The sequence below is a fragment of the Telmatherina bonti genome (genome assembly GCF_933228915.1).
Source record: "Telmatherina bonti genome assembly, chromosome: 11".
In the NCBI taxonomy this organism is placed as follows: domain Eukaryota; kingdom Metazoa; phylum Chordata; class Actinopteri; order Atheriniformes; family Telmatherinidae; genus Telmatherina; species Telmatherina bonti.
In genome coordinates, this window is record NC_136629.1 from 26,955,153 (window position 1) to 27,014,628 (window position 59,476).

At 39.7% G+C, this 59,476-nt stretch overlaps 4 protein-coding genes across 7 annotated transcripts; 1 reads left to right on the forward strand and 3 right to left on the reverse strand.

The window, feature by feature from the left end:
* Positions 1–1,093: 1,093 nt before the first annotated feature.
* Positions 1,094–37,423, forward strand: LOC306762511 (serine/threonine-protein kinase MARK1-like). Of its 4 annotated transcripts, none has more exons than XM_079249010.1 (19): positions 1,094–1,358; positions 4,693–4,893; positions 12,897–12,950; positions 24,699–24,747; positions 25,586–25,651; positions 25,842–25,912; positions 26,656–26,712; positions 26,852–27,088; positions 29,398–29,517; positions 30,090–30,189; positions 30,283–30,395; positions 30,471–30,681; positions 31,373–31,554; positions 34,068–34,159; positions 34,315–34,455; positions 34,612–34,863; positions 35,090–35,116; positions 35,749–35,793; positions 35,897–37,423. In XM_079249010.1, exons 1-19 carry the CDS (start codon positions 1,308–1,310, stop codon positions 36,240–36,242), a joined length of 2,415 nt encoding a protein of 804 aa, XP_079105136.1. In that variant the 5' UTR covers positions 1,094–1,307; the 3' UTR covers positions 36,243–37,423. The 4 variants fall into 4 exon arrangements, with proteins under 4 accessions (XP_079105136.1, XP_079105138.1, XP_079105137.1 ...); XM_079249012.1 differs by having other exon boundaries at positions 30,471–30,624; XM_079249011.1 differs by lacking the exon at positions 35,090–35,116.
* A 262-nt stretch (positions 37,424–37,685) lies between these two features.
* On the reverse strand, positions 37,686–42,538 carry LOC306762669 (leucine-rich glioma-inactivated protein 1-like). Its single transcript, XM_079249236.1, has 8 exons — positions 42,034–42,538; positions 41,737–41,808; positions 41,193–41,264; positions 41,027–41,098; positions 40,382–40,453; positions 39,798–39,967; positions 39,526–39,690; positions 37,686–39,409 (listed from the first exon to the last, which is right to left on the reverse strand). The coding sequence occupies exons 1-8, from the start codon at positions 42,228–42,230 to the stop codon at positions 38,592–38,594; spliced, it is 1,638 nt and encodes a 545-aa protein (XP_079105362.1). The 5' UTR covers positions 42,231–42,538; the 3' UTR covers positions 37,686–38,591.
* A 5,069-nt stretch (positions 42,539–47,607) lies between these two features.
* Positions 47,608–50,184, reverse strand: LOC306762353 (free fatty acid receptor 4-like; the record flags this gene model as incomplete). The annotated part of the gene is made up of 3 exons (XM_079248797.1): positions 47,608–48,000; positions 49,445–49,576; positions 49,657–50,184. 3 exons carry the CDS (start codon positions 50,182–50,184, stop codon positions 47,608–47,610), a joined length of 1,053 nt encoding a protein of 350 aa, XP_079104923.1.
* Positions 50,185–52,150: 1,966 nt separating this feature from the next.
* On the reverse strand, positions 52,151–58,515 carry LOC306762354 (centrosomal protein of 55 kDa-like; the record flags this gene model as incomplete). The annotated part of the gene is made up of 8 exons (XM_079248798.1): positions 52,151–52,321; positions 53,878–53,985; positions 54,260–54,334; positions 54,456–54,639; positions 54,746–54,869; positions 57,079–57,229; positions 57,895–58,137; positions 58,363–58,515. The coding sequence occupies 8 exons, from the start codon at positions 58,513–58,515 to the stop codon at positions 52,151–52,153; spliced, it is 1,209 nt and encodes a 402-aa protein (XP_079104924.1).
* Between the last annotated feature and the right edge of the window lie 961 nt (positions 58,516–59,476).

Consider the following 59,476-nt stretch of genomic DNA (forward strand, 5'->3'; position numbering starts at 1 on the left):
ATCAGTCATGTAACTAGCAGATAGGTGCACTGTCTGTCTGAACTCTACAATAAAAACTGCACAGACAAAGAAGATGTGACATCTCACACAACAGACTCAGTAACGAACGTTAACGCCTGCTGCTGTGCTTGTTGCTCAGTGCTGGTACATTCACGACCTGTGACACATACGGTGAAAGAAAGCTGAACAAGTAAATGAACAATGGCACGGGATTTGTGTAGCGTCCACATGTCAAACTCTGCACATGTGCAGGATTCTGCAGGAGCACCCTGACACCTAGTGGACAGCATAAAGGTGCACACCATCACCACACCCAGGTACAAACATGTAATGATTACACTGTGTAATTCTTACACAGGTTTAAAGGGACAACGAGATAAAAAGAATTAATCCATAATTTAAGATCCAGCTGTTGTTCATGTTTCGCCTCCTGATGACTCATAGCTTCTGTATTTTAACTGCAGAACAATGAGAGGTGTAATACTGTAATAGTCCAACAGATGGCAAAGCCTGTCCAGTTAATTCACAGAGGCCTTAACCCTGAACTAGGCCTCTCTGGACTCATTGTCATTTTGCACACATCATGAGGAGATAAAATACTGAATTGAAAGACCACATTTCAACACACGAAGTAGAATGAGGAGCTGACACATCAACCAGATCACAAACATACACACGATCAAAACCATAACTGGACCTTTTTTTTAATGCAGTCAGGCTACAAAACAAGCCTAATAAAACAGACACGCAGTTGTAGTCTCAATTAGCGAGGCAACAAGCTGCTGTATGGACCTGTTTAGCAGGCAGCACACTCCTTACACTTGGATCTGGACTAAATCTAAAGAACATTGAGGGCTTAACAGTTTTCTGGTGACTTGAATGATGAGCTATAAAGAGCAGACAAAGGGAGTATGTGTGTGAGAGCTAGAGAGAGAGAGATAGAGAGAGATCCCTCCATCCTTCCTGGTGGGAGGTTTGAGATGAGCTGCGCAGACCAGTCCGCTGCCGACGCATCTTCCTGCCCACCCCCTCCCTTCTCTGTCTCCCTCTCCACTGGTCTCTCTCTCTCCTCCTTTCCTGTCTGACACTAGTCTACCTGAGGGGAAGTGCACAAAGCCGATAAGGAAATCTGGCGCGTCGGCTGGGCCCAGTGCGCACTATGCTGCGGTAAAAGGCCGCTGTCTGCGGTGTTTCCAGGGGATGTAGAGTGGGGACAGATAGGCACCGCTCCCCCCGACGGACCGCGCCGTGTCTGCTCTCCTCTGCCCAGCGCGCTGCATCGCTGAGCGGCCTGCGAAGCACACAAGATGTCGACCAGAACGCCATTGCCCACAGTGAACGAGCGTGACACCGAGAATGTAAGTGTTGCTATCCGGAGACAGCGGTGAGATACCGGACGTGGGAACGGAATAATAGTGACCAAGGAGCTTATTTTCCTTTTTCTTTTTTCCTGTTTCGCGCACTGCTTCATAAGCAGCCCTGGTGGACGTTTCTGTGTTGCAGAGCGACTCGACCAATGAACACCAAGGCTTCTTTTTTTTTGGCTCCTCTTCCCTCGTTAGGAATAAAGCTCCGGATAACCTAGAATAACGAAGAAAGTGCAGCCTGCTAGTGTTTGTCCTAGTTTCAGAGCACAATAAGGCTAGCCCGAACAACGCACTGCGTCAGCTCGCTGAGATGGTTCAAAGCCAAGCTTTTAGTTAACATACCGAGAAATAAAACACAAAGTCTCTGTGGTCTGTGAGGAAGAATTGCGGTTCCCCACGCGTCCAGCTGCGGGGTATTTTCTACTCCACGTCAATATATCTGGAGGGTGGAGTGTGTGTGTGTGTGTGTGTGTGGGGGGGGGGGGGTTGTTCCCCTACTTTTTAATTGCAACGCTTGGTAGCATCGCAATGTGACATCCATCATCACCTACAGCGCCCCGTTACTGCACACTCCGTGCCGAGGAGGAGGAAGGGAGTGTTGTTATTATTCTGCTTCCACGGCACTGATGAGCAGCACACAGACACGCCTTTCTAACAGATAGCACTTAAATCACGAGAGACTTCTCGTCGACTGTGTGAAGGAATGTTTATGAAGGGCCACACAGTCCCGCTTGTTTCGCAGACTGAGCACAGCGTGATCATACAATACCTCCTTTGAGATCAGTTCAGAGGAGGACTGCTGTGTGTGTGTGTGTGTGTGTGTGTGCGCGTGTGCGTGTGCTGACAGGCTGTGACACATCAGGGTTCCTGTGATTTGTTTTACTTTATTTCCTGGAAACAGAAGCTTCCCAGTATTACATGTCACCAGTTGAAACTGACTGGAAGCGGTCTTCTAAAGGTTAGCCTGCTGTAAGATTGAACAATTTTGGCTCTCCTCCCAACCCCCCAGAGAAAAGCAGATGAAATTTAAACTATATTTTCCTCCTCCTTGAATCATGTTCATACAGTAAAATGAAATTAGAAATTAGATTTATTCGCTGTTAAAGTGATCCAACTTAACAAACCCTGACTTTATATGGTTATATTGACTCTCAGGTCATTCTGATGCACTTGCAGTTTTCTGTAATGTATCAGCTTAAAGGGGCTGCTAATGTACACGTCTACCTAATGCTTTGCTTACAGATATATACTGCTGTATGGCTGTTAAAGCCCTGGTCTCAGCATCACTGGCAGTAGCCAGTAAGGCTGGTCTTCCTCTGTAGACTCCAGCTCACAGCCCCAGGGCCCACTAGCAGATGAACTGCATTGCATAACAGCTTATTACTCAGAGAGATGAGTGGCTTTTAGTGCTGCAAAATAGAAGCAGCTCTTTATTATATGTGCCTAAGCATATATGTTTTATGTTTGACTTCCCTATAGACATGATGCTCTTGGTTGTGGTTAATGGATGGAAGAGGGGAAAACAAACTTAGTGAATTAATCAAGCACTGACTGGAGCTCAAAGACACTCGCCTGCCTGAATGTTCCTCCACTAATTCAGATACTGTGGAGCTAAGCTGAGTGTGTCTTTGTGTGTATGCTTATGAGTGGATGAAAGAATAAGGATCAGCTAGAATTGGAAACCGTGTTGTGTTTTGGTTAATTAGGAACAAGAAGCTTGACTTTGGCACCTAATCTGAATTTCCCCTATCTATGTCACAAAAGGTAAACACTGACAGTGGGGAATGCATTCAGCATAGCTTTTTTGCCTCTGTCAGGATGTAGGCTAGCTGAGGTGATGCGCACCCTGCAGGGTGTAGCATTTCCCCAAGTGAAATGGGAGCAGGGGTGCCTGGGTAACCAGAGCAAGGCTTTATTCTCAGGGTGGGTGTGGTGCTTAGGAGCAGAGGATCATGGGATCTCTGACCTGGACTGACATCAGCAGCTGTTATAGAGGAGAGGAAGCTGAACAGAGGAGACTGCACAGTGCCTGTGTCAGTGTTGCACTTCTAGCAAGCTGTTCTTCATTCACCTTCATGTGTGCCATATCACTGGGACACTTGTTAGCGGTTTGGCCGCAGAGTGACTTTGTGGCTCTGTGTTACACATCAAGTAGGTTCTCTCAGAGGCCTCTCACGTTCACTGCCTTCTGCTATTGCATCTTACTTTGTGGAGGATAATGTCTTCAGGGTAGCAGGTTAAGGTGTCACAAAAGGAGGAGGAAACCTGACACTCCCCCTGATATTTCACCATGACACTGAGAGCTTCTATCTTTGTGATAATGTACTTATAAAGTCATAAAGATTAAGGCACCTCTGGTTATAATTGGTTTGGGAATGAATAATGAAAGATGAATATCCTCCAAAAATTTACAGTTTAGAATGAAAAGGGTGAAATGATATTAAGCAAAAGCCAAAAAGTGTTTCTGAGCATCCATTTCTTCACAGGAATGTTGTTTGTCCAGAGGGCCAGAATGGCTTCAGAGAGAACTGCTAGACAGGCAAATCTTCAGGGAAAAGGATCCCACTCTCTGCAGAGGTGTTGTATGTTTCCAGTGTGCAGCAAAGAGACCAGTTATGGACCTGGCTGTGGCAAGTCCATGACTGGATTAAGCATTTCATGTGTTCTCGCCACAATAATTAGTTTCACAAGCTGTAAAGTTTGGAAAGATTTTTTGCAGAACCATCTCGGTCTATGTTGAGAATAGGGACGCATGTCACGTTGGGTTCATGTTGAAACCGGTGGTCAATTCTGAATTCAAACACCTCAATGTGTGGTGGGAAAAAAAAGTAAAATGGCTTTGATGGTGGGCTGATGATCCCACATATACTTGAGTGTCCACATCTTTGAGACTGTCTCAAGAAGCAGAAGCTTTAGGTTTTATAATGAAGATCTGTGAACAAAACGGAAACAAGCTACGCAAAAAAGATGAGTGACAACAGAAAATAATCTTTATTCCCTTTTGCTTTTTGATAATCATGTTTTCGCTGTTGCTATTACCTAGACACTGTAATATAAAGTTTCAGTGCTGCAGCTTTTGGTTGCAGCTGCAGACATTCATGCACCATCCATACAAATTGACTCACTTTTGGGTTTGTTTCTGCAAAGTTTTGGTTTAAACACATCTCCACTTTAGCCTGGTGCTTTATAGCTTAAATGTGCCAGCTGTGTGAAAAAAGGAAGTGTTTGGCCTCTATTGTTTGGTGAATTTTAGCTGTTTTTTAATGTAAATCAATAGCAGGGATATGGGATGTTGCAGATCTCTTTATTTGTGGTTTCCCCGCAGCACTCGTCAGTGGATGGCTTTGTTGAGCCCCCAGCTCCCCCAACAAAGTCTGCAAGTCGTCACAGCCTGCCGCGATGTCGCAACTCTTTCACCTCCACAGACGAGCACCCTCATATTGGCAATTACCGCCTTCTAAAGACCATTGGAAAGGGGAACTTTGCCAAAGTGAAGCTGGCCCGACACGTCCTGACTGGAAGAGAGGTGAGAAGAGTTTTCATGTCTACTGTAGAAATCATAGCATTTCTGGTTTTTGTAATGCGTCTTACAAGCCTGCCTTGTTAGCATGACTGATCCGTTTATTATGATAGTTAAAGCTGTAAATGACTATTTCCTCTATTATTGGTTTATATAACTTCTCACAGGCCAAACTAACATACTTCTCGGTCTGGTAATATTTTTCAGGGGCTTAAATATAGTTGACTCAGAAGTTGTACACTAGTTAAGGCTGTAAAATTTGACATATTCATTTATATTGAGAAGCTGTTGCTATGTCAGTGCAAGAAACCCCCCCTCTTAAGGTTCAGAAAAATGGATTAATAATCCCATCAACAGTTTGGTTTATTGTGAGAAGAAAAAGCAACACAGTGAGGAGGTCAGTAAGGGCACATTCACAGCAGTCTTTTTGATTCGAATCCTAGTCTGTTTGCTCGGAAAGTCTTTTTTGTTGGGGGAAATGTGAATGTGCCAAACAAATTCTGATTTGGATTAAAGAAGTGGACTCAGTCCGCCTACAAATGGAAGTCACTTCCTGCATTTGGCATAGTATTGCATTGTGGGTAAATACATAGCAATCATGTTAAGAGTCCTCTGCCTCGTCTGTTGTTCATACTGCGTCCATTGTTGCAGTGTATTTCTGTAGTATACTTGCATAAAGCAAGAGAAAAACCCCAAAACGGCGATAATTTCTTGCTCCATGTTTAGTTAGCAAGTGGAGGAAACAGTTTTCTTCTTCACGTGGGGCTTTTCCTTTCTTTTGCTACATACTAGCGCAGCGCCATCTTTGGTGAGAATGGGGATATATTATTGTAAAGCTTTGGCTCATGCAGATTGAACGAAATCTTGGTCTGCACTAACACACCTACGTACAACTGAGCAGAGTCCCCAGTCGGACAGAGTCTCGCGGACTATCCTGATGTGAATACACCCTAACATTAAAAAGGCCTGGATGTCTCCAGAAAACAACAGCTTGTTCACCACATTCAGGCCACATTCACATCAGCCGTTTTGATTTGAATTAGTCTGTTTGCTTGGAAAGTCCGCTTCATTTGGGAAAATTTGGATGCACGAAACGAATTCTGATTTAGACCAAAGAAGTGGTTTTGGTCTGCCTGCAAACGCAGGACACGGTCCGTTTCAAGTGGACCAAATTTAAAAAAGTGCATTGTGGATTCAGCGCACATCTTTACCTGCACTGTGTGTAAACACAATCAAAACTTCTGGTGTGGGATGAGATGGCTCTGCATAGGAAAAATTACTCACAGGGGCAACGTGGAAGAATGTGGTCAAAGTTCTGATAGAAATCTGATGCAGCTGCATTTATATGTTGGCTCTGTTGGAGAATGAAACACATCTTTTAAAAGGTCCGATTTGTTTTAGCAGTGCAGTGTGAGTCTAATAGTCTTATCCTGGTGTGAATGCACTCTCTGTCATGTGAAGAACCTTCACAAGAGCAAAGGCGGACGGTTTGCCACAAGGTGCAAACATTTTATAAAGCTCAGTATACAGGAAAGATTAAGTATTGCCAATTAAAACTTATTAAACAAAAACATTAAGAAGCAACAAAACACCAGAGTTTTTCTGGAACTGCACCTTTTTCGGACAGATGAAATCAGGTTAAGATGTAAGTAATGCATGAGAGGGTGGAAAAATGCATGGGGAAAGCTATTAATAGATCAGGATCCAAAACATACAATATCTGTCAACGAGTTGGAGGCAGCTTGATGACATGAGCGTGGACAGCTGCCAATGGCACTGTGTCACCAGTCAGCGCTGATGTACAGAAGCTGCCAGATAAATTCTGAGTTGTACAGTGTTCTACTGTCTGCTCAGAATCAGACAAAATGCATCAAAACTGACTGGATAAAGCTTTACCGTACAAAACGACATCCAATCCAATTAGTCAGATGCCAGCTATTTACCTGATCGAATAACATTCAGCACAGCTGCAGTAAAGATCAGGTAAAGCAGCAGGATGGAGGAAACAATTTCCTGCAGGTTTCAGATTTCAGCCAGACCTCTAAACAGCTGTAAATTCCTAAACCTTTGGAAAACCTAGAAAAGCATCTTTGTGATTAAGACTGTAAGCAGGTTGTTTGTATCATAGACTGTATACAAAAAAATCTGTTTTACACCAAGCTAAACAGACTTCGCTGTTCTGTTTAGACTGTCATGACAATGTACGACTTGACTGTAAAGTGTTTGACCATGTTGGTTTGCTCATTCAGGTCACGTCAAGATCTCTAACACACACACACAGAGTCAAACACTGATGATCTGTCAGGGTGACACACATCTTGCTTTAGTGTGTTAGTAATTAAAGCTCCTGTTTATTAGGACCCACGGGTCTCACCGATGACTGATCTGCTTCACAGCTCCTCTCATGTCAGTGTTTTAGCCACTTCCTTCCTTTAATCTTCCATGTTTTATAAAGTACTGGGTCATGTCAGAATATTGGGAGCACACATGCTCTATCAGGTTTAAGCAGCAGCAGTGCAATCCATTCTGGGTCCTTCAATGTTAAACGGGCGGATTGAGTGTGTTGTGCCCAGTGCTGGTGGAAAAGGTCAGGCACTGTGTGTGTCTGGAAGCTTTTGCTGGCTCATCAGAATGCAAAGACATGGAGCAGAGTCGGAGAGAGAGGAGGTGGAAAGAACATAAACCACAAAATCTGATGCTATCATAGCATGGGTCCAGCAGGTTTCCTGGCAACAGATTTTCCAAGTGGCTATAACAAGTAATGGTTTAACTGTGCAGGAAAACCTGAAGGAATTCTGTGGAGGAAAAAAAGAGGTGAGTAAGAGTAGGGAAGACTTTCAGGTGACAGAATGTCCTCTGTCTGCTGAGGAAGGTTGAACACACAAGACACAAATGCATGAGTGCCTTAATGCTCAGCTCCAGTGATGGAAACAGTTGCCTCGACCTTATCAACAGGAAAATATGACAGTATTGTGATTATCAAACTATTTGGTCTTTTCTGGACCATAGTATCCATGGAAAATGATCCATGTTGCCTGTTTATATTAATTGCTCATTCTAACGTAACAAATTTATATTGGTTCACCAAAGCTTTGGTTTTACCCATGATTAGTTTTGTTGCTTTAGTAAATATGCTGTTTTAGGAGAGAATAATTCGGTTAACCCTTGTTGGACAAAGAATTGTTAGCAATGGAGGTAATATCAGCTGGTTACTTGCACTGATCCTTCACCATTACTATAGATGATTGGCATCATATTTTTTTTCACAGTGCTGGGAAACAACAAATGGCATGTAGACAAATCTACAGTGCAGGAACTTGTGCCGATTCAGCCACAGGATAATTATTTTGTGATTAAAACCATAGTGTTTTTAATAGAAACTTTGGTTGTGTAACACAGGGGTGATCCGTTGATTTAAAAAAAAAAAAAAACCAAACAAACAAAAAAAAAACCCAAAACAAATAAATGTAATATTCATCATGACTTTTCTTTCAGTGCTGTCATAGGAAATTTTCAAACCTTAAAATCAGCAGTTCATATCCAAAGTTGCTCCTCCTGTATCTGATTTGTATGATTATGTTACTGCAGGAGCCGAGAGCAGACAATTTGCTAAAGACCTGTTCTAGAAACTTCTATTCAGTTTGTACTCCAGCCATACTTCTAAACATTTCTACAGGAGGAGGGGCAGGAGGAGCAGAAGCAGGGGTAAATCTGCAATTCATCCCTCTAGATATCACTTTATCGTACACACTGGACCTTCAAGTTACACAATTTTGTATCTTCGGTCTCCTTCAATTGCTGTATTTATTCAGATTTAATGAAAAACAAACAAACAATGTGATATCAGCATTACAAACGTGCCCTTCCTGTCCCAATCATGGTTTTCTGAAGTCTCTGTGATGCTCTGCTGTTATCTTTGCTCTGTAAAGTGCCCTTTGATACCTTAAGTTGTGATTTGACCTTCTGTAAATAAAATGAGTTAACCTGAAGATTACGTTCCATTCTTCAGACTCTTTGGATGTTTAGTTTATTTCAAACAATGGAAATGTGTGTCCATTTTGCTAGACTGAGTAAAATTTAGTCTTTAAAGCTTGCTGGATCCAAACTTTTGACTGACACTGTATGATAATAGGTCAATAGACTGAAACTGAATTGATAACCAACAGTTGTGCCTCTTTGGGTCACGACTTTGCGTTTTAGAAGCATTTTTTTGTTGTTTACTGAGAAAAACTTTGCAGACGTGAACATACAGTTATAATGTGTGAGCTACAGTTTAAAAACTTCACTTCTCTAAAAGTACCAGAGCTGTATGCATGCAGTGTTCAGTCAGCTTTGATTTGCATGTGACGGAGAGCATTTCATGTATCATCATGACCCCAATATGAAATTTAAACATCACGCCTTCCTGTTGTCCTGATGCCTTTCTACTTATTTGACTATCACCATAAACTCCACCATTGTTTTCTAAACATTTTCTGCAACCCCCCTCCTTTTTCTACTTTAAGGTGAAGAGGATGAGGCTTTTTTTTAGACTAGGAAATCCTACATGGTACTTTATATGAGGTGAGTTGAACATTTGATGGGATGGATGCTACCTTAGTAAAACTACTCTACTCTCCATAACAGTTAGGTAGCTTATTTCTGAAGTAATTAACAGGTTTTTATTTGTTCAGGAAGTGAAGTCACCGGAGGAACGTTGTAACTTGTTTGGCTTTGCACCGTCAAATGCTAATACTTTGAGACCAATGAAACGCTGTGGTCTCTCTCTTCATTACCTGCCACTGTACTGGTCCAGAGCAGGACAAAATATTGTTTGTCATGTTGTCAGTTTAGTTCTTGTAGAAATGTCTGTTGTCGGTTCATTATTTGCATAATATTTGAAGCGCACTGCATGGCAGTGAAATAATTCCCTTTGTGGGGGCAGCAGTTTAGGAGGTAGAACAGGCTGTCTAGTGACTGGAAGGTTGGCGGTTTGAATCCTGCTCCCTCAGTCAATCCGTTGTGTCCCTGGGCAAGATACTTCATCATCCTCTTTCCCCGGTGTATGGATGTTTCGGTGGTGGTCGAAGAGGCTGCTGGCACGCATTGGTTGCTTTAAAAAGTGCTATGTAATTCTAATCTATTATTTGGTGCCAGGGATCATGGCTCTGTGCTTGTGGGGAAAAAAAAAAGCTTAGAGGGAAATCAAAGTGGAGAGGAGCATGTGAAGCACTTCAGCACACAAGTGTTGCAATGACTAACTTTCCCCTTCCACATCATCTGTCCGAATATTCCCATTTCATTTGCACACACAATCACAACAGCCGCGCACAGCGAGGAGCATATGGCCCCTGTGTTACGAAAGCGCTGAATAATTAACAGTGATGCACATTGCCCTTCTGTCACTGTGGACTTGAATTATTCACCCTCAAATCTATTAGAGTGATCTCACTCACGCACCCACATGCGCACTAACTGTATGATATCATACCATCCACATGACTGTCGAATAAAACAAAAAGAAAAGCGTTTGCTCGGTTTCATATTGGAGAAATGTAATGACTGTCATGTATAAACAGAAAAGTTGAGATTAGAGCATGTCATTTATAGATGAAGGCATCCCCTCATCTGGATGTATTAACTGGCAGACACGTACATTTGTTCACGACAAGAGGGTGAAAAGAAAGGAGCGAGTCTTTCGGTGCACCTGCCCACCTAAGACGGGCTGCAAATAGACACCACCTGCACACTTTGCGTTGCTTCACTGTGCGAACGTTTCTGCAGTGTTAGCTTTCTTCCCTCAGCGCTGGGCCGTCTTCCTTTCACCATTGGTGTCGTTATGGAGGGTAGCTTCTGGCTTTGGATGAAATTAAAACTTCCTTTGTAGGACTAGGGGAAACCCTGCTTAGGATGAATAACCTGCATTCTCCCCACAGTGACTCAGCATTTGCTCTCTCTGGTTTTCCCCTTAACAGGGTGCTTGGGATTAGATCCAGAGTCTGCATCCAGTGAAGCATACTTATTAAGCTCTCATAAGGCCTGAGTCAAACTAATGCTGTCATAATAAATTGTAATTATAGACATGATGGTGTCATTAATCAGCAAAGGCAGCTTCTCCTCTTTCAGTTAAAAATGCACAATGGCAAAAAAAAAAAAAGTTAAATAGTATTACAATGCCTCAGATGAGGGATAAGGCTAAAACAGATATGAAAAGATGTGAATAGGTGCTACAATGCCTGTTGACACAACTCAAATATTTAATTAAATAGAAATTGATATACTCTCCCAAAAACACTTGAATCCTGGTTTCTAACAAACTGTAAAAAGTGTTTCTTGAGAATAAGAAGCTTTGCCAAAGATATTTTCTTAAATGTTTAATAGAACTCTTGTGGCCCAGAATACATAATGTATGTTCAGTGAATGTAAACTAAGCATAACTTTTACATCCAAGGACTCAGGTCAACTAGTCCATGTCGCAGTCCAGACTAAACACCAGCTGTCAATCAGCTGTTTTACCAGCTGAAAACAATTGGGGAAAAAATTCATACACAAAATATATACATTTTTAAATCTAGGTTAAAAAGATTTCTGTTCTCATGTGCCAATAAATGAAATCCACATCGTAACTTTTAACTTGACTGGTATTTATTCAAATTTGATTGATCATTTTTGCTATTTGCCGCTGTTTTTTTTTTTATTTTTTACTTAATGTCTTCTTTGCTTTTAATGTTTGGTGTAAAGAGCTTTGATTTGTCTTAAATATTAAATGTGCTTTACATTTAACATTTTCACACTCGTTTTAATTTTTAAAAATTATTTCTTTAGTTTGCATGCACAGAAACATTTATGGGGTACACCAGATCATATTCTGCTTCATATTCTGGGGATCCGTATCCGCATACCGTATCATCTGTTGACATAACCCTAGCATTTCCAATACAACCAGCAACTCAAATAATGTTTATCTGGGCCAAGAATTCTGCCGTCAAGTGTTGTAGATCAATTTCAAAAAGCTCATCTTGGTTGTGTGTTCTCTCTTTTGCATTTCAAATTGATTACCTGTCAAAAATGTGCCCAAAGTGCACTTAAATGGATATGAACTCAGTCAATTGATCAACCTGATAACTCCTGATATTAAAATCTTACCATTTTCCTACAAATTCTTTTGCCAATATCTGTGCATGAAGCTCTTTTCTATTGTTGATTATCAGTTCAAGGTACAAAAGACGTAGAGTGTAATAGAGAACAAATGTTTACACATTTAAATGCCAATTGTAAGACCTTTAGTTTCCAGTGGTTTGAACCATTAACTATCAACAAACTATTACTTTCCCCACAGCAGATTTTACTGTAATTGCTTGTGGTCAGACTCAAAAAAAAAAAAAAAAAAAAAAAACTGTCCTTCACAATAACCCAGATACTCTTAAGTCTGTCTAAAAATAACAATAACGATAACAGCTGGTGCAGCCGGCCGCATGTATTTCACATGCATTTCACTGTAACTGCATTATGTTGTAAAAGTGCACTGTCAATCACTTATCAGCATAATGGTGTGGACTTATTGGTGACTGCAGCAAAGCTCAGCTAGTGTTTTTTTTTTTTTTTTTTTTTTTTTTTTTTTCACTTTTTGAAAGCTGCTGAGCTTTCAAAAAGTGAGGAGAGCATGTCTGTTTCAGTGTGCACTTTGGGCTGATAATTGAGATAAGTGGATCAGGCTGCTGCCAGCAGTCGATTGCTGAACTGCACCGTCATGTATACCAGCAGCTACCAGACTGCTGCACAGGTACACTTTACCCAAACCAGTTCATCTGTGTGCTCTTTATTTTCCTGTATATTCATGCACAAAAAAATTCTGTTTTCTTTCTTGATGTGGAGCAATGCTGAGATTTAAAAATGATCTCTTTATGCAGCCAAAAATACAAAACAGTTTTTAACATCTCTCTCTCTCTTTTTATTTTATTTCCCTCTCTGTCTATCTCCTATTCTTTCTCCCTCCCCTCTCTTTCTTTATGTGTCTTTTCTCTCTTCAGGTGGCGGTAAAGATTATAGACAAGACGCAGCTGAATCCGACCAGTCTGCAGAAGGTGAGTTGGTGTTTTATGGCCTCCTGGTAACTAAAATCTTGGTTACATTGTTCTGGTCTTTTCCATTAGTCATTCTTGGTTTACAGCTGTACTGTTTCGTTGCTCTTTGAGCTCAGGATGTGCTGTTTAACATAATGTAATCAGATTTAGCCAGAAGAGACCACAAGGTTTGTTGAAAATACCCCCTCCCAACCTCATCCCTTTTAACTCTTGACTCCATTAGTTTGTGGTGAGGAGCGGCTGGTTGTCACTTAGCCTTTTCTAGAAGTCATTACCAATTAGAATGAAAAGTTTGGACCATTTCCTGATTGTGGAATCCCAGTCCTGATCTTTCTGCTGATTAAATGCATTTACACAGATCTATACACATACTGTATAATCCCCGTGGCAGATTAGACCATATGGAAAGAAAGTAGCTACAGCTCCAGTACGAGCCAGCATCACCTACTGCGAGTCTAAAAATAAATATTGTGTGCAGCTGACAAGGATACTTTTCATCATTGTGTTTTTATCTGAAGCATAGCTGCTGTTTTCTCTTTGTCTTTTGTAAAAGATTAATAATATTGAGCAACTATTGTCTGTAACCAGTACACCTAGAGAATTGATATTTTAGGCCTTTAGGCCTGAGCACCGTAGGCAGGTAAAAGGCCTGTTGAAATGCAAGCGTTTATTATTTTACATACATATTACACATATTCCTAATGTCAGGGTGAACAAAAACATCTTGCTGCAGTGGTGTAAACCAACAGGAAGTTGGCCATTTTAGTTATTTACTCATGTCATATTTGAGAAAACTCCTACAGATTTCATTGTACTGTCATAAGAATTTGTCGGCATGTATAATTGAGAATCTTCCAAAATTTTCTGAAATGAGTTGTTGTTCAGCCTCAATGTTTTTTTTTTTTTTTGTTTTTTTGCAATGAAAACAAAACTAATTACACAGACATAAAACACACTATTTAGACCAAATTTCAATGCAAATGCAAATCTTATCGTAAGAACATTTACAATTTGAGAATTAGATTACCATTTAGCCCCGCCCCCTGATGACTGGAATTTTTTTTTTTTTTTTTTTTTTTTTTTTTTTTTTTTTTGCTGAATGATCTATTTTTCTGACCTTTGGGACACAACCAAGTTCCAAATTTTTTCAGAGTGCAGAAAACAAGTTGATCTTTTTTTTTTTTTTTTTTTTTTTTTATATAAAGTGTTGCTATAAACTGATAGGCATGTCCATGAGTGCACAAGACGCTGTGACTTAAAACAAAATGAATCCCTCAAATTTCATCCGATTAGATTAAAATTTACAGTGATCAATGAGGGTCCTGCCCTGAACAGGAATATTTGACCACTTCTGCTCCAGTCATAAGACCCTCCCACTTAAAACAAGAATTTATTTTCTTTACTCCAGCAAGTCTTGCTTTTCAGTCAGGAAGCACAGAAATGTGAAAGTGCTTTATAACATGTCTTTAATGATGCCACAGTACAAAACTCAAGCTCCTTTGCCAAATGTAACCAGGGCAAATATTGGTCTAACACAGGAAGTCCATGTTGCTTGCCCATAGTACCATTGATCTCCACCAAACCTGACAGGCATGATGACAGACTCACATAAAAATATGCTGGATAAGTTACAGGTGGCTCAATAGCGCACTTAGAATATTTAAATCGATTTGACCCGCCCACCACATTGAGTGACACGGATGAAATTCAGCTCACAGTCACATGTCAGCATCTACAAAAGAGTCTCTTGCTACATACAACATGAAGTCAGCCATTTTGGGAAAAAAAGGCAATATGTGAGGTCATTTTTGCCCTTTTATTTGCATATTTGCATTGCTTTTGAACAAAATCCTAAAGATTTTATTGCACTGATCTCAGAATTGGTCGGTACACTCTAGACTCTACAGTTTACCGACCAAATAGTCTAGAGGTATGTGTCATTAAAAGTCTTTAAAAACTTTCCTGAATGACTAAGCCTTTAGCTGTTCATCATCAGGCACAACATCCTATCTCCACCACACTAAACATGTTTCAGTTCAGCTCCACGCTGAGCACATCTGCATGCCCAGATGTTTTTGGCACCATAGCCCCACCCACTGGCAACAGGAAGTAGTCATTTTAAACCATAAATTACCTACATTCTTCAGAAAAGCATTCCTATACTGTCTCATTTCACTCATTCATGACTCCAAACAGCTTATGGTGGCTTTTACTAAATCAGAGGTGCTGTATTTATTATGGTGTAAGGCAGTGTCTCTTAATCCCCGTCCTCGGGGCCCACTGCCATGGACGTGTTACAGGTAACCCTAGTTTAACACAACTAACTCAAATCAATGGCTCATTATCTGGTTTTCAACCCCACAGGAAAGAGGTTGCAATGGAATGCTACATAGACCAAAGCTGTGCCAAAGGTGTGAGTGCTTACGTTGCCTCTTAAGCTTTCATTTTTTCTTTTTAATGCTATCGCTAACCCTCAAAGAATGAGCAGATGTTACTTCTGGAAGGATTTTAATGGCAAAATGATAACTGTAGTTGACTTCTGAAAATTTCTTAACTGTCTTTGTCTGCAAAAGTGAACTCTGTCATCTGATCAAGTGGAGTATAATTGTAGACGGCTAATGTGAGGGCAGTTAACTATTCTTGGACTTATGGGTTTTTAAGACTAGCAGGTTTTTAGCCTGATCAGACATTTCAAGCTGTTTTATAGTACTGGCATTGTCCTGCACAAGGAAAACACATGTTTAATTGTCTTGGATCTTAATGAGATCTGACTGCGGTCCTTCAGCCAATCAAGCTGGGACGCAGTGAGAATTTTAAGCTCTCAGTTGCATCTAATCTGGTGAGATGCATTTCCTTGTGTGAGCTCTTTTGTTTAGGTTCCCATTATGTGCTTGCTAATCTGTCCACAAAGTGGGCCGATGAACATTTAGAGACCTTTTGTGTGTGACAGTCTGCATATAAAATGACTGCGACCAGTGTGGGTCTTGTCGAGGTTGTAAGAGGTTTCATAAGCTCTGGATTGTGTTGCCCACTGCCTGCCTGGTCATGAGTGTAGTAGGGCAGGGCAGATGTATCACGTGAGCCTGCTGGCCAATCAGGATGCATGCAATCAATTATTCAGTGGACCTTTCATATGTCAGCTGCAGTAAACGTAAAAGGGTCAGTAAGAAGAAGTCTTATAGCTTTTTATGGAAGACAAGCTGCTGTTGGAGCTACAGCATAAATGCACATTTGTGAACCGGTTCAAATATGTTACATTCGTTTTGTGTGTGTCTGGATTTAGTGCAGACATTTGTTTATATGTCCAAATGTAGCTTATATGTTGTTACACAAGTTGTCCTCTGTGCTATAGATTACTGTAATGGTATACAGAAAGGCCATCTGCAATGCAGAAGCTTGTCTTATAGTGCAGCACTCGTCTCGGATGGAATCGATTGTCTCACTGTGTGCCCTATTTTATTCATGTAAAAAGCTGTATAGCAGATATATTAAAAGGTGCATCTACTTTCACACTATTTTTATATATAAAAAAGAGGGCCAAAAGTCTTATGTAAATTACACAACTTTGATGTCTCAAGCATGTTTATAGATCCAAATCAGATTAGAACTCTTTCAGGTTTTCCTCTGAGTGGAGTCCAGTAATACGTCTTTCTAGTTTAAAATCATACAATATTTTAGTATATTTTAAGACATAAATACAAATGGTCTATCTTCTGTTTGCACCGTTATTTCCATGTGTGCTTCAGATAGGTGAAAATTGCATCCTCTAGAGAGCAGCACCTCAGATTTTCAATATCAGTTTCTATAGCAAACATGGCAACATTAGAAGAGATGATTATAATAAATATTCACTAAAAGAGACATTAAAAGAGGCAGCACATGAGACGTTGGTGGTCAAAGTAGCAATTTAAGACAGCGGCTTCTTATAATTTTCTACTTTGTTTCTTTTGCTGGTGACGTGAAGTACTGTGCAATGATGCCCCCATGATTTCTGATAGTAATTCTCCGTTCGTTGGGTTTACATTGGGAAGCTGGACAGGCAAAAGGCTACACCTGTATGAATTTATAGCTTTGTGTATTAGTGAGTCGGAAGCACGTTAGTTCACTCATGCATTTGATTTCTGTAGCTCTGCTCAGAAGAGATGTTGCTGAGGGAAATCTGCATGTTCAGGTGGACTGCTCTGAGTACATGCTTTCACAGAATTTACTATCATTTGTTCAGTGTGCTGCTACATAAAAGTCTATTATGAAAAACAAAAGTTGCTAAATTAGCAACAATAGGAAGAGAGTGCAAGTAGGAGTTAACCAGTTTTTTTCCATTCTAAAGTACAAAAAAGACTATGAGAAAATAAAGAAAGTAAAAGCATTAAAAAAGGAAAAAAGTTTGAATTTATTGACCACATTAGAGGAAATTTTTATAGTAAGTAACCAAATATCAAATAGAATTCTGTCAAGTACAATTAAAGCACATGGACATAGCAAGAAGTAAAAAAAAAAAAACTCAAATAAATTAGGTTGAAAAAAGAAGATCAAGCTGTGCTTAATTGAGTATTTATCTGTGTAATTTATGTATTTTAATTGTAAATTTCTCATTAGAAATTGCTCCTGCTGTCATATTATCAGTCATTGAAGGGTAAAATAAATGGAGCATCCATGACACTCACTCTTCAGTAGGCAAATGTGAAAAAATGAATTCATGCAGAAAAAAACAATTATTAAATATAAGTTTCTATGCCACAGTAATGAGAGAAATGGTCTGTCTGGAAAAAATGAGTTCTTTTTGTTCCTGATTAAACAGTAATATTCCTCCGTAAAACAATCTTCACTTTTATAGTTTAAAGATATAAAACTGTGTGAAATCTTTAGTTTTAATTGGTAACTCTTGCACATGACTGGCTTCTGCTTTGGTTCGTGCTTATTTCTCGCACATAGTTATTTCTGGCTGTTTTGTCTGAGGGGTTTTGCTCATTTAGAAGTCTAGACCGTATTCCACTATGGCCCCTGAGGCTGTTTGGGCTGCTTTGCTTGCCTTCCCGCCATGTTCCCACTCTGACCTTTATTATAGCAGCGGACCAACGAGAGGACGTAAAAATTTAACAGGCCACATACAAAATCCTCGCTGCCCCTCCCTCATCAGTGACATGGTATCTGAGGGCAAGTTTAGACAGTGAAAATAATGACTAAATATGAGTTTTATGTGTTTTTCATATCTTTTGAAATAATTATACTTCATTAGTAATTTTATTATTAAGCAAATAAACATTTCTCCATTCAAAATTTTAGTTAACCTTACAATCAAAGCCAAAGTTATAATTAGGTTTGGCTTTACTAGAATTTTTGGCAGTTAAATATCACATCATTTTCTTCAGTTTCTGTGTGTTTATTCTCAGTTTTTTGGGGGTTTCTTGGTCAAATGTTGACAGTTCAGCTTTAATGTGTCTCTGAGTACCTCTCACCATTTGGATAAAATGAGTAGATGGCATATTTGAACATGCTGAAAGCTAACAGATTCATATTATCATGGTGTTTGTTTGTTTTGTTTTTTTCCTTTCACCAAGTCTCGGCAAAAATGTGCGTCTGTTTCTCCATACATTTTTCTGACTCAGATTTAGAAGCCAAAAAAAGTTCATAAAATTGAGTATCTTTGAATTTAAACAAGCTTGTCTTCTAAAAGAAAAATGAATTTGGGCACTCAGGGATTATTAAAAAATAAAGATTTTGCCACCTACAAAACCCTCAGGGAAGCCAGTGTAGTTAAATTTCAGTGAGCAGACTTAAAGATATTGTCACTTTACAAAGCATACATTTAGGGTTTTTTCTTTTTTTTTCCAGTTTGGTTCATTTGGTTCCTAACTTTAATGGTTATTAAAACTAGTAGCACCTGGGATAGGCTCCAGCACTCTTGCAGCACTCTTGCAGTCCTGCATTGGAATAAATGCAGATGGATGGATGGAAAACCTTCCATTTCATTACCAGCTAAATGTCTTTTCTGCCTCATTTTAAGTGAGGGTCGGGCATTAACTAATGCAGAGCTGCATTCAAACTTAAGGCCACACTAAACTTAATTAGCTCCATAAGCATCTCATACTTAGGGTTTGGAGTTGGAAATGTATATTGTTAGTAAGGCCAAAATAATCACATGCTGCCCTTTCACAGATTGTACACAAAAATATGAGGTTATCTGGTTATCTGCCAAGCTGATGTTGCATCTGTTCAGAGTATTCTGGCAGAAAATGACACAAGTGATTCAGATGCTATACAGCTCTAGAGTTATCTATTTTTTCTTTTATTTGGGATTCTGTTTGTTTGAGCATTGTCTGATTTGACTACATATCTTCTCCACTCACTGACAGCCCGTCAAAATGCCACTGATCTCTGTTTTTATGGTCTCAGAGGAGCGAGGCTGTGGGCACACCATCTGGCACTGTGGACATAGCCAGCACTCAGCCACATTCATGATGCCATACGTGCGCACACATACTCACACTAAAAAGCAGCATGACACATGCAGACATCCGCAGGAGATCCTTTGGGTTATACAGAAGGTTTCAGCTTGCAGGACCTCATTTAATGAGCTCAAGTCACAGTTTTTGGCAACATTTCACAAGCATGCACACATTCCTGTACCTGTGTGAGTTTATTCTCTTTACACAAACATCCTCATGCTCTCCTGATAAATATACTTTATTTTCCATTAGAGATGCAAATGGATGGAGACTCTGTCAGTCTGATGGTCTCCTGCTTTCTTTTTTTTTATTTTTATTTTAAGATATTTTAACAGACTGATTCAAAAGGTTAGAATGAACATCTGGTCCGATCCTTTATGGCTTAAATTTGTTGATTATGTGGCTGTTTCAGTCAAACAGGAAATGAGATCGGCTGAGCTTCTAAAGCACATTCACCACAGGAAATGCATCACATGTCATGTGTGGTCAGGGATGTTGTCATGGTTTTTAGGCGTTTTAACCCTAAAATAGGCTTCTCTTAATCCCCTCTTCCGCTAAACAAACATTCACTCATCCCACCGTCCCCCGCACTCTTGTCACCTTGTAATCTGTAAATAAGAGTAATTTCTTATTATTGCCTCCTCAATACGGCAGAATTCTGAAAAGCAGGAAAGCCTGGCTGCTTCTACAAAAATTATTTCAATCTAACCTTCGGGCTTATAGCCACATGCCTAAGTGTTACATTGTGTTGTGTTTCCTGGTTTTTATTGTAGTTAGAAAGCACTCAAAACAACATACTGTATTTAAAAAAAAAAAAAAAAAAAAAAAGCCCACCACGAGGTCAACCTCTTATAATGGCTGTTGTTTACATCTGCCCTTCGGCTGCCACACCGCATTAGCCAATGAAACGCTGCCGAGCCCATGGGCTAGAGGAGCTTTGGTCTTGTTCAGATGAGTGGAAGATGATTAGACAGGCGGCACTGTTGTTTGAGGTGAATCATACTAGGAATCAAATGTTGGAGCTGTTGATGCACAGATTCACATTTCTGATGATAATTTTGTGTTTTGCTCGGTTTTAATGAATTCAAAGTAGTTCCATTCAATTCCTTTGTGTTGTAGCTAATGAATAACAAATGTTTGCTTAAGCACAGAGAGACGAAGACAAAGAGATAAGCCACTTCTTGTTGGAGTTATTTTGAGCAGCACTGCAGTCAAAGGCCATGGCAGGACAGTTTGTCTGAATGTCAGTAACACTTTCAGTCTCCCCATGTGTTGGTCGGTACATATCGGTACACAACCAGCCGGGGTTGTTTACCGACATGTAGTTTTAAGGGATTGCATGCACACATAAAAACATGCATGGATGCACCCATTATGAGGATGAGGGATTGCAGGCTACTCATCCTATCAATAATCTCCATGTTGAATGAGCAACTTGTGACTGAAATAGTCCAGCCAGTTCGGTTCGTGTCCCCTGTCAGAAATCTGCTGTTCTGCTCCTTCTGTCTGTGGACTCTGCTGTAATTAAGGCTAGTTTGGGAGTCTGGGTGCCTCTGGGTGGCTGGAAGTAGGTCACTGGCACAGACTACTGATCCGGGCGCTTCGGAAACGGTGTGTCTTTGTGTGTGGTGCACTTTTTGTTTTGCTACTATTCCTGTAATCATTTCATTCAGTCACTGTTCCTGCTCATCAACTGAAATGATGACGATGATTCATTTTAGTTTGAATGACTGTTATTTCGCTTCAGAAGCTTTTGCTCTAGAAAATCACAATTGACCGACTCACCATATCTACAGGACTCCTTTAAAACGTGGCTTGATGCCATGCTGGGGCTTCCCTTGGTCTCTGTACATAATATTGATATTAATAACAGACTGGATGAAAGATCTCCAACTCATTATCTTCTGTCAGCCTCCATGGTGGCTACATCCTTATTGAGCGTGCATTGACAGGCCCTGTGTTTACTGTCGTTTTCCACTGTCCGGCTCAGATTTGTTCTAATTTTTGTTTCCAAGTGGCTGCACACGTGTTTCCCATGTGAGGGGCTTTAGGGCAGTGATGCAAACAAGACGCAGAAGGGGAACGAGACAGAGGGAGAGATAAGCAACCAAGATAAACACAAACTCTTTGGTTCATCATTCTTGGGAAATTAAAAAGAATTATTGTCTTGATTGATGCATGACATGTTAAAACATGGAAAGGATGAATATCTGACACATTGTCTCAATTGTTTGATTTGCATTGCAGGACATCTTTGGATTATTGTGTCAGTATCTCTTTTCCACTCTAATTGACCTATTTAGCATGGGGGAACCTCACAGGCCAGAGCAGCAGCTGATGAATATGGAGTAGGGTTTGCCAAACAGGAGAAGCTTGTTATTCTGAGTCATTAAGGAATTTAAAGATTTTTCTGCCAATAATAGTATTGAAAACAAATAAAGACTCCGAAATCCTTCTCACTCAAGCTCTCTGTTCAAAGATAAAATTTAAGCCAATTTTAAGAAGGCTGTCATAATTTCACCTTACTGTTTGAGTTCACCAGTTAGAATCCACCAGTATAAAAACATCTTTTTCTGCCTGTATTAAGTTAATTTATAAGGCTAAAATTTGTTCTTGCCTTTTTCTAAATTCTTTTACTTCTTGAAAGATGGTTTTTTTCTCATTAAATCAGTAAGATCAGTGTACGTACTGTTCATTTGGGTGTGCTGGTGTATCTTCAACCCAGAGAGCTTGCAAATGGTTTTTTACCATATATCTTTTTTAAGTCCAGGTAAATTAGATGAGCAGTTGGATGTGGAGAAGTTTTTTCCGGGGAACATAGTCTCTTTGGTGTGGACTTTAGGCTTTGTAACCTTACAGACTCCATACGTTCACAAAACTGGATAGTATACTAATGTATACTACTAATATAGACCTCAGAATGGATAGACCTTTGAATGCCATTTTAAAATGAAGATCTGAGCAACTGAGACAAGGTAATTTGTTTAATTTTACATTTAGAGTATATAAATTACACAGACACATACACAAAATGTAAAGATCTATCCTGTGTGTTGTCCAGATGTTTAGCTTTTTACACATCAGCCCTGGCTTGACAAGGCTATAGGCCTTTGTGCCCCTGATGTGTCTTCATTGTCCTCACTGCATCATGTCACACTTTTACCTCAGATTAGAAATATCTAGCATCTTCTTTCCAGCTTTTATTTAAAATAATGCAGCATTAGCTTAGCCTCAGAAATGGAAATTAAAAACTCATGTCCCTTTGCTTTCTGCTTTGCTGTTATCAGCAGTTAGATTCTTCACTTCACTCAAAAGAATGATGTAATAATAATTACTTATTAACCTGCTAGCTTATCCATTGCATTATACACATATACGTTATCTTTTTGTCTTCTTTATTTATTTATTTTTTTACCAACCTTGTCCAGCCCAACCCATGACACTGTAACAAATTATGCCTAAAATTGTGATATATGTTGACTGTGCTTTGCCAGATTGTACTTTGAGTTCACAATATCCCTGTGGTGTGTGCTAGTCTGAGCACTCAGGCTGGGAACTGTATGCTCTTTGACTGATTAACCTGCTTCAAATGTTATTAAGGACTGTTTGTTTTACAAGAAACAAATCTTGCAGAAGATAGGGATGGACACAACTTAAAACCAGCTGGTCTGAAAATTAATATGAATTCCTTGTTGTACTGTCTTTCTTTCAGTATCTTAACCAGAGAATGTCTCAAATAATTAATAGCTCCCCAGAAACTGTGTCAACGTATGACTTAAGAACATAAAATTCTCCTTTATTGACGCGTCTTCAGCTGCAGATAAGATGACGCCACATTTGGTTCCAAAACAATTTCCACTAGGCTGAAACAGAGAACTTTGGATTGAATCACAAGAAACTACAAAGACGGTGTTCATGAAAGAAATGTCCCCCATCATGGCTCTTTTGCCCTTTTGACAGTTTGTCCTCTTAACAGGATTTTTTTCCCAACAAGCGTTGGCTAAAAGGTTAGTACTTGTTTGACGATAAGAATAGACGTAAGAGTCTTTAATCTCTGCAGCAGCATCTTGTGCACTCCTGGTGCTTTGATTTTATGAAGTGAGCGGTGTCAGCAAGAAAGCAAAAGAAAGGCAGACGAACAAGTAGAGGCAGAGAACAGAAGAAAGAATTAGTGAAGCAGAGCACCTGTATTAACTAGATTGTAGCCAAGAGATTCTGCACAGTTTGGCTTGCTCACACTGGTATAATAGCTGTGTTAGATGACCTAGAAACACACACTATCCTGGAGCTTACGTAAGACACAAAAGGCCGTTAGGAAACTTGCATGGATATCCTGGTATATGCATGTTTTTACACACTACATACAAATTAAATCTCTGTAACTTGAAATGTGGATATAATTGCTGTTTTTGACCCATTTTCAGAAAAGACTTTGGGTAAAAAGGCTCAAATTTAGTGATGCTTTCACAAAGTCAGCAAAACGGCCAAATCTGTGTTCTGTCTCAGGTGGCAGTATAGTGTTGTAGGTGCTAAACCCTGTCAAGTCAGTCCTGAAATATGACCCTGGAAAACAGCCTCAGCACAGCTTGACTGGGGAATCAGCAGAATGTAAATGATTCAACAGCACCTCTAAGTGGCTGCAGGAGCTCAGCTGACATAAAAAGTCACACCAAGACTGAAGAGACAGAATTTAATAGATCGTAACTGTGATTGCTCTGCCATCCAACTCTGCTGTCAGCTGTTGCACATTCTGCTTTAAGGAATCAGGCTGGAAGATGCTGGGATCCTGCAGGGATTCTGCAGAAATTCTGCACTTTGTTCCCCTTGAACTCCAGGCATCAGTCATTTTTAACTACTTTATTTATGTGTGAGATGAGGCCATGGTCAAACTGCAGCTGCTGCTGCTCTGCAGTGGCTGGCTTTGTACAATGCTGCTGAGTGGCTGTTTGGATGGCTGGCCTGCTTGCCTGCAGCTTTTCAGCGGAGTTGTAATTCTGTACCTTATCTGTGTAGGGCAGAGTTTAGTGCAACACTGTCACTGCATCAGTTATGTTGCTGTATGCACCACAGCAGGGTCATGATCCTCAGGTCCTCTTCTGGTGTAATCCAGTTTCAGATGTATACATGCCTCAGACATTTGTTGCAGCTGAGTTCCCTTTTGTTTAACTCTTTAATAGGTGCTTGATAACATTTTCTAACAGTACTTTCCCTGTGGATATAAGTGTTAGCTCTCAAGGTTATTGCTTGTAAGGTCATTTAGGATGGTTTTGGGTGGTTTAAATTGTCCTTTGTGTTTCCACAGCTCTTCAGGGAAGTAAGAATAATGAAGATCCTGAATCATCCTAATATAGGTAAGATCAGACAGGAGGCTGCAACTTGGTGAATATTGCCCTTTGTGTAATGACATAAAGCTGCACTGTGCAATTAGCTAAACTCGTGTAACTTTCTGCCTGATTAGTTAAAGACAAAAAATGGCCATGTATTATTTGCCATTTTTTTTTGTTTTTAATTGGATCATCTGTTTTTTGCTTAGCATAATGTTATTTTAGAAATATGAATATAAACCAGCTACATTTTACAGCTTGTAACCTCCTTGTAACTAGGGATGCACCGATACCAGTATCTGTATCGGCTCAGTACCAAGTGTGTGTACTCGTACTTGGTATTGATAAAAGTGTACCAATACCACAACCGATACCCGATACCACACTAGTTAAGTCAGCACAGACGTGTTTGATGACATGCTTCAGACATGTTTTAAAATAAATAAATGCCTTGAATGTTAAAATGTGAAGTTTTTTGTTCCTCTAAGAGCTAGATCTTTATTTCAAAACCACACATTTATAGTTGTATTTAGGTAAAACGTGCCAAATCAAAATAAAACTTGTTTAAATTCTTAGGTCTGTAATGTTATTATATTTGTATTGGTGAGGTAACTTAAGAAAGGATGGGTAATTTATTACAACCTAATGAAATCTTACACAGTTATAACTGCAATAATAACATAGTCACAATAATGTTCACATAAACACATTTGGTATCTGCGAATATCGGTATCGGCAGATATTCAAATTTCAGAGATCAGTATCGGATCAGAACTCCCAAAAAGTAGATTGGTGCATCCCAACTTGTAACACATTGCCTTCTTCAACTCTTTTCTTCTTCTTTCTCTCTTGATTTCTCTTGTAGTAAAATTATTTGAGGTGATTGAAACAGACAAGACACTGTACTTAGTGATGGAGTATGCAAGTGGGGGTAAGTAAAGCATTAATCCATCCTGTGGGTTTAAGATGGCTCAATTGTCCTGTTTATCCTCTTGCTATTCCACATCCTAAACAACTAAATGTACAAGATGGCAATTGGTGGACTGCATCAAAACAAAACAAGCTTATGATTGCAAAGATCATTTAAATTGAGAATATACTGATGTATTTATTCTTTCCAGGAGAGGTATTTGACTATCTAGTGGCTCATGGCAGAATGAAGGAGAAGGAAGCACGGGCCAAGTTCAGACAGGTGAGTCATCAGTATTGCAGCGCTCCCACCTCCATCATCATTCCATTACTGTTTTCAGGAAGAAGACTGCATGCACCAAGATACAGCTTCGTCACCGACTGCAGAGGAAAGGTGGAGTGCAGATATCTTGGTCAGATGGAGCCAGCATCCTTACAGATGCTACTCTGACACCTAGTGGGTGCTACAGGAGCAACAAGCCTTCTAAAGCAATTTCTAAGCGATAGTGTTGGCATCTGCCATGCTCTGCTGTAGCCTGAAAACCTCATCTTCTTTTTTTTATTCATGGAAAATATGCAAGATTTTGATAAACAAGCCCTGGTGCTTTTCAGCATGTTTTGTTGTTGGATGACTCAGAGGAGCAGTGTGTGACACAATGTGGGCAGTTTGTGTGCCTGTGTGTGCAGAATAACAGGCTCAAAATCCTGAGAGGTAAACATGTTTATAAGTGCATGCAGTTGGGTAGCTTCTGTCAGAGAACAGCACGTTTTCTGTTTGATCAATTGCTTTTATTATGGCATATATTAGTGAAATTTCCCCGTCAACTGTCAAAACAAGTGCTAACAGCTTTGGCCTAAGAGCCATCTGGGCATATGAACTGTGACTTGGTGGTTTCCTAAAGTTTTCCAGAAATTTTAGCAAGGTAAAGATGTGTCAACAGGGTCAGGATGACATCAGAAGAATCAAGATCAATCATGCCAGGCACAGCAAAAAGGTATTTTATGTCTTGATTTTGTGTTTTTCAGATTGTGTCTGCAGTGCAGTATTGTCACCAGAGGAGGATAGTACACAGAGATCTAAAGGTAAGGTATCTGATCATTTCTGATCTGAATTCTCCTCACTGGGATCCGTCTGTTTGTGCATTCTCACAAATAAAAGCTTCATAACCAGTCAGTGTTTCTAATGCTACGTGCTGATTTGCTGTCTTTCTTTTCACTGCAGGCAGAGAACTTATTGCTAGATGCAGACATGAACATTAAGATAGCTGACTTTGGCTTCAGCAATGAGTTCACCGTTGGCAGTAAACTGGACACTTTCTGTGGCTCCCCACCATACGCCGCCCCTGAGCTCTTCCAAGGAAAGAAGTATGATGGTCCTGAAGTGGACGTCTGGAGCCTTGGAGTTATCCTGTACACGCTGGTCAGCGGATCACTGCCCTTCGATGGACAGAACCTAAAGGTGAGTATTTGTTCTGTGGAGAAGCAGCGTCTATGCTCATTAAGCATTAAGTTCAAATGCAATTGTCTCTGAGAAATGAAAACAAACTGAAATAACCAAAAGTGCAACTGAACTTGGAGCATGCTAAATGGCTACAAAGAGCCCTAAAAACTGACCTACGTGTACTTTTACATGTACTTTTTTGTCTTACTTTGTGGCAATCTTTATAACTAAAAGAAGATTATGTAATGGATAAAAGCTTAATTTGTGTTTGGACAGAAACAAACTGTGCAAACAAATGTGCATCCTACCCAGATTTGAAAACAAATATGATAAAAAACAACAAATACAGAGCAGAAACCGTGTCGGTGTACCATCAAACATAAGCAAATGGCTGTATCTTCACATAGCAAGTCGTTTTTAGCTGCTTTATTAATGTTTAGAATATTATGCTTTTATCTTAAAGCTGGGGTTGGTAAGGTTGGGAAGCTAGCAAGATGTGAAAGTAGCACCTGTAGCTCCTCCCCCTCTGGTTTTACTCCTTGTGTGATCCAAGGCTTTTTTCTTACCTCCGCCAAGGAGATTATGTTTTTACCGGCGTTTATCTGTTTGTGTTCAAGATAACTTAAAGTTATGGATGGATTTTAATTAAATTTTCAGGAGTTGTTGGAAATGTGAAAAGGAAGAGGTGATTTGATTTTGGTGGTGATCCGGATCACTGATTGGATCCAGGAATATTTTAAAGGCCTTGGTGGAAGTTTGCGCTCTCAGAGTGCTTTTCTGGTTTGCAGCTTTTACCACCACCGAGTTTATCTTTCTTGGCTGTTTAGCGGGAGGAGGCAAGTAAACTGAGTCGGGTCGGGAAAATCCTTCCTGCATTTCCTCAGCTATGTTTTCCTTCATAGTTTCTTCTTCACTACTTTGAATTTTAACCTAACATGCTGTTTATATGCAGGGTGTGGCTATCAGGTATGCGCTGCGCGAGGGAGGGGAGGGGAGCCGCAGAAGAAATTTAAAAAATATTATAAATAAACAACATCAATTCCACCCAAACGTTTTGATTGGTTTTTACAGATTTACAGTAAACTGAGGGGTCTAACTATATTTCTTATTGTTCATGATTACAAAATGTATAGACTACTATCAGGACAGGGAACCACTTCACCCAGAGTAATAAAAAAATAAAAAGTCTATGAGCAAGATGACCTACCTCAGCTTTAATACATTGAACAGAATTAAAACATGATTCTGTAAATACTAAAAGTACTATTAAATGCACAAAGCTTATATAATCTTTGGTTTCCACAAGAAAGTATTATTACATGATTGAAATGTTTGTCTAAATTTCACGTCTCAAAAACAAAAAAAAAACAGAATACTATTTGAAAATTATCAGGGTTGGAAATGTTTCATATTTCATCAGAGGTTTTATAGCACATTATATTTCCAGATACCTGTTTTGTTGCTCTTTTGTTGTTTCCCCGTGATCAAATCCATGTATCAACAACATTCCTCATTTAAATAACATAATGGCACGACCTAATATCATTGTGAGAAAAACTTAATTGATGGATCCAACTGTTAAAACCATAATATCTTTCAAGCTTTGTTTTTGGATAGTAACACATTTGATCTCTTTCCTTTTTGATATATGTAACCTCTCCATCCTCTGCATCCAGACTAGATTTTTTATTAATGAGAGCATTTAATTATTCTGTTTGAGTCTGAATTTGCTTGGACAGCAAAGGCTAAAGTAGCGGGGAAAAGTGCCAAATACATTTTTACGTCCTATTAGCATGCTTATATGGATGAACACAAAAAAAGCTGGTACTTGAATAATCATATTAGAAGTTTACCTTTCCTCAGTAGTTTAACTTCAGGTATGGAAGAAATAAATCCCCCCGTCTTTAATAATGCAGAACTTTTGGAATAGTAGATTGAATGCAGAAAGTAATTTTTTATTAATGTTCAAAGGCTGAGTGGGTTTTTTATTGCACCAATCAATGCTGTTAAATCAGCAACTCATCGTTTCACTGAATGTGAACTGAAAGCAGTTGCTTGTGTTGTTGACCCCTCCCTCACTGCATCAGAGCAGCAACAAAGTTAAAGGAATATCAATGTTTAATTCTATGTAAATCAGAAATATACAAATCAAGTAAAACAAATATATTCTTATGTCTTTCTGTATGTGCCTGACAAAAGAATCAGCAACTTTAAACAGTAATCGTGTGTTTACACCAGGCCTTTCTGTCCAAATTAAACAAAACTCTTTTTTTTCCTAACATTTTTCCTTGTGGTTTTTCTCATTTGGTTTGTATCTGATTTTGCAGGAGCTGAGGGAGCGGGTGCTTCGAGGAAAGTACCGCATCCCCTTCTACATGTCCACAGACTGTGAAAACCTGCTGAAGAAGCTGCTTGTGCTCAACCCCGTCAAACGAGGCAGTTTGGAGGTACTGCCTGCCATTTACAGCATCTTCACAGCTGTTTTCTCTCTGCTCTGAAATGCTTTACGAAAGCAGCACACGCAGTCAGAGCCAGTGATTTACAGTAAGCTTGTTGTGCATCATGTGGAAGCACATAACTGCTGCTGTTTTTTATTATAAACCAACAGGACAACTATTTACGACCTGTCAGATGAAGATTGGGGAAACATTTTGCATCTGTGATTAAAGACGTGTCTACTGTAATTCTTTGCTGGAAACACTGATTCTCAGTGCATTAGTTCTCATTCACTGTGTGCACTTTGCATCCTTCTTCAAGCTGAATTTTGTTGCTTCATTGCAGAAAGTATGAAGTTGTCACTTCGCTCCCATTTTGCCCACAGTCAATACCGCCCCTGCAGTCAGAACCAGACGGCAGTTCAATAGTAAAGATTTCTCCACCAGTGATGGCAATTGATCCCATTACAGCTGTGCATTTCTGAGCTTACTGCTGTGTCATTCCTCATTTATGTCGCTGCATGATTAAGAGACATGAGGTACGATTAAATATTTAAGCTGTGATATCTCTGCTTCTTTGTTAGCAAATCATGAAAGACCACTGGATGAATGTGGGCCATGATGAGGATGAGCTCAAACCTTACATCGAGCCCGAAGCAGACTTCAGTGATACATCTAGAATAGGTGTGTATCAGTGTCGGTGTGCAGATGCCAATACAGTATTTATTATGCTCAGACTCAGATTACACACTCCTGTTTTCTGCTATATTCCATCAGAGCTCATGGTGACTATGGGATTCCCGAAAGATGAGATCACAGAGTCTCTACAAAGCCAGAAGTACGATGATGTCATGGCCACCTATTTGCTGCTGGGCCGAAAAGCTCCAGAGGTAGGTTTGTTATACTTACTGGGCATCATTTAACCGTTTGACCCACACCACTCATTGTGTGCTTTCACTTTGCAGTTTGAAGGCAGCGAGCCTCTGAGTAACAGTATCCTGGGTCAGCGACAGCGACCAACCAGCGACATCAACAACAGCTCCAGCATTTCTCCTGCCCATCCCAAGGTCACGCGCAGCATCTCAGCCAATCAGAAGCAGCGACGCTACAGTGATCATGGTGGGGATGATGATGATGGTGGTGGTGGTGGTGGTGGTGGTGTCGTAGAGAAGCCAAGTAAAGTAACCTCGTCTTTCCCAGCTCTGAGAGTGCTGCTGGCTGCGTGTTTTGTAGGGGGAAGTTGCTCTCAGTCACTGACGATTGGCAGCATGATCAGAAACCAGGTTTGAAGTTGCTGAGTTGTTTCTCAGCAAGACACTCAGAGCACTGCCAGCATCACTGGTTTTCTTTGATGGCTGAATAAAACTCATCAGGCTTTTACAAAACTAACACTTCCTGTTAGATGTTAACAGCTATGATGTTTGCTCAACTTGGCTAATTTGTGTAGTCAGTTTATTAAATTACATCAGTGACTGAACCTGAATACTTCACTGGTTGCGTCGCAACTTCCTACTATGTCATGAGCCATTGTTTGTGGCGCCATCTTCTGGCTGGCTGCTTTCCTGCAGCTCCCTTTGGAACAGCACCTCAAAGCATGAGGAGGGAACACCTTTGCTTCGTACGTGCTCACCTTTGCTCCTGTAGCTGTACCTGTTATGAACTAAAGTGTTGTTGTCGTGTATGAGGCCTAACAGATTGAATCATGTGTAAATCCTGGCTTTGAGTGGCTTTGCTTGATGCTACTTTTTCAAAGACTTCGTCCTTATTGATTTTGTTCTTTCCAAAATCTGTCTGATACAGAATCTATCTGATGCAGCCACTGTCTTATACAGTCACATAATTTTTTTCTCCATATTTTTACCTCTAGTGGGTCCGTCAGTGCCACCGGCAGTGTCGTACTCGAAGCGTGGCCAGGCCTTGAGTGTGGAAAGTGATCACAGGGAAGAGTGGGATGGAGCACGTCGGCTAGAACTCAACACATCCAAAGGAGATGTTCCTGCCTCACCGCTGGGGGTTCAGGAGAGGAAGAAAGCTACAAGTGCTGTTGGGGTAAGGAAGTTAATGCAGAGTGTATGTTCTAGTTCACATGTGTCCAGCCAGTCCTCGGGCTGCTGTCCTGCAGGCTTTTGAAGTATCCCTTTTCCAGCACACCTGGCTCAAATCAAATGGACCCAACAACTTATGCGTTGGAACAGGGACACATGGGAAACCTGCAGGACAGTTTCCCTCGAGGACTGAAACTGGACACCCCTGCTCTAGTTGCCTTTATAGAAAAGACTAAGACAAATACAAGCACACACAAATATTGTAAATACCTGTGTTATTACCTAAATGTTCTTTATGAAGTATTGCATAGTATTATAGTATCATCAGACTGGTAAAAAAAATATATAATTGTACTATTTCAATAAGGCATGTGCTGTTTTGTTATATGCAAACGTGAATTAATACCATTTGTTAATTGGTTAAACACTGCCAGGTTGCTTATGTGACAATTCAGTCTGCTCAAGTCAATGGCAAAACCCAGAGTCATAGACTGGAGAGAACTGTCGTATTTAAAGCAATGTATGAATTAATTGGAAGCAGTAAAGTCACGTTCAATTAAACCGCCGTCCTGTTGTAAGACAACACATCTGATGTTTGTAAGAAACCAAGTTGCTTTATGTGGTTTTAAAAATTCTTCATATTAGAAAATCATGGTAAATGGTAAATGGACTTGTACTTCTATAGCGCTTTTCTAGTCATACAGACCACTCAAAGCGCTTTACACTACTTGCCACATTCACCCATTCACACACACACTCACTCAACACACTCATACCCCAATAGGCACATCGGGGGGCAGTTTGGGGTTCAGTGTCTTGCCCTAGGGCACTTCGGCATTTCAGGGGAAGCCTGGAATCGATCCCCCAACTTACCAGTTGAAGGACAACTGCTCTTCCTCCTGAGCTACAGCCGCCCAAAATCATGCCGCCTCCACAGATGTGTGGGGAAAAAATATGCTCTTCTTAACCTCTCTCAGGCTCAGCTGGATAACACGTGAATGATTACACTGTCAGTATTTATTTAACAAACTAATCCAAATGCAGAACCCGTGTTTGAAAAACTAAATACATCCATGATGTATTAGTAACCAGAATCACCTTTAACAGCAGCTTGATGTAATCATGTTCCATATGAAATTGTTGGTCTTTAACATCTTTTGAAGGGATTTTATTGCACGTTTCAACAGCTTTGCTTAATCTTTTTTAAGTTGGTAGCACTGGTTATAAGTATTTCAGTTAAATTTCAGTGTGGACCATGGGTAATAACACCACCTTGATTCTAATCATTTTAGCCCGTTGTTGTAGATTTATTAGTGTGTTTTTGCTTACATTGGCATGGTTGAAAATCACCCAACCTTAGTGTTCTAGGGTTAAAGAGACAGATGACACATTTGACTCTACAGTAATTTTGTATACAGAGGAGTTTGTAGTTGACTCAACGATTCCAAGGTGAAAAGGTTCTGTGCAAACAAACCCAAATCATCAATCCTGGCCCATCAGTTTTGATAACTGGGATGAGGTGTTTGTGTTGATCTGCTGTGTTTTGTTTTCATAAAATATGATACTGTGCATCATACTGGGCCCAGAGGACATTGTTACAGAAGTTTGTGGTTTGTTCAGACTCAATTTGCAAACCTAAGTTATGCTGCTATACTGGTTTTCAAAATCTTTTCTTTCTGCAACTCTTCCAAATAGATCATGGTTCATCTCAGTCATTTTTAATTATACTGTCTTGGATTTTAGGGGTGAGGGTTTGGGTTAGTTATTGTTCGCTTGAATGTCCATGTCTGAGAAGATAGGAAACTTTAAGCGTTTTCTACTTCAGGCAAATCTTTCAGTTGTACACCGATAGAGGCCAAATTGTTTGGAATTGACCTTCTAGCCTTTCACTCTCTGATGAGTAACAATAGTTTATTCTCTAAGATTATTGCTGCTGTATTTTGTCCTTTGCACTGTAGGAAAACACACCTGAATGGTCTATACTCTGCAGCCACAAATGACCAAAGCTTCTGCCTTCATAGAGATGTGCACACTTTATGCTGTATGCTTCTGTTTGCACTACCTAATTCACGGGAAAGCAACAGCTTATACCACATGTCTTCTTCTGCATTTTGACTTTGTTTTTACTAAAAAGATATTGACACGATGTAATAATATGTGTGTTTGTAAATTTGCAGATTTGCCTTGTGCCTTGTTTTAAGGCCTGTCAAATACCAGATGACTTAAGTTTTAACAAAAACTATGTAGTTTAAATCTGAAATTGCCCACTTTTGCCCCCTAATTGTCATCCATGTTCTCTGAGAACAACTAGTTTTAAAAGTTATTTACTGCAAACATACTTGCAAGCTTTCCTCAGATGAAATTAGCGTCATGCCTGTAAGTTGCTAGAGTTATGATATATGATCTTGGCCTCTGAAAGTTAACCAAGTGGTCTTTATTTATGTAATTTCTTTATAACCTTGTGCTTCATATATATATATATATATCATGGATTTTCATGTCTTTCTCTTCTACCAGACCAACGGTTCAATGACTCGCAGAAACACATATGTATGTGAACGATCCTCCACTGATCGTTATTCAGCCATTCCCAATGGCAAAGATAGCAGGTAAATATCACCAACTGTCTTTTTTTTTTTTTTTTTTTTATACCATTGGACTTGGAAACGAGCATATCCAGTTATTTTATTTGATATAGGCAAATAAGCATGTTTTTCTTTATTTTTGCTCCGGTTTAGTAATGCTGTCTATTCTCAATATTTAGTTTAACTGAGGTGTCGGGGAGCACGCCATCAACTGCAATGAGCTCCACACGACCGCGCCACACTAAATCCATGTCATCGTCAGGGCATCCTTCAAAGAGCACACTGCCCCCCATTGATGACAATACAGAGCTTAAAGCCAGGTAGGCAGTATGTCCCAGCATCTGAACTGGTCTGGTCTTCTAAAGCAAGACCTGAAGTGTATTTTGTGGTGACTATATAAATACCAAGTCTGCTGATGCCCAGCATCTTTTGACACACGTGCTTCTCTCTTCTGATGGTGTTTGCTTATGTTACAGCTCTTCTCCACGTGGTCCCTCCACCTCTCCTTCTGCACACAGTATTAGCACCCCAGAGAAGAACCGTTTCCCCCGGGGTACCACCAGTCGTAGCACCTTTCATGGAGCTCAGCTCAGAGACCGCCGCAGTGCTACTTACAATGGTCCCCCAGCTTCGCCCACATTGTCCCACGACACAGGGGCTCTCGCACAACAACGCAGGGGTACCTCAACAGGGATCATCAGCAAGATCACCTCAAAGTTTGTTCGCAGGTCAGTGAAAAGCTGTTTATTACACATATTTATTAGTTGTATTTAAGCAGTTTTAAAGATCTGGTTTAGTGTTTTAGACATGATTGTCTCACAACAATAAAAAGCCATTATGGGATACTTATGACTGACTGACTGACCCTCCTCATCCGGTTAGCTCCTTTTATCACCTTCGAGCTCCCCATCTGCTAGACGCTCACAGCCTTTTTCTCCTTTTCTCCCTGCCTAGAGCTCTGTCTTTCAGGTCAACCCGGAGGTAGGAGAACATAACGCTTGCTGCACCTGTTCCCCTTTTGTCCAAATTATTAAATTGAAAAGAAACAAACTAAACCTCTCTGTGCCCACTTTGACCCTGGCCCGTGTGTTCTTAATCCCTATTTGCCCACCACACTACATCCTTGCCTACTTACACCTTGTTATGCTGAGTATCTCCTCTCCTTGTGTCCACTGCCTTTACAACTAAACCTCACGGCTCGCCAGCTTTTTCTCTACTGAGCCTCCAGATATTTGCTTTTCAAGATGCAGCTGTCCTCTCCTTATTCACCCTTGCACTCATGCTGAGTACAGAAAAGATCAGGTGAACGACAGAGGCAGAATCAAACTTTTAGAAGCATTTTCCAACTCTTTGCACATCAGCGGGGATTAAGGAAAGGTATGGTACTAGATGGGATGATGCACTTCGTTCACGTAAGTTATAGTCGGATGTTCCTCAAAAGGTCACCTCATTGTCTGCTGAGCCCTGACTCCTGGGATTGTGGAGTCTTTCCTGGCATGATGCCTGACATCCCCTTCTGTTTCCAGTGATGATCGGGTGGTGGTGGTAGTGGGTGGGTGGGGCTGATGCTAACATTAGCTCATGAAAATAAGTCTGTCCCTGGTTTATTTCAGGGTGCCTAGTGAAGGAGAAGCCAGTGCCAGGACAGAAACACCGAGGTGAGAAGCTGGTTTGAAATGGTGACTCCATGATGAGTTCCTGTGGTCAACTTTTGCCTGCTTTAACATCTGCTCTTTCTCTCCGTCTCTTCTGTTGCTATAGGAGCACATCTGGTGAAACTAAGGAGGATGGCAGTCGGGACTCCAAGCCCCGTTCGCTGCGTTTCACATGGAGCATGAAAACCACCTCCTCCATGGAGCCCGCCGACATGATGAGAGAGATCAGAAAGGTCCTGGACGCCAACAGCTGTGACTACGAGCAGCGCGAGCGCTTCCTGCTTTTCTGTGTCCACGGCGACGCTCGCCAGGACAATCTGGTCCAGTGGGAGATGGAGGTGTGCAAGCTGCCCCGCCTTTCACTCAATGGCGTGCGCTTCAAAAGGATATCGGGCACGTCCATCGCCTTTAAGAATATTGCCTGTAAAATTGCCAACGAGCTCAAACTGTGACGGCAGATGGCACCCCAGTCTAGTTACAGTCTCATCTCATCACTGGATTAGTGTTGACTTACAGGACAGAAATCAGCACTGAAGGTTCTCACCACACAGAATCAGGGTGGACTCGGCTGGTAATGTGCAATACTGGCCACGAATGTACTGTACAGGGTAGTGGATAAGAGAGAGATTGCAAGGTTTAACCTATGTGACGGACAGACAGCAAAAACAGCTAACCCCTTGTCCTTTATTTTCCTCCGTCCAGCTCCCTATCTCTCATCAGCCCGCTGCTCCATATCGGCGGACGCAGTCATGTAAAACTTGCAGTATGCAACGGAAGATCAACATCCTGCAATAATATTTTCAGTCTGTTTTTCTAATCGCCCACTCTCAGATCTACTCTCCTCGCTGAATAACCATTAAATTTTACTGTAAGCTAAAGTAACCGCTTTTCAACCTGTGTTAAGGCAGTATATAGATCAGGCTGGATCCCCCACTAAAATGATGTAAAAATAAAAGTGTACTGTATGCATAACATCTGGAGGTACTGTATTGTATATTGATTTTGAGTTCTGTATAGAATTTTACTGTTAATAATGTCTTTTTTTCATGCGATAGATTTCTTTCCTAATATAATTGTCTCTTAGAGCATTATTCTTTCTGTGAATTTTTTTTTTTTTTTTTTTTAAACCTCCCTTCTTTGTTTTTTTTCTTTTATAAGAGCCACCATATAGAAAGTGTTTTTAATTTTATTTAAAGATCACTAAATTATTTTGTGGAATATGAAGGGATGTGTTCCCTTGCCTTTTATGTTATATTTTTTTGCCTATGGAAAAAATACTAAGTTGCACCACATAGACTTGAGTAGTATCTTCAGTCGAAGCTGAAAATGTGTTCACTTTATTTTCTCTCAGCAGTAGGTACAGGTGATTTTTGGGATCCCTGCTGCAATTGCACAAGTATTCCAGGGTGATGTGTATGAACATGAGAGTATGCACCTGTTTGTTTGTTTTTTTGTTTTTATGTTAGATTTGGTAGTCTTCACTTGCAAAATTGCTGGGTTTAATTAGTTTACTTTAGAAAGCAAAGGACTGGATGCCTTTATTCACAGGACAGACAATGCATGAGAAGGTCAAATGTTGAGAGTTTTGTTATGAAAACTTTCTAAAGAGCCTGATTAAGTCCTGCTTACCAGTATGACTGTGCAGGTACTTGTGTATCTCCTTTTTTCTTTTCTTTTTTTTTTCTGTTAAATTTTGTTTTTAATTCAACGGATATTATTGTATTTATTCCATTACATTGTAATGTGCTGCTTTGTAGATTTGAGGCGTACACTTTGTTGGACAAAATAAAAGGATTTTATTTGTTTTTATTTATTCAATTTAATTGTCATTTCTACCATAAGTACACAGAAATCCGTAAGACCAAAGAAGTCGATGGACTTAGTGTCAAGATGTCAGACTTGTTATGTAAGGTTACACAGAATGGAACTCAGATGAATTAACCTTTATTAACTCTAAATAACATTAGTCCTACGCATGACACAATTGGTGTATTTTGCATACATGTTAGTCAAAGTTAAAGTTCATGAACACTAACTTTTTCATCTTAGTGATGATCTTGGAGTTGAAAATAGTTTTGATAGTTCCCAGTTATGAAAACCTGCTCAATACTTTAACATTATACAAACCATTAACAATAAAAACGTAAGCTGCAGGGATATACAAGTAGACTCACAATATGTCTTGATATATATTTCTTTTAAATGATAGGCATTACTTTGAATCATCCTCTATCTGTGGTCCCTCTTCAACTTACAAAATCTTCATTTACAAATTTGGTAACATACAAATGGAAAGAGAAAAGTGTAAACATTTCATTTTGGCAGATTTGTTCAGTTAAACATGTTAACAGGTTAAAAAGTTTCATTTTAATATTTCTATCTGTAGATAAATATGAGGTTACAAAGATAAAAACATTGTTAAATGATGTAAAATGATTAATACCCCTCTCCCCCTATCCCTAAAAAAAAAAAAAAAAAAAAGACTGCCTGATGTTAAATATAAATTACTGACAGACTATTTGGGCCCTACATGCATTTAGATATTAAGATTTTGGGTCTTATCCTAACCTGAGATGCGTGCATCTCTGACAAACATTTGTTTGACATATATGCTGTTATGTTTAGATTTACCGTGCATGATTTTAACAAAAACATTTTAAAAATGAATGGGAGCGATGCCTACCTTTCTCAAGTCGGGATAAACACTCTGAGGTGTTCAGCACTGCATCTGAAATGGCCTTCAGACTTCATAGTCACTAGAATAACTAACCAATCAATAAACAAAGAAGTAAAACAGTCCCTCAGTTGCTCAAATCAATGACCAGGTGCTCATAGATCTGAGTTTTCCCTTTGAAACTGGAGGCTAGCAGGAACTGACGGTTGTCTATTGAAACTGGCGAGAAGGCTCTAGGCGCCTGGATGTTTAGCTCCTGGAAATGAACAAACTCGCCCTTCTTGGCATCCCAGCGGTACACCTGGGTAAAGGAGTAATCGCTGCCCAGAATGGCATATTGCCAGCTGCCTACAGCAAAAGGCTGGAACACCATGGAGCCCCGAGAGGGCATGGTCTGCAGCTCTCTGAAGAGTGCCCCATCCCAGCGCATCACTTTGGAGTCACCAATAAAGCGCGTCAGGCAAATAAAAAGGTCAGATTTGACTTGGAAGTGCTTCACTGCGTAAACGTCCTCCATTTCTGGGATGTCGGTGCGTCTCTCAAACAGCTTGGTGATTTTGTTCCACTGGTAAATGACAGGCCTCTGGGAGCTGCTGGACAGGATCAGGTGAGGTTTGGAGGAGATCTCCAGGTACTCCACATCGGTATCACGGTACCAGGGATGAAGGGACTGATGGGAGTAGAAGCCATTACCGTTCCATTTGTAGATGGTGGTGGAACCAGCCTTGGAGCTATCTGCTATGACGAAGAAAGATTCTCCGTCAATGCGGAAAGTCTCAACATCATTTGGTTTGCGGATTCTCAGGATGTCGATGCCTTGGAGCTTGATGAATTTGTTGGCGGAGATGTCACGCTTGTAGATGTGTGAACCTCCGAACAGCTGAGCCACAATGATGAAGAGCTGGTTATCAATTACGAGGGGTTTGCAGATCACCGTTGATGTACCTGGTGAAGAGATGGAACAGTTAATATGTGTCTTCATAGAGGTTCCTCTATTGGTCTTTAGCTTTCTTCTAAAACTCCTGTGGCTTATACACAGTTACATACTGAACGCTACTTACTGTCAATGTCGTCAAAGTTCCTGAAGACTGTCTCAACATGATCCCATTCTAGAAAGCTGCATTTCCCAATGAAGGGCTGGGCAAACACAACATACTGATCAGTCCCGAAGGAAAATGCTTCCACCGATATGGATTCAAACTTTAGAGACTGGTAGGAGGCAAACTCTGTGGGAAAAACAAAAAATAAAACACTCACTGTAACATTAAAAAGCTCAGGGAAGCCGATTACTGGGGGAAAGTCGGTAAAAACACTGATGTGTTTTGTACAAAACCTGTGGTGATGCAGTCAAAGGACTGTGGCACCAGGTCATTAATCTTCTTGTCCATCTGTGAAGCTGGGCTTTTACAGTAAATATGATCCATGGTGGCATTGGTGCTGTATATCCACTCCACCAACCATTTCAGCTTACAGTCACAAGCAAACTGGTTTCCACGTAAGTCTCTATAAGGAGAAACAGCAAAGGCCAAAAGCTTTAAAAAAACACTTTTCCACTCATTAATGATTATAACTCTCAAAAGTGTCAACGAGGCAGGTGCTCCTGTCCTCAATGGACATCACAGCTTCACTCCTTGCTTTCACTGACATTAAGAGAAGCTGGAAGAGAGAACTGGACATCTTCATCAGATGATAGATTGCAAATGGTCTTCCTTTTTCCCTGCTGCATGTAATTTTAATGCCTTTAAAAGCACCAGCTGCCTACTCATTTGTCAGACCCGGGCAGAAGTGGAATAAATGATACAGTGCACTAAATTTAGAAGAGTGAACAGAAAGCTCATTGATCACTGTATTACAGATCAAGCACAGTAAATGTATGTAATAATTTCCTGTGTTAGGGGGGAGAAAAAACCTACTCACACTTTTGTCAAGGCCTCAAGACCCTTGAACAAATCTTTGGGCAGGGTCTCCAGATTGTTGTTGGCCAGACTCCTAATAAATGAGAAAGAAATATTTTGTTCAACGTTTAAGTTTCAATATTGATTCAAAATGCACCAACCGCTTCCTTCTTCATACCAATTCTCATATGGCTATACGGTGTGGTATGTCCCATAATCAGATATCTGCTAAAGAGCGTGGGCACATTATTGCCACACTGCAAAGCCAGGAAGGTTGCTTATTTTGAGTTTGAGGAAACATGAAGCTATTTTTAGAGCTGCTTCCTCAGCCATTTTATGGCTTTTCTGCAACATAAAAAAAGAAAAGTAGACCTGGCCAATAAAAGTTAGCTGTTTACTAGCATTCTTCTGTCACCGATATGGAATGTAAGACTTTTTACAGACTTATTTTGCTCAGTCCGCAATAAAATATTGAAATCAGAACGGTGACATCAACATGAATAGCTTGGTAATCATATTAACAGCTGCACAGTGTTGCTAATGTCTCCATGGCATTTCTTTGCAGCAGTGCTCGCTTCCTCCTGAAGATGGATTACATCATATAGCTCAAGCTGTTTTTGATTAAAAGGATCTCTTGCTTTGTTGCAAAGGAACCATATGTACTCACAGGTGCACTAAGGTTTTTAGTCCTCGGAAAGCATGCGGTGATATCGACTGGATTTGGTTGTTTTCTATGAATCTGGGAGGGGAAAAAATGAGAAAGTAAATGCTTTAGAAGGGAAACACTCTTTGTCACTGGAAAAGGCTTCTATGACAAAACTGTATCAACTCACAGATACTCTAGATGAGGAAGACCAAGAAAGGCATCCTCGTTTATAGATTCCAGGTTGTTGGCTGTGAAGAGACTGCAGAGGATCTTCAAGTTAATATTTCACTGCATGATCACTGATAAACTGAGAGAAAACATTTATTCCTAGCGTTAACCCAATATTTCCAAGATAAGGACCAGTGCTATGTGAGGATTGTTGCTGTCTTACATGTTACTTTTGAGGAACAGCACCCATGAGACAGTAAAATACAGGATTCCCTCATGAAAAAAATGAGGGTGTCTCCAACAATCCATCTGAATCTAAAGCAACATCTGATTGACACATGCACTAATAGGCAACTTCAACTTACCCTGACATGAATGACAGACAATTTACAACCATTTAGTAAGATACACTTTACAAAATGATTTGTCCCAGTTAGCATTATGTGTTGCATGATTGGAATGAAAATGTCTTGAACATTAAACATGGCGTTGATCAGCTCACTGGGGGACCGACAGCATCTTAAAAAAAAAAAGAAACAAAAAGCTTTGAAGACGTTTCTCACAGGAGATGCAGGGCAGGCGTGTGGATGAAGCTCTCCTTGGGGATTTCGGTGAATTCCGACTTGACAAATGATCTGAGAGGGAAAAAAAAACCATGACAAACACAAACACACACTGTTCAGCTTTTCAGCAGACTGTCATGCGAACAGTTATTGCAGCATGTTCCTTGGATATGCAGCAGCATTAAAATCCACGTCTCCAGCAGAACAGAAAGCTCTGCATGTACATCACTAATAGAAAACAATTGGTTTATGTTTGATATAAAACAAAAAACAAAAAAAAACAAAAACGGGACTTACAGTGATATGACATCGGGGGGAAAGCTCCGAGGGATCGATCCTGCGCTTTCGCACAGCGCGTTATCTTTGGTACATGTACATGACAAGGGACAGCGAGGCTGCCTGGCTCTCTTGCTGTCCACTAGAAGGAAAACAAACGCCACCACAAGTACACCAAGCCAGTGGGATCTTTCGTGGGTTTTCCGTGGATTTTCCATCCCTGAAAATCGTTGCGGGCACGACCTACGCTTCGAGGAGCCGTGCACATGAAGCAGAGCCTCTGCTGCGGTTTCTTCCCCGCTGCTGCTGCCTGGAGGCCAGGCGACCAGGCGACGCGCCGTCCGCTTCTTGTTTATCTCTCCACCAAGCGCTGCGCGCCGTGCGTCGCTCGGATGTGATCAAACCGGGCGTCCCTCAGAGCCCCGCAATTACACAACACCCCTGACAAAAATGTCTTTATCCACTATGAAAATGAAAACTAACAAATGAAGTATGTGCTGTAGTGTGTGGAGCTGAGGAAAACGCCAGCTGGCGCTGTGACAAACGCGGTGTGAGGGCAGGTGGGAATCCCAGCGGGAGCAGACGGAGCATCTTCATCCAAAAAAAAAAAGAAAAAAAAGAAAAAACCACGCCTACGACTTCAGCAAACGCCACTCGCTCAGTGTGAAGCGCTTCAAGATTCCCAGCCGATGGTCATGAAAATAATAATAATAAAAAAAAAAAAACCTTGACATGAAGCAGCGGATTGCTGTTATGGCGCAGACGCACACGGGTCTATGGGGGGAAGCGGGTGGAAAGCCTTTCAAAGACTGATGGTAGGCTGGTAATGGAAATAACCGCAATGTAATATCATTAAAAAGCATGTATCATCAGAGACAAGCATAATTTGGCTCTATTACAAACTCCCTGTGCGGTTTCCATAGTAACAAAGGGATGCAAAGTATTCCTGACTCGTGACGGAAGAGTTTGGGGGAAACCTTTCTGTCATTCAGACATCTGTTTTGTCTCAGTGGAATTAGCACCCCCCCCCCCCCCCAATTGCTCCAAAACATTTCCATCACACTTTCTGCAGTGTTGTCTTCTTCTGTACCAGATGTGTGCACATATATGGGTCCTCTGGGAGCCCAATGTGGTAATCATCTTTTCCCTCCTGTAATTCCCTAGATCGCCCTTGAGTTATAAGATTAATATGTTTGCTCATTGTTCCAGGCATGTCTGCATGCGTCAGATTATTCTGGGAAGAGGCATGTGCTGTGCAAGGCCTTTTAAAAAGGTCTCTAAACAAATGCTCTGGACCTCCAGTCTCTTGGTCTTCAATGTGATTACACCATTTGATATCCCGTGCAAGTTTACTATGATAATGCAATTTTGCCTGTATAGATGTAAAAGCAGGGCATATAAGAGCAGGCTCATGCTTTAGTAGATATGGTTTGTGCTTTGGTTTTCTGAAAAAGAGGGTCTGGGTAAAAGAACGCAGCTGCTTCTTCTGTGGGAAAATATGGAAAATAAAAAGAAAGCTTGAAGAAGTTGTAAAGTGACAAAAGTATTTTATTGCAGGCATTTCTTTGACAAAATGCAGAACACTGGATATTATTGTTGGGCTTCAAGATGATGGGTTGTGTATGTGCTCTATAAATGTCACCATTCATCACAAGGATAGAACAGCAATATAAACCACAGTGAGGGTTCTGTCTCACTCTTTCAATGGAATTTTTGGGGTTAGTTTACTGCAAATAATATGCAAATATATTTAAGTGGGGCCTTACTAATGTGCTTCTTCAGTTTGTTGATACTTGAATTATTGTATATCTTGTGCAAAAATTGAATTTGGAATATTCTGAGCACACAAATCCATTTTGGATGAACACATGAACTTGAACACAATATTATACATTATGGAGAGACTTTTTGAAGATGTAGCTGGATGTTGACAGCAGAAGTTATCAAACCTGCACTTTGTGCGCTGTTGTGTCTCTGTCTGTCACGTTCTATATCGTTCAACTGCAGATGCACGGATGCCCCTTTCAGATGGCTGGTTGTTGCCTGAAGAAGACCAGCAATGGTTGAGTCCAGATCCCATTAAGAAAATTTCCAAATTTCTCTGTAGACATGGACCTTTACATCAGCTCTTACCTTGAGCTAGGGAACATGGTCTTTGCAAATCTGTCCACTTGTTATTTAAAAGGAGTATGTTCCATCATATTGTTAGTTGAGTTAGAGCAATTACAGTTTGACCTAAATATTCTGAGAGCAGAAATATCTGGATTAAGACACCAGAAAAATTCCGGTGTTTTCCTGAATTTCCTTTCCCATCCTCTCTGTAAATATAAAATTGACTGCTTTGGCAAAGTAAATTCAAAATAAGGTGTTTTTTCCTGTAATTAATTAATAAGTTAATTTATTACTGTATTACAGTCCCATCTCTTAAGTGAATAAGTAGTCTGGGACTATTTGGGCTGGTTTGAGGAACCAGAGTTCTGGTTTTGACCACGAGTTAATGCAACTCAGAACTATTGGACGAGAAAGCAAAATATATGTTTTATATAGACCCTGGAATGCAGAGAAGTTACAGAAGTGGAGAAAGAAACTGAAGTTTGATGGAAAATTAAATGTGGAAAGTAGTGAGAAGTTAGCAGACATTGAGATGAAATGTAATGATAATGCAAAGAAGCAGATGGAATGGGGCCTGTAGAGAAAGAGACAGAAAAGCGAATTCAGTGATGCAACCAGAGATCAGGGGATATATGACAAAGCATGTCGTCCTACCCCCACTCCCCTACCAGACGTGATGCAGGGAGCAAGAGATAGTAGGCAGAGGAAGGAAAGAGGACAAGGAAGAGTTAGCAAAGAAGATAAATGTTACCAGTTTGGACACTGGGCCCAAGACTGCAGAAATGAGTAATGAGTTATTAGTTACTTTGTGAAAGTTGGCTTTAAATGTGGAAGAGTTAGTGGAAAAAACAGAAAAGCAATGACCTTGGACAAGGTCATTCCAGAAGCAGAAAAGAGAGTAAATAAACATTAACATGAATAAAATGAAGAGAGAGTCTTAAAGCATGCTATAGGAATCGTATGCATGTTTATTTGAGTTTGTGTAGCTGTCTGGTGAGGTGATGATCATCTTTGTGTTTTTCGCAGAAGTTGAGCAGAGATGAAAAATTGCTTGTATGTAGTGTTTGGCATGTGTTTAAATCTATGACATGTGATCCTATTTGTTATAAAAGGCTGAAATTTGATGCATCTTTAGAGTTAAAAGAAATTTGAGCTCTTAAGGGAACTTTGTTTAGGTAAATGCACAATGAATACGTTTTTTGGAAGCTATGGTTTGTTATACCAATCCAAAAAGGTTACTTAATCAGAGCAAAAGTTACCTGATAATAGCAAAATTAACCTTAAAATAAGCTGTTATCAACTGATCTTCAAAAAGGATTTTTGTTTAATGTGTGTTTATAAAGTATACTGTATAATAGGCAACAGGGAAATTGATAGTTTATGTTACTGAAAACTAAAGATAAATGTGCAAACCTAGATAGTGGATGACAAACCCATATATAGGATTCTTTCTTTATGAGCTTTCTTGGAGAAATCAAGTAAAAATGATCAAATATCTGAATAAACAGATAGTATAAAATACTAAAATGGAAAACAAAAAGAGAATAGTTTCTTTGATAAGAAGGCTTTTGTTTTGGAGGATACATATGAGCCCTAAGTGAGACTAGGCTCATTTGTTTGAGTGCTCTGCTTCTGTCTGCACAGGCATGAACAAACACAGAGCTGTTTGCTTTAGTATGTGTGTGAGTGTATGTCTGCCCCATCTGAGGTGAAACAGACCAATCTTTCTGCATGACAGGTCAGGGGTCAGCTGAAGCCTTAGTGAATTTTTAGAGGCGGAGCAAAAGGGGGTGCCCTGTCAAGGACACCAATGATAGCTGTACTGCCCAAAGGGGGCGTGGTTAAGGAGGGCTTTTAGTTTCTTTTTTTTTTTCTTGAGGAGACACGATAAATTGTCCCTGTTTCTCCATAGTTTTAAAAAGTAAATTAGAAGACGGGTGCCTTAATTATGATCCATCCTCCTGTTTGAATTTTTGCTGCGTTGTCCTCCCTCTCAGATGTCACTTTGGTTAAAAGTGTCTGCTAATTGACTGTAGAACAAATCAGTGTGGAGATCATTCAACGAAATCATGATTTTATAGTAGTTTTGCTTCTGAGGTGTCTTTGTAATGTAGAAACAGAAACATGTAAACTTGTTTTTTTAAGGTCATTCCAAAATAAAAACACAAGATAGAATCTCTTCATTTAACGTGTTCCTTTGCTCTGCTTAGATGTTTGCAAGCGATGTTTTCGGTAAAAAAGTAATCTTATTATTATTTGTGAAAAAATTGGTCAATGGGCAAGTGATTGTAGACCAAGGGTGGGCAACTCCAGTACAGACCAATTAGGTCTGATGTGTTTCCGGTGTGTTGCAGCAGGGAAACACCTAACACCTGTAGGACTGCAGCCTTTGAGGACCGGAGTTGCCCACCTACCGTTGTAGACAGAGTCTTAACAGCAAGCGAATAATCAAGCAGGACTAAATGAAGTAATAAATAAAGAAGATAGCACTCACATAAATGAAAAAAGACCATTCAATTTTGAGGTTTTTGTTTGCACATGACACAAAACCTGAAGTTGTAATGCTTATACATGACCGTGAAATTATTCTTTGGGACCCAGGAGCGACAAGGTCATTCCTGAGACTACAAGATGTTACAGAGTAGAGGTGGCAAAATCTAAAATCAGGAAGAAATCTGCTGATGGTCACTTGTCAGCAAACTGTTGAAATGTATAATTTCAGGAAGACGACGCAACAGCAACAGAACCATCTGATAATAGCTGTGTTCAAGTTTTCCGAGACATCTCAGAAACTTTATAGCAGCTTGTTCCAAACTGTAGGTATAGGCTGCTACAAAGCACACATTTAGCAAATAAATCAGGGATTTTTATTAGGGCTGTAAAATGAACATTAAGAGATTAATCTGTGATATTAACAGATTTATTATGTAACACATTACTGCTTAAACAACAAAGTTATAACTCGTTCCATATTAAAAATCAAAATTTGGCATTATCTAAGCAAGTGAAGCTAATTTTGGAGGTTGTAGATGCTTTGTAACAGTAAAGCACAGAATTCATCAAAACTGTCTTTATCCTCCTTATTTAAAGAGTTTGTGACAGTTTTCTAGTATGGCTGCAGGATCATCTATTTGATGTGTCGCAACTAAAATGAAAGCAAATAATCTGAGTTTACTGAGTTTATTTTTTCAAAGTCCATCGTCATGTTACATGATACAAACCTGGTTACAAGAAATACAATTAAAATATCTCTGTTTGAAGATGAATTGACTACAATAGTATTCTTGAAAAAACTTTTCCAATTACAATTAAAACTTCATCAGCACTTCAGCGGCCACTTCAATTATTTATTTGTTGTGAATTTCTGAGGAACATGTAAAAAGCATAGCAGTCATTACATAACATTTCAGTTATCGGTAATAATAATTTTAAATCACCATAGTATAAGTTTTTAGTACAAAAACGCTAAATCTAAAGAGACGATCATGATAATGGATGTATCCTTGGTGTGCAACCACTGGCACAATGTCTTTTTTTCAGTGGAGCTGCAATAGAGGGACAACAGAGTTTGTGCCAGCTGCTCTTGAACTGGCACACTGAGTAGAGAATGGGGTTAAGTGCTGAATTAGACAAAGTGAACGTCACCACCCAGAAAAACATTGTAGAGGAAACGTGGATGTGTCCCAGGATGTTTTTCGCCAATATGATGAAGGTGATAATAAAAACAGGGCTCCACATGATTAAGAAGGAGAGCACGAGGACGAGCATTGTGCGGAAGAGTTTAATGTCCTGCCGTGAGACGTGGTAGTCAGGAGAATCTCCAACAGGAAGCTGAACGTCTCTGGGTCGGAGCCTCCGTCTATAATGTTTAGCAATCTGTCACACAAATAAACTATTAATATATAAAGCTGTCAATTTGTACTTTGAGACATTATATAATGCATCTGCATATTGATTTACACACTTATCAGCCTTTATGTTTGTCTACAACATTTTACAAAAATCAATAAAGTGTTTTTAGAGCTAAAATCAATGTCTGACTTCTCAGCATCATTTTATGCTGTCTGTAACACATTTATTGTCAATATGATGGATCACGGGAAATAATGTTGACGATAGTGGAAAAGCTGTGTACCCACATGAGTTATCCACATCTTCAAAAGTGGGTAAAACATGTTTCTGTACCAGGAGAAATGAATTATAACCACAGAGGACACAAGGATAAATGTCAGTTTAGTTGATGTTAATTGATGAATGAATAATAATAATGTACACAACATGCAAAAACATAGCTGTCTAGTATAATTTAAAAAGTCACCTAATTAAAGAAATACATATTTTGGATCATTACCAGGCTGAAAACTCATCTTTTATCTGTAAACAAAACAAAACAAAACTTGTGAAGCAGTTAAATTCCTAGTTTTTATTTACTCACAAGCATCTGTAGTGCCACCTGTAAATGCCATCTCTCTTTCAACTTTTGCACTTGTACGGCTTCATGTCATCAAACTGAGCATTCACTGCTAAGTATTTAGCAGTTCTGATCAAATTTACAACATACTGTTGCATCCTGATTAGTCTCCTGATTAATGTTGAATCTGTGTTTCTTCTTTTATAAATACCCATAAATCCACCTGTAAGTTTTTTGGTTCCTTCCACAGTAATGGGTTTATTAAAATCCTTTAAAAATAATTTTCCACGTGGCCAATGATGCAGACATCCTGATAGGTAATCCCCATTTTGCTGCAAAGTTCTTAGTTTTGAAGAAAAAAATACTCAACGTATCAACTTAGAAATAATGTAGTTAAAATAAAATCCAGAAACTCAGTTCTGTTGTAAACTGAATGCATTTTATAATGCACCATTGTAAAACTGCAAATTTAAATTGACTGATAAAATGAGAAGAAATAGGTACTAAGTATATGAAGTTATTATGTAATAAAACAGCTGTTTCATAACTGCTGCACTGCAAAAACTCAAATCTAAATCTTAAATTGAGTACACATATGCTTTTTTTTTTTTAAAGGTAAGATAATTCTTAGTTTTTATGCCAGAGAATTCCGCTTGTTTTAAGAGTATTTTTACTTGTTTTGGGAAGTCTTGACAAGCCTAATTTTCTTGTTATGTATCTTATTTTAAGCAACATTTACCTAATTTTCGTACATTTTTTTCTTGTTTTTTAAGGCTGAGTTTTTGCAGTGTGATAGCTATTTATTTTAAACATGACAAATCTTATTGAAATGCTGGATAAAATAATTACATGACCAAACAAGCAATGTTCCTAAACAGTCTTTCTCTTCCCTCCCTGCAATAAACTCACCTGTAATATTTTGCCGTAACTGACCACAATCATGACTCCTGGCAGAAGGAAGGACAGCGCGGTGAAGGCTACATTCCACACAATCTCTGCAGTTGCGTCAGGCCACTTGAGAGTACAGATACGTAAACGTTCCTATGCAGAAACCACAATGATACAGTAACATGTCAGTTAATGGAGAGGACTTTGTTTTTCATTTGTTAGTTCGTTCATACCTGTTTAGGGAAATTCACTTCCATCACAGTGAAGAACAGGCTGAGGGGTAGACAAGTAAGTGCTGAAAAGGCCCAGATGAAGATGAGGGTAGCAGTCAACATCCTGGGGTTAAGAGTTGGCACAGTTTGCAGTCGTAGAATAGCTTGCACCCTCTCCACACTGATTGTGGCCAGGGTGGTGATGGCGACACAACCACTCATGCAGATAACGTACAGCACTGTGTGACAGACCGTGTACCCCAGAGTCCAGGACACAGTCCAACGCACAGCCACAATAAGGGGGATCATGCTGACAAACAGCAGATCAGCCACAAAAAGGTTGAGGGTCAGGATGGTCTTGTTGGCCAGCAGTCTGCGTTCACAGGTTACCAGGATTGCGGCTCCTACATTGGCCGCCACTGAGACCAGGAAGACAGTTGTGATAACCAGGGTCTCCAGAACAGTCCTGCTAACATGATCTGAGTGCTCCAGTTCAGAGAAGAAAGTAAAATAAGTCAAGTTTTTTAGGCGGAGACTGTGGGAATCCATTATCTTATGTGCTGAAGAAGAATTAGAAAAAAAAAAGACTGAAGCAAAAGGTATCCATTCCTGAGTAATGATGGAGTGATAAACCGTGAAGTGAACAAAGAGGATGGGAGAAGATGGATTGAAGGGGCGGGGACAAGCCCTGTTCATGGTGTTTGCTTTGCAACACCTGATAGGAAGTCAATTATTACAGCATGTTCTTTATGCTCCTGTCTGCTGCTGTGTCGCTGAACATCATTGAACGTTGATTCTCTACTGTGTTGTAGCCCCCACAAGTCCTCTTTTTCACTACTGTGGTCCCTTCTGGTTATCTGAACTGAATTAATTTCATAATGCAGATCTTCCTCACTGAAGTTGTGCATAAGCTTTATTCCCACCCTTACTTGTGTTAACATGCAGTGTGATCTACACACTAGACCCAATGTGAATTATATACTTGTGTGAACCAAGTCACACATTGAATCTATTTGAAGCTTAGAGATGGAGCCTGGACAGATACAAAGCAAAACAGTACATAAGTACAGTACAATACATACAAATGAAACTATAAAAACATACTAAACAAAACAATAAACTACACTGAACATTTCCAGACAAACAATCATGGACTCCAAGCATACCTAAAGAAGCTTGTATACATCCATATTTTACATAAAAGTCATATTTTGTATACGTGTATATCAAGCTGCAACTTTTTTGTAAATCATCATAAAATCATTTTCATTGTTAATTGATTTAAGTTCATCACACAATTAAAAAGTTTGCCAATATAATGAAATATTCAGTTTACTGTTAATGAACTGTCCTGTGGTTGTAGTTCTATATGAGGATGTACTGGTTGAATTTATAGCCACTTTGTAAAGGTGGAGATGGACTTTATGACTTTTAATCTCTCATGAACCCCGTTAACTATCAGCTTTTCCTTTTAATAAGATATTTTTTCTGCGAACACACTCATGCTGAGAACTTAAAATTGAATGATTTGATGCATGAAAAAGAGGTTTTAATCCTGCGTTGTTTTATAGTTTCCTCTTTCTAGTCAAACTGATCTCCTTCTCTATTATTGTCCGGTCATCTTCATGCCAGGTACAGCCCCATCGGTTTGATCCTTTTATTGTAAACTCCTGTTCTGATAACACCCTCCAGGTGTTTTTACAACCTACCTTCTGCCCATTTTCACCCCATCCTGATACCACACAACTCTCATCAGCAGTATTTTGCTACCTCTTATCTCATCCACTGCCAGTACGTTCCTTTGCTGAGGCAATATTTCCATGTACTGGATCAAACTGGTAACCAAAACTTCATTAAATTTTTGTCAGTCCTTATATTTTCAATTAAATTACAAAAAACTAATCAATGAGTTCAAAGAAATAGCACAAAGACTTTAAAGCCATGAGTCTGCTGTTAAAAACAGTGGTTTAAAATGTAGTTATGGCAGCAGTATTTCACTCTGTAATGTGTGATGCACAAAAACCTGCATGTGAGAGGGAGAGGCTTTGGATGGCAAGATGATGCTGCAGTTTTTATAGTCCATTAATTGTAATTGCTCTGTTCAAAAGGCTGAAATGCAGCTGGCTACAAGCCGAGCTGCATTTGCTCTGCTTGGCTGAGCTGGAAGAAGCAGCAATGTATCCTATATTCTCCATTTTAATAGTTGCATACATTAACAACTCAAACTCTGTTCAGTTAAACTTGATCAAATTCAGCTGAGCATATTTTATTCATACAAATATTTTCTTTTAAAAATGTTATTGTTTCTCAAAAGCAGGACTGAGGAGCAGTAAGAATTTTCGGCTGGGTGTGTCACGTGTTTTGGAGGTTCACTGAAAATACTAAAGACAAACACCCTCAACAATTCAACAGCTGAGTTTATTAACTTGAACCTTTTTTTTTTGTTACAGATTATGAATAAGAAAATTGATCCATATTAAGATACAGAACTGTGAAGGTTTTAAAAAGGAACAGCTCACTCCTGACAGTTTTCCAGGTGGCACAGCAGCTCTCGGTACTGACTGGCTGAATACTCAGCCTGGCAGCTGGGACACTCCAGCAGGCTTTCATTCAGCATGCTGCTGTGAGCAGAGGATGCCAGGCTGTCTCTGGAGGGTTGGGAGGGGATGTGCAGCTCTTCACTTTCCTGCCGTTTTTTTGTATTAAAAAATAGAAATAGCATCACTCAACTCTCATATTTATGATTATAAAAAAGATTTACACCTATTTGACTTTTTTAAACACAACTTAAAGCTGCACTAATTCATTTCAAAATTTTACATTTTGGGTGAACAGTGAGGGGGTGAGACCGGATCACCAATCTCAGTGCAGTTTCCCTTGAATGTAAGACACATTTTATTCTACTTTGGATCATAACTTTGGTTTATCATGATGCAACTTGATACAATCAGCTTTTAGCTGCATAAAAATTGGGCTAAGAGCAGTGATTATTAATAAACCAGGTTACAGGATGTGTTCATGCAGCTTTAAGTTTAATAAAAGACATAACTATAATTCTTCATTGGTCTATTTGGATTTGACCAGGATTTGTCCTTTAGCTCACATTTAAAACAGGTTTCTAGAACTGCCTTCTTCCACCTGCGTAACATTGCAAAAAATTAGGGGCATCTTGTCTCAGAAAGATGCAGAAAAATTAGTCCATGCCTTTATTACTTCCAGACTGGATTACTGCAATTTCATATTTATGGGCTGTACAAAATATGCACGGAAAAGTCTCCAGTTGATCCAAAATGCTGCAGCGAGGGTTCTGATGAGGACTAGCAGGAGAGATCATATTTCACCAGTTTTAGCCTCTCTACACTGGCTCCCTGTTCAATCCAGGATAAAGTTTAAAATTCTTCTCCTCACATATAAAGCTCTCCATGACCAAGCTCCATTGTACATAAAAGATCTTATAGTTCCATATATTCCAAATAGAGCACTGCGCTCTCAGACTACAGGTTTACTGGTGGTTCCCAGAGTCTCAAAGAGTACTATGGGAGGAAGGGCCTTTAGCTATCAGGCTCCTCTCTTATGGAACCAGCTTCCACTGTGGGTTCGGGAGGCTGACTCCCTCCACACCTTTAAGATCGAGCTGAAAACCTTCCTTTTCCAAGATTCTTATACTTAGGATATGAGCATCTCCTGAGTTGGAGTCTGCATGTACAGGACCCAACTCTCCAGGTTATGCTCATTCCTGTTAAAGTTATGGGTAGTCTAGCCATCCGTTACTGGCAATGGGGATGTTACCTGATGCACTGAGAAGTACCTCGCTCTATTTCTAAAATGTATTAATATATAAATATATGCCAATATTGCCTTCTTTAACTTAATTCTCCCTTTTTCTTCAGGACTTCCTGAATAAGTGCAGTTGTACATGTTGATCTTTCTTTCCTGTCATCTCCACCCCAACCAGTCGAGGCAGATGGCTGCCCTCCCTGAGCCGGGTTCTGTCGGAGGTTTTCTTCCTGTTAAAAGGGAGTTTTTTCCTTCCCACTGCCGCCTCGTGCATGCTCAGGATGGGAGATTGGATCAAAGTCACAATTCGATGCAATTAGTTGGTTATGCTAGTTGGTTAGGCTATGTATGAATTGACTTGAAATGATGTGTATGTAAAGTGCCCTGTGACAACATTGTTGTGAAGTGGCGCTATACAAATAAAGCTGAAATGAATGGAATTGAAAAAATTGAAATCGTGCCAACCTTGGACTGTTTTGCTTTTGATGGCACCTTCAGAATTCTGATCAATTGCTTCTTTAAATACGAACAGTTCTGCCTTTCATCCTCAAGATCTTGTGAAGAAATCTGGATCTAGAAATTTAAAAAAAAAAAAAAACTACCACTGCAATGAAATATTTACTAATTATGCGCAACTTATTTTTCAATTATCAAGACTCTTTTGAGGACATTTTTTGGAAGGACACCAAAGAGGCTAAGTTGTGTAGGAGGCGGCATGATTGGAATCTCAAAGAGGACAATACTAAGAGACGCACAATGCCAATACTGTGCATCTTTTTCCTTTTGTAAAATCTTTCTGATTCAAAAGCAACCTCACCAAACTAAGAGGGTGAATGATATGACATACCCGTCTCTGCAGGTCATCAATCTTTTCCTGGTCTGCATGGTGAAGATTTAACATATATCTCTGAATGAGAGTTGCCTGAGAAGAGAGTATTTTTTATGTCATCTTATTAAAGAGTACTTATCCCTGTTTATTAAAGTAAAGGGAACACCTTTTTCTTATTCATAAAACGGTGTAAGAAGGTTTACTGAAGATGTACCTGCATCTCAGAGCTAGCTGACCTTCGCTTCTCTTCATTCACCCTGAGTTCTTTTGTCTCATCCCTCAGCGGCTGCTCTTCATCCAGCGAGTTAGGATGCTCTTCTTGTGCACTTTCTTTGCTCATTCTTTCACTCTGCAGCTCCTGCTTGAGCTCTTCCACTTCCCTTTCCTTTACCCTGCACCTACACATCAATTTATCACAGCTTTTCACCTACTTTAAACTAAAACATATAGTACTTTTTTCTTTTCTTTTCTTGTTTTACCTCCAACCCCCACAGATAGACATACCGGTTTTGGGCAATTATCAGTCTCTGATGAGTAACTTCAGCCTGTTCCTGAAAGACCTCCTTTTGCAGTTTAGCTTTCTTAAGAAGTTCCTTATAGTGCTTCTGCATCTGGCTTAGTCTCACATCTGTAATAAGCAAATACATGAAGATGATTTCCAGGGAATTTGAAATTCGATGCATTTCCAATTTAGATATACTACATTTCCCCCTGGGGGCGTTGAGAGGAATAAGGAAGGAAAACAAAAATTGTACATAAAAAGGGATCAAAAGGGTGAAAATAGGATCACAGAACATAAATGCACATGTAAAACGTAAATGATGTAGCAGAAATATTGCAGTAGAGACAAAAGGCTGTCATACTAAAAGGAGAAAGTTCATTCCTCAAGTTGAAATAATTTTAGACATTTGTCAATTTTCTCTACGGAGACATCCCACTAAGTTCATTTCAGACTGTGCAATACTCAGAGAAACAGTAAAAAATAAATGCATGAATGAATAAATAAAAAACTAACTCTGACATTTCAGACTGCAAAACTACAAGAAGAAGCTCCTTTAGACAAAACGCACAAATGCACAATATTTTATTATGTTTATGGTTAGATCTCTATTTTGCATTGATGGTATTCTTACTAATGTTTTTTTGCCCTTTTTTTCTTCTGATCATTTATGTGTGTGTATATTTACTTTTGTAGAAAGTAAGTTTTTTAGTATTTTTTAGGATTTCCTTTTGTGAAATAAAAACATGTTATAAAAAATGCACAAGTGCCAGGGTTGACAAAAACCAAACACACCCCACATTTTATAACAGCTGTCAGGCAGTGATAGAAGGGGGATGATTTGTTTATCAGCTACAGGATCTGGGGACCTTGCAATCACTGAGTCGACCATGAACTCATCTTTATACACCAAAGTCATAGACTGTATATAAAGAGATGGACGGCGTCTCCTTGACGTCACCCATACGTTTCTGAAGAGCTGAATTGAAGCTTGGTGTGCGGTTCCTACCGGCGCCATGTTGGCAGCGTCATGCGCATCGTCTCGCCCGGAAAATACATATATGGGCAAAGAGGTGGAGCTGAGAGGGCACCCGTGAGCGTCATGTGGGATGATAGACATTTAGCAAACTCCGAGCTTTCTGTAGCTAAAAGCTAACCGAGCTAACCCCAAGATAAGGATAAGGAGCTACCCAGCTAACGGAGGTAAGCGGGCTATAGCTAAGTCACGTCATTAACCGGCTAAAAATTTGCGGTTGTTCTACGTTCTTCTTACTTGAAGCCAGAGATTGGTACCTGTCAATCAAAAGGACACGCCCCTAAATTTGCTGAACTTCCAGATTAAATTACTTTAAAACGGGCGAGGTAGAAAAAAAATGCACTCCCCCCACAGTTGTCATTAAGGTAAACCTGACCTATTAAACCGAAAATGGATTTTTGAACCAGGCTGTATGTTTATTTCTGCAGTGAAGTTGGCCTTTTTAACATGGGAGTCTATGGGGATTTGCTCTGTTTTGCAGCCAGCCCCTAGCGGATAAAGGGGGAACTGCAGTTTTATGCACTTCCACATAGGCTTCACTTTTAACCACTGGAGGTTGCCGCTTGACCAAAGTACTGTCGAATCAAATGTGAAGCCAACAATCTTACTTCTAAAGCTTGGCTGAAACACATCAGTAAATCCACATGGACTGGTTACAAAAAAAGTATAAATAAGTTAATATGAACTAGTTATCTCCAGACCTTACAAGAGCTGTGCACAAATAAGTGGCTACAAACCTCAGAGGAGCAAAGCAACACTGAAAAGAAGAGTGGGCTGCAATTTCTCCACAATGATGTAAGTCTGACAATGCCATTAAAAAAAAAAAAAAAAAAAAAAAAAAAAAAACTTACTGCTGATAAAGGTGCTTCTGTATGCCACTGAACCATGAAGTAAATTCAGTTTTTCAAACACTGTTTCTGGATTGTCTCAGTTTTTGTTAAATAAATGACAATGAGATGCAATATGTTATGAGTTAATCTTTATCTTCCCAATTATAAGCCCTGGTAAAGTCCGAGTGTTTACGATATGGTTTGATTCAATGACCCTGTGATACGTTCCAGGCCCCCTAAACCAACCATGGACTGAATAAAGAGGGTATCTAAAGCTGATTGGTGGTTGTTGTGACACATAAAACTTGTTCTACATTACTAATTGTTTTGAAAATGTTGTAAACTGCTATGCTTTCTGCAACAACAAGGTACTACAGTACAATCTTGGCATCTTAAAAAAACTTTGCGGCAGTCTGTTGCCCCTTGTTACCCCAGTGGTGAATGTCCACTACCCACTGTCCCTTTGGCTCACCATCTGAATGGTGCTCATTGTGCTGTTGTGAGCGGGTCTGACTGGCTTCTCTCAGCCTCTTCTCCAGCTCTAATATTCTGGCCACAACTGCCCTTACATAGGCCTCTCTCTGCTGGTCATATTCCAGCCACTGCTTGTTCTTCTTCAAGGCCTTGAAAGAATAAAGAATAAGAGAGAGGAAGACAGAAATCTGTGCCACAGGGATGGCTGAAAAGTAAAAAACCCTCAGCACGACATGGAGACCTTATTCAGTCGTATCTTGGCATGGAAATAAATGCAAACAAGCAAAATAAAAAATAAGCAGCTGTAAACATAAAAGTGCTTACATCAGCCAGTTGACTTCGAAGCTCTGAGACTGCTTCATCACTGATGGAAGCTGGTTTGTCAGATGTCTCCGATAAGACAGTAGAAAAAAATATAAGTGTCATTCGTTTAAAAAAAACAAAACAAAAAACAGATATGAACACAGTCTCAGATGCAACAACAAAAGAGACCACTGGGTAGCAGAACTATCTGTTCAAATCTTTTCTTGTGGCTATATATACATATATATATATAAGCGAAGCTGATTCAAAAGCAACTAGTGCCATCTTGTGGAAAACAGGATGGGAAACATGGTTTGATTATTTTTTGATGATGTTAATATGTAACAGTGATATCATTACCGGAGCTACTAAGTTTTTAATAACTGTCAAAGTAATTTCACAGAAAGCCTGTGAGTGTAATAATTATAAGAAGATGGTCAGTGGCTGGAAAAGACAGATGAAATCGTTTGTTTTAATTCCCTCCAGCACCATAGTCACCAATAATAAATACCTGCTTCTCTGCAACTTTGCTCTCGAGATACTGACACTTCGTTGAGATGGTTGCAAGCTTGTTCTTTATTTCTTCAATATCTTTGGTGTAAATGGATGTGCTATTCCTTCTCCCAATAGCCACTCTGTCCGTGCAATTTCCTTCATTTGGGCAAAGCTCATCTGATGATAAAGCAGCTTTTTCATCTGTTGCCGTTAACTGCTGACAACTTTGAAGCCTCATGGTTTCAAGAGAGAGAACTCTCTGCAAATAAACATGAAACAAAAAGTAGTTGCAATAAAATGAAGCTACAGTAAAATACTGTTCTGAAAAGAAGAGCAAAAATCAAAACAAACAAAAAAAAACCAAACAACTGAGAGTAAACATAGGTCTCGTTAGCAACCTAACTGCTAGCTACTTTACGTTCCAGTAATAATAAGCTTGATGAATTTTTGCAATAAACCAAACACCTTGAAGTCAGTACGGTACCTCTACAAGCTTGTTATGATCTGCATGATGACGGGACAGCTCAGCTAGAGTCTTCTTCAGATAGGCGTTCTCTTTCCTCAGATTGCTGATGATCACACCGAGCTCTGAGTTGAGCTTTTTCTTCAGTGAATGCTTAAATTTAGAGGCTGCCATTTCTGTCACAGCAAAGAATCCCACGTTGATGCACAACAAGGATACAGCATGACAAAATATACAACTTCAAACATAAACACTTGGAATGAAAATCGATTCCGTTCATAGCCTCCCAGTGCCAGGACTGCATTTGATGTTGTTTTTCAAACAGTTCAGATGAAATCACAAATTATATTTTCTTGTTTGCAATAATTACAATAAAGCTTAATTTGAATTGCTATTTAAAAATCATCAAGTAGATTTCTTTTGAGGCCATGTAATGATATATGACCACAACCCTGCAATGACAGTATTTGTAAAGGAGCATGAAGTTTCACATCCTTCAGTTAAAGCTAGGGTAGGTAATCTTGCTCAGACATTTTTTTTTACTCTAGGTGAAGTGGTTCCTTGCCCTGATAGTAGTCTATACATTTTGTAATCATGAACAATAAGAAATATAGTTAGACCCCTCAGTTTACTGTAAATCTGTAAAAACTCTGACCAATCATGGCTGAGAAAATGCAGGAAGGATTTCCCCAACCCGGCTCGTTTTTTTTTGCCTCCTCCCGCTGAACAACTGAGACAGAGAAAAAGCTGCGGACTAGAAAAGCACTCGGAGAGCACAAATCTCATTTAAAAAACTCCTGGATCCAAACAGTGATCCGGATCACAACCAAAATTAAACCTGTTCTTCCTTTTCACATTTCCAACAACTGTGAAAATTTAATTAAAATCCACCCATAACTTTTTGAGTTATCTTGAACACAAACAGATAAACGCCAGAAAACCATTACCTCCTTGGCAGAGATAAGAAAAAAGCATTAGATCACGCAAGGAGCAAAACTCCCCAACATTACCTACCCCAGCTTTAAGTAAAAGTACAAATGTTACTCTCTATTCTCTATTGTGAGTAGAAGTTCTGCACTGAAAAAGGAAAACCAGTTCAAAGATCAGTGCAGAAAGTACCCCTTCATGTGATTGT

Bases quoted from the DNA above. Each gene is read 5' to 3' on its own strand.
- LOC306762511 (XM_079249010.1), top strand. From the start codon at position 1,308: ATGTCGACCAGAACGCCATTGCCCACAGTGAACGAGCGTGACACCGAG. The intron at 12,951-24,698 runs GTGAGTTGGTGT...GTGTTTCCACAG, and splicing joins ATCCGACCAGTCTGCAGAAG to CTCTTCAGGGAAGTAAGAAT. The intron at 35,117-35,748 runs GTAGGAGAACAT...GGTTTATTTCAG, and splicing joins TCTTTCAGGTCAACCCGGAG to GGTGCCTAGTGAAGGAGAAG.
- LOC306762669 (XM_079249236.1), bottom strand. From the start codon at position 42,230: ATGGAAAATCCACGGAAAACCCACGAAAGATCCCACTGGCTTGGTGTA. The intron at 39,691-39,797 runs GTTTTGTACAAA...TTTTTCCCACAG, and splicing joins CTTTGACTGCATCACCACAG to AGTTTGCCTCCTACCAGTCT. The intron at 39,410-39,525 runs GTAAGTAGCGTT...TCTCTTCACCAG, and splicing joins GAACTTTGACGACATTGACA to GTACATCAACGGTGATCTGC.